This window comes from Hordeum vulgare, chromosome 3H (genome assembly GCF_904849725.1).
Source record: "Hordeum vulgare subsp. vulgare chromosome 3H, MorexV3_pseudomolecules_assembly, whole genome shotgun sequence".
Lineage (NCBI taxonomy): Eukaryota > Viridiplantae > Streptophyta > Magnoliopsida > Poales > Poaceae > Hordeum > Hordeum vulgare.
The window spans coordinates 155425814-155497902 of NC_058520.1; the positions used below are offsets into that span (position 1 = coordinate 155425814).

The window sequence follows — 72089 nt, forward strand, 5'->3', positions numbered from 1 at the left end:
CGCGGTGGAGCGGTCGAGGCGGCGTCCCGACCCGGCGGCGGCGGCGCTCGAGAGCGGGGCTGGCAGCGTGGCTGCTGCCTCTAGAGGACGGGCTCGGGTTGCAGGGGCACGGGAGCACGGGAGGCAGCGGCGGCGGCGGTTTCGGGCCCGGCGGGCCAGCCGTGGGCTCGCGAGCCCGGCGGCGCCAGGAGGAGGTGGGAGGAGGCTGCGGGAGGATTAGGGTTAGCTGCGCACGGATTTCGAGGGAGAGAAAGGGGGCTGACTAAAAATAAGATGGAGGGGTATTTATAGAGAAAAGAGGGGCTCGGTTAACCGGGATCGCGTTCCGGATCCAACCGCGGGGTAAGATTCGGAGGATTCCGAACGCGGGGACGGGTACGTGGCCGTGTAGGGGGGGATATTCGGGGACGAGAGGGAGAACGGGCGGTGCGGCAACGAATTTTAGAACACCGACAAACGTCCGACGGTAGACCGAATATGGTGCCGCTACGGTCGACCGTTCGGGTACCAGACGAACTCCGATCGCGACGAAATTCGACAGGCGGCCTACCTATATATAAATAAAACCGCACGAAAAATTCCAGCCCAGTCGGAAAAAAATTTATACACGCTTTAAAAACAGGGTTACGACGGTGCCGCGGATGCGTGCGTGTGCGGTCGGGCTCGGAATGGACGACGACGCGAACCGACAACTAACAACGGATGCATGTTTTGAAAACTGGCGGCGACGGAGATGCCGATGCAATGCAGATGATGCGAATGATGTGATGATGATGCGACAAATGAAAATACCCACACGACGAAAACGGAAAGAAAAGGGGAATCTTCTGGAACGTCGGCATCGGGCTGTCACACTTTATCTCTTTGTCCATAAGAACTTCACCCAAAACTTGAAAACTTCACAACACAAAACTTAAACAGAAACTCGTGATATCATTAGTATAAGAAAGCAAATCACCACTTCCTTAGGTACTGTAGCAAACTTAAATTCTACTTATGTTGGTTTTGGGTTGCTGTATTTTCACTTTTCCATGGCTAGTACCCTCCGATACTATCCATAGTTTCATCAAAATAAGCAACCAACTCAACAAAAACAGAATCTGTTAACAGCAGACCAGTCTGTAGAAATCTGTATACTTCGTATACTTATGGTACTTCAAAAAATCTGAAACATTACGAAAGTCTGAAGAAATTGTATAGAAATCATCAGCAAAAAGAATCAACTCAAAAGCTCTTACAGAATAAAAATGAAAATTCTTTTCGTGAGCAGAAAGTTTCTGTCTTTTTCCAGCATGATCAAACAATCATCACCAAGACTAATCATAACGGTTTTGCTTGGCACAAACACAAAAATAAACACAAAAGACACAATCATAACAGAATTATGATGGTGTGGAGAAAACAAAACAGGAAGGAAAAAAGCAAAGAAAAATTTATTCATTGGGTTGCCTCCCAACAAGCGCTATCGTTTAACGCCCTTAGCTAGGCATTGATTTCAATGATGCTCACATAAAAGGTAAGGATTGAAACACAACGGTAGCATCATGGAGAAAATGGCTAGCACATTTAAGTCTAACCCACTTCCTATGCATAGGGATTTTGTGATCAAACAATTTATTGGAGCAAGAATCAACTAGCATAGGAAGGCAAAACAAGCATAACTTCAAAAATTTCAACATATGGAGAGGAAGCTTGATACTATTGCAATAAGTAGAAGCATATGATCCTCTCTCATAGTAATTTTCAGTAGCATCATGAATGAATTCAACAATATAACCAGCACCTAAGGCTTTCTTTTCATGATCTACAAGCATAGGAATTTTACTACTCTCCACATAAGGAAACCTATTCTCAAGAATAGTAGTGGGAGTATCGTAAAAGGCTTGAGCACTACAAATTGTGTCCACAATGAAAAAGCAAGGTTTAGCAAATGGGTTTTCGAAATTATGACAAGTTCTATCATCCCTCTTCTTCAAAGCATAAGTATCCTCACAATAATCATCATAGATAGGGGGCATGCTTTCATCAAAATGATTTTGATCATTCAAAGTGGAAGAACTAAAAAGATCATCTTCATCAAATATAGCATCCCCAAGCTTGTGGCTTTGCATATCATTAGCATCATGGGTAATCAAAGAATTCATGCTAAAAACATTGCAATCATGCTCATCCATCACATATCCTATGCCAAGCATTCTATGTAATTCTTCTTTCAGCACTTGAGCACAATTTTCCTTCCCATCATGCTCACGAAAGACATTGAAAAGATGGAGCATATGTGGCATCCTCAATTCTATTTTTTTTAATTTTCAGCGAAAGAACAAGAAACAAAAAGATTCAATTGCAAGATCTAAAGATATACCTTCAAGCGCTAACCTCCCCGGCAAAGGCGCCAGAAAAGAGCTTGAAGTCTACTACGCAACCTTCTCCTTGTAGACGTTGTTGGGCCTCCAAGTGCAAAGGTTTGTAGGACAGTAGCAATTTTCCCTCAAGTGGGTGACCTAAGGTTTATCAATCTGTGGGAGGCGTAGGATGAAGATGGTCTCTCTCAAGCAACCCTGCAACCAAATAACAAAGAGTCTCTTGTGTCCCCAACACACCCAATACAATGGTAAATTGTATAGGTGCACTAGTTCGGCGAAGAGATGGTGATACAAGTGCAATATGGATGGTAGATATAGGTTTTTGTAATCTGAAATTACAAAAACAGAAAGGTAAATAGTAACAAAAGTGAGCACGAACGGTAATGCAATGCGTGGAAACAAGGCCTAGGGTTCATACTTTCACTAGTGAAGTTCTCTCAACAATAATAACATAATTGGATCATATAACTAGCCCTCAACATGCAACAAAGATTCACTCCAAAGTCACTAATAGCAGAGAACAAACGAAGAGATTATTGTCGGGTACGAAACCACCACAAAACTATTCTTTCTGATCGATCTATTCAAGAGTCCGTAGTAAATTAACACGAAGCTATTCTTTCCGTTAGATCCATCATAGAGTTCGTACTACAATAACACCTTAAGATACATATCAACCAAGACCCTAATGTCACCTAGATACTCCATGTCACCTCAAGTATCCGTGGGCATGATTATACGATATGCATCACACAATCTCAGAATCATCTATTCAACCAACACATAGAACTTCAAAGAGTGCCCCGAAGTTTCTACCGGAGAGTCAAAACGTGTGCCAACCCATATGCATAGGTTCCCAATGTCACGAAACCCGCAAGTTGATCACCAAAACATACATCGAGTACTCACATGAATATCCAAACGTGTGCCAACCCATATGCATAGGTTCCCAATGTCACAAACCCGCAAGTTGATCACCACAGATAGACACGTGCAAGACATACATCAAGTGTTCTCAAAGACTCAATCCGATAAGATAACTTCAAAGGGGAAACTCAATTCATTACAAGAAGGGAGAGGGGGAAGAACATCATAAGATCCAACTATAGTAGCAAAGCCCGCGGTACATCGAGATAAAGACATCTCAAGAACACAAGAGAGAGAGATCAAACACATAGCTACTGGTACATACCCTCAGCCCCGAGGGTGAACTACTCCCTCCTTATCATGGAGATCGCCGGGATGATGAAGATGGCCACCGGAGATGGATTCCCCCTCCGACAGGGTGCTGGAACGGACTCCAGATTGGTTTTTGGTGGCTATAGAGGCTTGCGGCGGCGGAACTCCCGATCTAGGTTTCTTTGTGGAGGTTTCTGGATTTATAGGACCAGATGGCGGTGGAGTTGCGTCAAGTGGGCCCCTGAGGAGCCCACAAGTTTGGTAGGTGCGGCCTCGGGGGGGGGGTGGCCGCGCCTACAGGACTTGTGGCTTCCTCGGGACCCCTCTCCGGTATCTTTTTCTTCCGGTATTTTTGATATTTTCTATAAAAAATCATCACGAAAGAATTATTCCGTTTGGACTCCAACTGAAAAAGGGTCAAAAACATGGAAAGAACAGGAACTCGCACTTGGCACTGAATTAATAGGTTACTCCCAAAAAATATATAAAAGGCATATAAAACATCCAAAGTTTGACAATATAATAGCATGAAGCCATCAAAAATTATAGATACGTTGGAGACGTATCATCAATCCCTTCACGATTATTTGCAAGGTGAGATCTGAAGGTGAAAAGTGCAACAAAGTTATTTTGTAGATCTGAATATAGGATGTGAAGTAGACCCGGGGGGCATAGTGTTCACTAGAGGCTTCTCTCATGATAGCAAGTATTACGGTGGGTGAACGAATTACTGTCGAGCAATTGATAGAATCGCGCAAAGTCATGACGATATCTAAGGGAATGACCATACATATAGGCATCACGTCCGAGACAAGTAGACCGATACCGTCTGCATCTACTACTATCACTCCACACATCGACTGCTATCCATCATGCATGTAGTGTATTGAGTTCATAACAAACAGAGTAACGCTTTAAGCAAGATGACATGATGTAGAGGGATAAATTCATGCAATATGATATAAAACCCATCTTTTTACCCTTGATGGCAACAACACGATGCGTGCCTCGCTACCCCTTCTGTCACTAGGTGAGGACACCGCACAGTATGAACCCAAAACCAAGCACTTCTCCCATTGCAAGAATTATAGATCAAGTTGGCCAAACGAAACCCATAACTCGAAGAGAATTACAAGGGTATGAAATCATGCATATAAGAGATCAAAGGAGACTTAAATAATATTCATAGACAATCTGATCATAAATCCACAATTCATCTGATCTCGATAAACACACCGAAAAAGAAAGTTACATCGTATAGATCTCCATGAAGATCATGGAGAACTTTGTATTGAAGATCCAAGAGAGAGAAGAAGCCATCTAGCTACTAGCTATGGACCCTAAGGTCTGTGGTGAACTACTCACGCATCATCGGAGAGGCAATGGTGTTGATGACGAAGCCCTCCGTGTCTGAATCCCCCTCCGGCAGGGCAGCAGAACGGTCCCTAGATGGGATCTTGCGGAGACAGAAGCTTGCGGCGGCGGAAAAGTATTTTCGTGGCTATCTCCTTTGGTTTTGGATTTTTAGAGAATTTATAGGCAAAAGAAGTAGGGCAAAGGAGCCACGTGGGGCCCACAAGCCTGTCAGGCGCCCCCCAGGCCGCGGCTAGGGGGCTTGTGATCTCCCCGAAGTCTCTTTCCTTGGTTCTCAAGTCCCCTGCGTATCTTATGTTATGTAAAAAATCATCCCACAGGTTTACTCCGTTTGTACTCCGTTTAATATTCTTCTGTGAAAAAGGTCAAAAACACGGAAAAAAACAGAAACTGGCACTTGGCACTGAGTTAATAAGTTAGTCCCAAAAATAGCATAATCATGCATATAAAACATCCAAAGTTGACATGATAATAGCATGGAACCATCAAAAATTATAGATACGTTGGAGATGTATCACACCTCTGCAAATCAATGCTTCCCTATGCGAAGGGCCTATCTATTTTACTTTCATGTTGAGTCATCCTCTTCTTATAAAAAGCACCAACTATAGAGAGCATAATTGTCATTCTGAGTGTAATGTGCATTGTCCCAAAGTATCACATTGTCTTCTGTATGATTGTGATATCACTCATTCTGAAATAGTTATTTCTAGTCTCCTTAAGACTCCGAAGGAGCGTCTGCATTTATGTTTTGCTTCACTCATGGGGGCTAGCGAGATACCACTCTAGTATGTCCAAGTCATGTGCATTGTGATCTCGTTATGATTTTCAGTTACATGTTATTCATTCTTAGTTGTTTGAAACTCTTCACATGATCGAAGGATTGCTTCGTGCATTGTCTTTGTAGCATTACTTCAATACTTGTTGGACTTGTTCGTAGTGCATGCTTATATACATCTGATGAAGCAAAAGAGTTTGTCAAAGTTTTCTTTGTCGCCTTCAGTTCGTTAAACTGAATTGCTTGAGGACAAGCAATATGCTAAGCTTGGCGGAGTTGATACGTCTCAAACGTATCGACTTTTCTAAACACTTATGCTATTGTTTTGGCCTCATTCTTGCATGATTTGAATGAAACTAACCCGGAGTGACGTTGTTTCCAGCAGGGCTACCTGTATGGCTTTCTTGTGTGTGGGAAAATGGATATTTAGACGTCCCGGAAAATTCCCATAAAAATAGAGAAAATCCACGCACCGGGAGGAACCTTGGGCCACAAGATGGGCCAGAGGGGAGCCACAGGGCCCCTTGGCGACCTGCTGGCGTGGCCTGCCCCCTAGTTGCGCCGGGAGGCCGCCTGGGTGGGGTCCACCCCCTCTGGTGCCCTACTTTGGCTCCTATTTTTATTCGTGGCGAGAAAATTCCAGAACAGAAGTCGTTTTGCAAGTTCTCGACGCGGAGCCGCCGCCACCCTCGGTTCTTTTCGGGAAAGCTAATCTGGAGGCTGTTTTGGCCTCCGGAGAGGGGAAATCGTCGCCATCGTCATCACCATCACCACTCCATGATCCTCACATGGCTTCTCCCATCATGTGTGAGTAATTCCCTGCTGTAGGTGAAGGGGATGGGAGAGATTGGATGAGTTAGATCATGTAATAATTCGTCGGATTGTTGGGGGCATGTTGCCTATCATCTACTATGGTGTTTATCATCTTTGCTACTACTTGTTACTCTTAATGCTTGTCACTTTGGGCCCGAGTGCCATGATTTCAGATCTGAATTCATTATGTTTTCATGAATATATTTGTTTTCTAGATCCTATCTATGAGTAGTATGCACCTATTATAGTCCGGAACCGGCGATCCCAATGGTGACAGCTTGGGACACCAAAGGGGATAGACTATTGATACGTCTCCAACGTATCTATAATTTTTGATGGTTTCATGCTATTATCTTGTCAAACTTTGGAAGTTTTGCATGCCTTTTATATATTTTTTGGGACTAACTTATTAACTCAGTGCCAAGTGCCAGTTCCTGTTTTTTCCATGTTTTTGACCCCTTTCAGAGGAGATTTTGAAACAGAGTCCAAACGGAAGAAAATCCCCGAAAAGTTTTTTCCGTAACGGAAGAAGATCGGGAAGCTTGAGAGCCAAGGCAGCGGAGCCTCAGGGGCCCCACAAGCCCCCACCCCGCGACCAGGGGGGTAGGCCGCGACCCACAGGCTTGTGGGCCCCCTGAGCGCCCTCTGCCCTAGGGGTTGCACCTATATATTCCCTAAAAATCCCAAAAAATCAGGAGATCATCGAAAGTACTTTTCCGCCGCCGCAAGCTTTTGTCTCCGCAAGATCCCATCTGGGGCACGTTCTGGTTCCCTGCCGGAGGGGGGATTCGGATACGGAGGGCTTCTTCATCAACACCATGGCATCTCCGATGATGCGTGAGTAGTTCACCATAGACCTACGGGTCCATAGCTAGTAACTAGATGGCTTCTTCTCTCTCTTGGATCTTCAATACAAAGTTCTCCATGATCTTCATGGAGATCTATCCGATGTAATCTTCTTTTGCGGTGTGTTTGTAGAGATCCGATGAATTGTGGATTTATGATCAGATTATTTATATATCTTATTTGAGTTTCTTCTGATCTCTCTTATGCATGATTTCGTATCCTTGTAATTCTCTTCGAGTTGTGGGTTTTGTCTGGCCAACTAGATCTATGATTCTTGCAATGGGAGAAGTGCCATCAAGGGTAAAAAGATGGGGTTTTCATCATTGGTTTGAGATTATCCCTCTACATCATGTCATCTTGCTTAAGGCGTTACTCTGTTTGTCATGAACTCAATACACTAGATGCATGCTGGATAGCGGTCGATGTGTGGAGTAATAGTAGTAGATGCATAAAGTATAGGTCTACTTGTCTCGGACGTGAGGCCTATATGTATGATCATTGCCTTAGATATCGTCATGACTTTGCGCGGTTCTATCAATTGCTCGACATTAATTTGTTCACCCACCGTGATATTTGCTATTTTGAGAGAAGCCTCTAGTGAACACTATGGCCCCCGGGTCTACTCCACACCATATTTTCAGCCTTACACTTCTTACTTCGTTGCACTTTCCGCCTTCAGATTTCACTTTGCAAACGATCTTGAAGGGATTGACAACCCCTTTGAAGCGTTGGGTGCAAGCTTGTTTGTGTTTGCGCAGGTACTCTGCACTTGACGAGACCCTCCTTCTAGATCGATACCTTGGTTCTCAAACTGAGGGAAATACTTATTGCTCCTGTGCTGCATCACCCTTTCCTCTTCAAGGGAAAAACCGACACAAACCAGAGAAGTAACAAGAAGAATTCCTAGCGCCAAGGAAGGACTTTTGTTGCCGTAGCAGAAGAATTTATGGCGCCGTTGCCGGGGAGGAAGATCAAGTCAAGAACTCATCCAAGTTGGTGTCGCAAACTCATCTCTTGCATTTACTTTGTTTGCCAGTTGCCTCTCGTTTTCCTCTCCCCCACTTCACCAATTTGCCTTTTCCGTTTGCCTTTTTCGTTCGCCCTTTTCGTTCGCCCTTTTTCCTCGCTTGCTCTTTGTTTGCTTGTGTGCTTGCCTGCTTGCCGAAGTCACCATGAATGAAAACACCAAACTTTGTGACTTCTCGAATACTAATAATAATGATTTTATTAGTACTCTGATTGCTCCCGCCACTAGTGCGGAGTCATACGAAATCAATGCCGCTTTGCTGAATCTTGTTATGAAAGAGCAATTCTCTAGCCTTTCTAGTGAAGATGCCGCATCCCATCTCAATGCCTTCATTGAACTTTGCGACATGCAAAAGAAGAAATATGTGGATAATTACGTGATTAAATTGAAGCTTTTTCCTTTCTCGTTGCAAGATCGCGCAAAAAATTGGTTTTCTTCTTTGCCCAAAAATAGTATCGATTCTTGGGATAAGTGCAAAGACGCTTATATATCCAAGTATTTTCCGCCGTCAAGATTATCTCTCTCCATAATGATATCATGAATTTCAAGCAACTTGAAAATGAACATGTTGCACAATCTTGGGAGAGAATGAAATTAATGATTAGAAATTGTCCCGCTCATGGCTTGAGTCTTTGGATGATTATTCAAATCTTTTACGCTGGCTTGAATTTCGCTTCTAGAAATATCTTGGACTCCGCCTTAGGTGGAACGTTCATGGAAATCATGTTAGGGGAAGCCACAAAACTCCTAGACAACATCATGACGAACTACTCTCAGTGGCACACTGAAAGGTCACCTACTAGTAAGAAGGTACACGCTATAGAAGAAATTAACTCGTTGAGTGTTAAGATGGACGAGTTAATGAATTTGGTTGCTAGTAGAAGTGATCCTTTGGATCATAACGATATGCCCTTGTCTTCTTTGATTGAGAGTAGCAACGCTAGCTTGGACGTTAATTTTGTTGGTAGGAATAACTTTGGCAACAACAATGCTTTTAGAGGAAACTATGTTCCTAGACCTTTTCCTAGTAACTCCTCTAATAATTTTGGCAACTCCTACAACAATACTCATGGAAATTACAATAAATTACCCTCTGATCTAGAGAGTAATATCAAAGAGTTCATCAACTCTCAAAAGATTTTCAATGCGTCCATAGAGGAAAAGCTACTCAAAATTGACGATTTGGCTAAGAGCGTTGATAGAATTTAGTGATGTTGATGCTTTGAAAGTTAGATGTGCTCCTCCCAAAATCAAGATGGATGAACTTTGAAAGCTATGCGTGTTTCCATGATTGAGAGCCAAGAAAGAACCGCCCAAATTCGTGCTAGACATGAATGGCTTAAAAAGGTGTGTTCTCGTGATAAGAATCACAAAGATCTTAAAGTGCTTGGTGTGACTCCCATTGAATCTTTGTTTTCTTGTGTCAAACCTAATGATTATGGGGATGGATATGAATCCACTTTGGTTGAAAAGCGCCCCAATGATTCAGAGTCCATCTATCTTGATGCTAAAAGCATTGAAAGTGGAGTAGAAGACGTTAAAACTTTGAGTAGTAATGAAATTACTACCGTGGATTTCAAGGAATTCAATTAGGATAGTTGCTCCTTGATTGAATGCATTTCTTTGATGCAATCCATGTTAAACTCTCCACACGCTTATAGCCAAAACAAGGCCCTTACCGATCATATCGTCGAAGCTATGATAAAATCTCTTGAAGAGAAACTTGAATTGGAAGTATCTATCCCTAGAAAGCTTCATGATGAGTGGGAACCTACCATCAAAATCAAAATCAAAAACTATGAGTGCAATGCTTTGTGTGATTTGGGTGTTAGTGTTTCTGCGATTCCAAAGTATTTATGTGATGTTCTGGGTTTTAATGAGATTGAAGAGTGTTCTCTTAATTTGCATCTTGCGATTCTACTGTCAAGAAACCCATGGGAAGGATCAATGATGTTCTTATTATTGCAAATAGGAACTATGTACCCATGGATTTCATTGTGCTTGACCTTGATTGCAATCCTACATGCCATATTATTCTTGGTAGACCTTTCCTAAGGACTATCGGTGCTATCATCGATCTGAAGGAAGGGAATATTAGATTTCAATTTCCTTTAAGGAAGGGCATGGAACACTTTCCTAGAAAGAAAATAAGATTGCCTTATGAATCCATGATGAGGGCTGATGACCCACAAGTATAGGGGATTAATCGTACTCCTTTCGATAAGTAAGAGTGTCGAACCCAACGAGGAGCGGAAGGCTCTGAATAATGGTTTTCAACAAGGTAATAACTGCAAGCACTGAAAGTAGCGGTAACAAGTGATGTTGTAGCAGGTGAAACGTAGCAAGTGAAAAGTAATAAGTAACAAGTAGTAGCAATGGTGCAGCAAGTGGCCCAATCCCTTTTGTAGCAAGGGAAAAGCCTGAACAAAGTCTTATAGGAGGAAAAACGCTCCCCAGAACACACGGGAATTTCTTTCATGCTAGTTTCATCATGTTCATGTGACTCGCGTTCGTTACTTTGATAGTTTGATATGTGGGTGGACCGACGCTTGGGTACTGCCCTTACTTGGACAAGTATCCCACTTATGATTAACCCCTCTCGCAAGAATCCGCAACTACGAAAGAAGAATTAAGACAACGTCTAACCATAGCATTAAACTAGTGGATCCAAATCAGCCCCTTACGAAGCAACGCATAGACTGGGGTTTAAGCTTCTGTCACTCTAGCAACCCATCATCTACTTACTACTCCCCAATGCCTTCCTATAGGCCCAAGTGTGGTGAAGTGTTATGTAGTCGACGTTCACATGACACCACTAGAGGAAAAGACAACATAGAGCATATCAAAATACCGAACGAATACCAAATTCACATGACTATTATTAACATGACTTATCCCATGTCCTCAGGAACAAAAGTAACTACTCACAAAGCATAATCATAATCATGATCAGAGGTGTAATGAATAGCATCAAGGATCTGAACATAAACTCTTCCACCAAGTAATCCAGCTAGCATCAACTACAAAGAGTAATCAACACTACAAGCAACCTTACAAGTACCAATCGGAGTCGCGAACGGAGATTGGTTAAAGAGATGAACTAGGGATTGGAGAGGAGATGGTGCTGATGAAGATGTTGATGAAGATGCCTCCCCTCCGACGAGAGGAGTGTTGGTGATGACGATGGCGACGATTTCCCCCTCCGGGAGGGAAATTTCCCTAGCAGGATCGTCCTGCCGGAGCTCTAGATTGGATCTGCTCAAGTTCCGCCTCGTGGCGGCGGCGAAACCACGAAAAAGCTCCCTCTTGATTTTTTTTCTGGAACGAAACCCTTCATATAGCAAAAGAGGGGGCCAGTGGGCCGTCAGGGAGCCCACAAGCCCTGTAGCCGCCACCAGGGGGTGGCGGCTACCAGGCTTGTGGGGCCGTGGTAGCTCCCCTTTGGTACTTCTTTCGCCCAGTTTTTTCATATATTCCCAAAAAATTCCACGCAAATTTTCAGGGCATTTGGAGTTGTGCAGAATAGAGGACTCATATTTGCTCCTTTTCCAGTCCAGAATTCCACGTGCCTGAATTCTCCCTCTTCAAATAAACCTTGCAAAATAAGAGAGAAAAGGCATAAATATGGTACCACAAAGTAATATAACAGCCCATAAAGCGATAAATATCAACATGAAAGCATGATGCAAAATGGACGTATCAACTCCCCAAGCTTAGACCTCGCTTGTCCTCAAGCGAAAACCAAGTTCCATAAACATGTCCACATGTTTGGGACGAAGGTGTTGATAAAACATAATACGGACACGAGGGCTTTTTCCTAGCAGGGTAAGGTGGTTTCTCAGCGTAGGCACAAGGAACAACAGGATCACTAAAATCAATGACTTTCTCCTCAACTAAATTGGTTTTGACTATGTTGCTTTCTACAGGAGGATGATACTTAAACCACTTCTCTTTGTGAAGATCAACATGAGTAGCAAAAGATTCACATAGAGAAGCTACTATCTCAGAGTCAAGTCCATACTTAACGCTAAAATCTCAAGAAGTGTTTGTCTCAACAAAAGATTTAACGCAATCAAACTGGAAATTCATACATGACTCCTTACGTTCTTCCAGCTCCCAATCTTCAGAGTTACGTTTGATTCTTTCCAATAAATTCCACTTGTGGTCAATATCCTTCTTCATAAAAGAACCGGTACAAGAAGTGTCAAGCATGGTACGATCTCCATGAGAAAGCCGAGCATAAAAGTTTTGAGTGATAATTTCTCTCGAGAGCTCATGATTGGGGCATGAATATAGCATTGATTTAAGCCTCCCCCAAGCTTGAGCTATGCTTTCCCTGTCACGAGGCCAAAATTTATAAATATAATTCTGATCACGATGTACTAAATGAATAGGATAGAACTTTTGATGAAATTCCAATTTCAACCGATTGTAGTCCCATGATCCAGTATCATCACATAGCCTATACCATGTCAACGCCTTATCCTTCAAAGATAAAGGAAAGACTTTCTTCTTTACCTCATCCTTGGGCAAACCTGCAAGCTTTAATAAACCACAAACTTCATCTACATAGATCAGATGCAAGTCTGGATGTGAAGATCCATCTCATGTAAAAGGATTAGCCAGCAGTTTCTCAAGCATACCCGAAGGAATTTCATAAAAGATATTTTCAGTAGGTACCTCGGGTTGAGGAACAACTCCTTGTGCTTCCGTTCGTGGTGAAGATACCCCGAACAAACTCCTCAAAGGAACAGTTTCCATAGTGACAAGTGACAATAAATTTCAGCACAATATATAAATGTTTCCTTACCAAATTCCACTTACCAAAGGCGCTTTACTCCCCGGCAACGGCGCCAGAAAAGAGTCTTGATGACCCACAAGTATAGGGGATCAATCATAGTCCTTTCGATAAGTAAGAGTGTCGAACCCAACGAGGAGTGGAAGGCTCTGAATAACGGCTTTCAGCAAGGTAATAACTGCAAGCACTGAAAGTAGCGGTAACAAGTGATGATGTAGCGAGGTGAAACGTAGCAAGTGAAAAGTAATAAGTAACAAGTAGTAGCAATGGTGCAGCAAGTGGCCCAATCCCTTTTGTAGCAAGGGACAAGCCTGAACAAAGTCTTATAGGAGGAAAAACGCTCCCGAGGACACACGGGAATTTCTGTCATGCTAGTTTCATCATGTTCATGTGATTCGCGCTCGTTACTTTGATAGTTTGATCTGTGGGTGGACCGGCGCTTGGGTACTGCCCTTACTTGGACAATCATCCCACTTATGATTAATCCCTCTCACAAGCATCTGCAACTATGAAAGAAGAATTAAGACAACGTCTAACCATAACATTAAACTAGTGGATCCAAATCAGCCCCTTACGAAGCAACGCATAGACTGTGGTTTAAGCTTCTATCACTCTAGCAACCCATCATCTACTTACTACTCCCCAATGCCTTCCTCTAGGCCCAAGTGTGGTGAAGTGTTATGTAGTCGACGTTCACATAACACCACTAGAGGAAAAGACAACATAGAGCATATCAAAATACCGAACGAATACCAAATTCACATGACTATTATTAACATGACTTATCCCATGTCCTCAGGAACAAAAGTAACTACTCACAAAGCATAATCATAATCATGATCAGAGGTGTAATGAATAGCATCAAGGATCTGAACATAAACTCTTCCACCAAGTAATCCAACTAGCATCAACTACAAAGAGTAATCAACACTACTAGCAACCTTACAAGTACCAATCGGAGTCGCGAGACGGAGATTGGTTACAAGAGATGAACTAGGGATTGGAGAGGAGATGGTGCTGATGAAGATGTTGATGAAGATGCCTCCCCTCCGACGAGAGGAGTGTTGGTGATGACGATGGCGACGATTTCCCCCTCCGGGAGGGAAATTTCCCCAACAGGATTGTCCTGCCGGAGCTCTAGATTGGATCTACTCAAGTTCCGCCTCGTGGAGGCGGCGAAACCACGAAAAATCTCCCTCTTGATTTTTTCTGGAACGAAACCCTTCATATAGCAAAAGAGGGGGGCCAGTGGGCCGTCAGGGAGCCCACAAGCCCTATAGCCGCCACTAGGGGGTGGCGGCTACGAGGCTTGTGGGGCCCTGGTATCTCCCCTCTGGTACTTCTTTCGCCCAGTATTTTTTATATATTTCCAAAAAAATCCACGTAAATTTTCAGGGCATTTGGAGTTGTGCAGAATAGAGGACTCAAATTTCCTCCTTTTCCAGTCCAGAATTCCACCTGCGTGAATTCTCCCTCTTCAAATAAACCTTGCAAAATAAGAGAAAAAGGCATAAATATGGTACCACAAAGTAATATAACAGCCCATAAAGCGATAAATATCAACATGAAAGCATGATGCAAAATGGACGTATCAAGGGCCACTTATGGTTTGAGCACCAAAGACGACGATACGTGATTCTATCGCTTTTATGCCTAGCTAAGGGCGTTAAACAATAGTGCTCATTGGGAGGCAACCCAATGAATTTATCTTTTTCTTTCTGTTTTGTTGCGTCCTTACCATCACAATTCTGTTGTGATTGTGTTTTTTTTGTTTCTTTTTGTGTTTGAGCCCAGCAAAACCTTTATGACTAGTCTTGGTAATGGTTGTTTGATCCTGCTAGAAAAAGAGAGAAACTTTTCGCTCACGAGATGATTTTTCATTTTTATTCAGAAAGAGATTTTGACTTTATTCTTTTTGCTGCTTGTTGATATGTTTTTTTCCCAGGCCGTCATAAGTTTTCAGATTTTTTAAGGTACCAGAAGTATACGAGTATACAGATTGCTACGGACTGGTCTGTTTTTGACAGATTCTGTTTTTGTTGAGTTGGTTGCTTGTTTTGATGAAACTATGGTTAGTATCGGGGGGTACTAGCCATGAAAAAGTAAGAATACAGTAGCCCAACACCAATATAGATAGAATTCAAGTTTGCTACAGTACCAAAAGAAGTGATAGTTTGTTTTCTTGTGCTAATGTTATCACGAGTTTCTGTTTAAGTTTTGTGTTGTGAAGTTCTCAAGTTTTGGGTGATGTTCTCATGGACAAAGAGATAAAGAGTGGAAAGAGCTCAAGCTTGGGGATGCCCAAGGCATCCCAAGAAAATTCAAGGACACCAAAAAGCCTAAGCTTGGGGATGCCCAAGGCATCCCAAGCAAATTCAAGGACACCAAAAAGCCTAAGCTTGGGGATGCCCCGGGAAGGCATCCCCTCTTTCGTCTTCAATCCATCGGTAACATTACTTGGAGCTATATTTTTATTCACCACATGATATGTGTTTTGCTTGGAGCGTCTTGTATCGTAGGAGTCTTTTCCTTTTGTTGTGTCACAATCATCCTTGCTGCACACCTTTTTGAGAGAGAGAGAGACATGCACTCATCGCGATTTTTCTAGAATGCTCATAGTGCTTCACTTATATGTTTTGATCTAGATACTTTTGCTCTAGTGCTTCACTTATATCTTTTAGAGAACGGCGGTGCGTGACTTGGTAGTTGGCTTATGCTATGAAAGTAGTCCCAAATGTGATAGGTATCCAAAGAGGATGCAAAAACCTCCATCTTCATGTGCATTGAGTAGAAAGAGAAGTTTTGATTCCTCTCAATTAGTTTTGAGACGTGGATTTGGTAATATTAAGAGCTATGTTAGTAGGGTGTTGTGAATCTAGAAATACTTGTGTTGAAGTTAGTGATTCCCGTAGCATGCACGTATGGTGAACCGCTATGTTAGGAAGTCAGAGCATAATTGATCTATTGATTGTCATCCTTTGTGTTGAGGTCGGGATCGCGCGATGGTTAACACCTACCAACCCTTCCCCTCGGAGTATGCGCTTAGCACTTTGTTTCGATTACTAATAAAAACTTTCACAACAAGTATGTGAGTTCTTCATGACTAATGTGAGTCCATGGTATAGATGCACTTTCACCTTCCACCATTGCTAGCCTCTCTAGTGGCGCGCAACTCTCGTCGGTGCACAAACCCACCATATGTCTTCCTCAAAACAGCCACCATACCTACCTACTATGGCATTTTCATAGCCATTCCGAGATATATTGCCATGCAACTCCCACCGTTCCGTCTCATGACTTGTGCCGTCACTCTCATATTGCTTTTGCATGATCGTAAGATAGCTAGCGAGATGTTTCAACGTCATACGCCATGCTAGATCGTTGCACATTCCGGTACACTGCCGGAGGCATTTCCCATGGAGTCATCATTGTGAGTTTTGAGCTGTGAGTAAATAAAAGTGTGATGATCATCATTATTAGAGCATTGTCCCATGTGAGGAAATAAAAAAAGAGCCCAAAGAGCCCAAAAATAAAAATAAAAAGAGAAAAGAAAAGAAAAAAGAGGCCTAAGTGCCCAAATGAAAAAAAGAGAGAAAAAGAGAGAAGGGACAATATTACTATCTTTTTCCACACGTGTGCTTCATAATAGCACCATGTTCTTCATGATTGAGAGCTTCTTGCTTTGTCACTACCATATGCTAGTGGGAATCTTCATTATATAACTTGGCTTGTATATTCCAATGATGGGCTTCGTCAAAAAATTGTCCTAGATCTTCGTGAGCAAGCAAGTTGGATGCACACCCACTAGTTTTCCTTTTGAGCTTTGACATACTTATAGCTCTAGTGCATCTCTTGTATGGAAATCCCTACTCATTCACATTGATATCTATTAATGGGCATCTCCATAGCCTCTTGATACGCCAAGTCAATGTGACCATCTCCTCCTTTTTGTCTCACAACCACCACCACACTCTATTCCACCTATAGTGTTATATCCATGGCTCACGCTCATGTATTGCGTGATAGCTATAAAAAGTTTGAGAAAGTAAGAGTGCGAAAACAATTACTTGGCCAATTCCGGGGTTGTGCATGATTTACATTAGTTGTGTGAGGATGATGGAGCATAGCCAGACTATATGATTTTGTAAGGATAACTTTCCTTGGCCTTGTTATTTTGAAAGTTCATGATTACTTTGCTAGTTTTCTTGAAGTATTATTGTTTTCATGTCAATAGCAAACTATTCTTTTGAATCTTACGGATCTGAACATTCATGTCACTTGAAAGAAGTTGCAAAGGACAACTATGCTAGGTTGCATTCCACATCAAAAATTCATTCTTTATCACTTCCCTACTCGAGGACGAGCAGGAGTTAAGCTTGGGGATGCTTGATACGTCTCCAACGTATCTATAATTTTTTATGATTTCATGCTATTATCTTGTCAAACTTTGGATGTTTTGCATGCCTTTTATATATTTTTTGGGACTAACTTATTAACTCAGTGCCAAGTGCCAGTTCCTGTTTTTCCCATGTTTTTGACCCCTTTCAGAGGAGATTTTGAAACAGAGTCCAAAAGGAAGAAAATCCCCGAAAAGACTTTTTCCGTAACGAAAGAAGATCGGGAAGCTTGAGAGCCAAGGAAGGGGAGCCTCAGGGGGCCCACAAGCCCCCACCCCGCGGCCAAGGGGGTAGGCCGCGGCCCACAGGCTTGTGGGACCCCTGAGCGCCCTCTGCCCTAGGGGTTGCGCCTATATATTCCCTAAAAATCCCAAAAAAATCAGGAGATCATCGAAAGTACTTTTTCGCCGCCGCAAGCTTCTGTCTCCGCAAGATCCCATCTAGGGACCGTTCTGCTGCCCTGCCGGAGGGGGGATTCGGATACGGAGGGCTTCTTTGTCAACACCATGACCTCTCCGATGATGCGTGAGTAGTTCACCATAGACCTACGGGATCATAGCTAGTAACTAGATGCCTTCTTCTCTCTCTTGGATCTTCAATACAAAGTTCTCCATGATCTTCATGGAGATCTATCTGATGTAATCTTCTTTTGCGGTGTGTTTGTCGAGATCCGATGAATTGTGGATTTATGATCAGATTATCTATGAATCTTATTTGAGTTTCTTCTGATCTCTGTTATGCATGATTTCATATCCTTGTAATTCTCTTCGAGTTGTGGGTTTTGTCTGGCCAACTAGATCTATGATTCTTGCAATGGGAGAAGTGCTTGGTTTTGGGTTCATACCGTGCGGTGACCTCACCCAGTGACAAAAGGGGTAGCGAGGCACGCATCGTGTTGTTGCCATCAAGGGTAAAAAGATGGGGTTTTCATCATTGGTTTGAGATTATCCCTCTACATCATGTCATCTTGCTTAAGGCGTTACTCTGTTCGTCATGAACTCAATACACTAGATGCATGCTGGATAGCGGTCGATGTGTGGAGTAATAGTAGTAGATGCATAAAGTATCGGTCTACTTGTCTCGGACGTGATGCCTATATGTATGATCATTGCCTTAGATATCGTCATGACTTTGCGCGGTTCTATCAATTGCTCGACAGTAATTTGTTCACCCACCGTGATATTTACTATTTTTAGAGAAGCCTCTAGTGAACACTATGGCCCCCGGGTCTACTCCACACCATATTTTCAGCCTTACACTTCTTACTTCGTTGCACTTTCCGCCTTCAGATCTCACTTTGCATACAATCTTGAAGGGATTGACAACCCCTTTGAAGCGTTGGGTGCAAGCTTGTTTGTGTTTGCGCAGGTACTCTGGACTTGACGAGACCCTCCTTCTTGATCGATACCTTGGTTCTCAAACTGAGGGAAATACTTACTGCTCCTGTGCTGCATCACCCTTTCCACTTCAAGGGAAAAACTGACGCAAACCAGAGAAGTAACAAGAAGAATTCCTAGCGCCAAGGAAGGACTTTTGTTGCCGTAGCAACTATAGTTTGAGGATTCCATGTATCCATTGATTGTTAATGCTTTGTTCTGGTGCTCTTTGACAGGAGCACCTTAATCTCCATAAGTTCCTTTTGGCCCCGTTGATAGCGGGATGGTAGGACAGAAGATGTTGTGCAAGTTCTTATTGCAAGCACGCATGACTACCTTGGGATACATGCCTAATGTTTGATATAGGCCTAGATGATCATTACTTTTCTATGTGCCTTGCCCCAAGTGAAATACATGATATCTCCAATCCATGACCAACCATCCATCTCCCTAGCCTACAATGTTTTAATACTGCTAGTTACAAGTTACTTTACTTTCGTCGTTTTACTTTCGTTGCTTTGCCACTATTATTTCCGTTGCCACCTTCACTTCCATATCACCGTTGCTACTAATATTTCGTTGCCAAGCAAGTATCTTTCAGGTGCGGTTGAATTGACAACTCAACTGTTAAAGCTTATAAATACTCTTTGGCTCCCCTTGTGTCGAATCAATAAATTGAGTTAACTTACCAGCGAAGACTGTTGCGATCCCCTACACTTGTGGGTTATCAGCGACGGGTCGTGGATTGTAGGCGCTTCACCAGGCGTCGGAAGGGGTCAGGATCGTGCACTGAACCCTAGGCCGCTACCACCGTATCATGGAAACGTCCAGTCACAATCAATAATCCTCGAAGTGGAAGCGCTTGCGAGTAGTTGGCACGTGGGAGCAGTCAACTAAAGTGGTCAGTGAACCGATACGACCAACGCGAGGCAATGACAATGGCATTTATCATGCGCATCCTTCCAATCAAACATGCAGAGCACGCGGTCAAGGTGCACTAGCGTCGGTGACGATTGGTCATTCGACCATGTGAAGGGGCGTCTGTTGAGGTAGATCTCCTTCAAGGCGAGGTCATTGATGACTCGACGAAGAGATAAATACACTCATGGTCATTGTATTTGAACTTCAAACATGAGACAGTCACTGGACTCTAAAATACGCTCGTTACGGTTATTATATACACGGAGTGGTGATTATACGGTCAGTGATTCGTCGTATAGCACCGTATTCTACTCTGTTGACCAATCAAATGGATTTGTTGACCAGACTCGTGGATATTTACCACGAGCCTAAGAAGATGCGGACAAAATCCTTTTCTTGCAAGAGTCTCACGACATATGTGTTGGCTGTCCTGACCATGGATGCTCTCTGGGAACTTCAACCTCATCTATCGGCTGAGGACAAAAACAAGGGTGGCTTGAACAAACACATGATGGGCAGATTTTGTTGAGGAGATAAATACGCTCGTGGTCATTGTATTTGAACTTCAAACACGATACGGTTACTCGACTGAAAAATACTCTAGTGTTTGAACTCGAGTGACCGTATCGTGTTTGAAGTTCAAATACAATGACCATGAGCATATTTATCTCATCGGCGAAATCTGCCAATCATGTGTTTGTTCAAGTCGCCCTTGTTTTTGTCCTCGTCCAATAGATGAGGTTGAAGTCCACACAAAGCATCCATGGTTAGGAAAACCAGCACGTATGTCACGCTACTCTTGCAAGAAAATGATTTTGTCCGCATCTTCCTAGGCTCGTGACAAAATGGATAAAAATAACCTTGATAACTAATCCACAAAGTAAATTATGGACGAAAGTATTTCATCCAGCTAACCCTTTCATGTAGTGCCCGACGTGTTACTCTTCACCAACGTGACACCCCCGGGCTAGGTCTGGTCCCACCTACGGTCTACTGTGAGTATGTAGCGCTTGATACTTAGGCGCTATGGTCTACTGTTTAGCGCCTTATTCTTAGGCGATATGCCTTAGAGAATAACAGAGAACTAACGATGTTTTATCCCCCAAAATCTGCTATGTTCGTATGTAGCGCTTGACTCTTAGGCGTTGTGCCCAACTATGTAGTGCCTAACACTTCAGCGTTGTCGTACAGACTGTGGCGCCTAACGTTTAGGCGCTATGCTGACTAAATTCTTGCAGAAACTGCAATGTAGTTTGTGCTCTTATTGAATCAGTTTATCTAATAAAATACTTGCAAATGCATTCCAAGGAATCAAATTAGAATCACCATTACGACGAGTTCAACATTATTTAAAATTCAACACCGACAATGAGCTCAACTTTACTAAAAGTTCAAGATTACTACAAGTTCAACATATTAAGAAACCGATGACAAGTTCAACATCATAAGGAACCGCTGACAAGTTCAACATCACTTGTTCTTCCTTCCACGTGTAGTCTTGCCTCGTCCCCTCCTACTAGAAATCTTCCCCCTCACAACCGGCTACCATTCCTCCTCTTCCTCAGCCTCCTCCTCCTCCGCATCATCTTTCTAGCCATCGTCATCCTCCATTCCCCTCATTCTCCTCATACATGTTGCTCTCTGTGAGCCCTCAACGACCACCTTCTTTCCTTCCTTGTACTCATTCGGTGCGTACCGCCTGATTCACATCCAAGGCCTATAATGTCATGTCGTCCTCAACCTTTCATAAAAGTAGGGGCCATGGTAAAGATCGTGTGTCATAATGGAGTGAGGAATGTATCGAAGGGATGAAAGTATGCTATTGTCATATCTCTGTGGAGATCACATCCTCATCCTCCATATTAGTTGTCGATAGTGGCGTAATCGGTGACGCCCCAGACGAGAAACTAAGGGCTAAAAGCTAGCTAAAATATTCAAGTTTCAAGGCATACAAAAGTCAATATGTATTGCATAACTAATAAGAAACCAAATATAATATTCAATGACAACATTTGTTCCATGATGGTCAACTAATAAAGTAAGACAAATCAAAAGATAATGTGTATCATATATAGTTGATATAAAATATTAATACCAAATCAAAGTATTGGTTGATCTTAGCCTCGCATGACTACATCTTCAATAGGAGAAGAAGCTAAACCTTCAATGATAAACTTTGTAATGCAAATCAGTGCATAATAGAAATAGTAAAACTAGTTAATAAGAGATCCAAATTGTGAAACTTACGTCTACGAGGAGGCAAAACGCCTTTGCGTGTGCGATAACCTTGAAATCGCTCGATGATCTTTGATTCTTCAACACTAACAAATACATCTCGCTCAATGTAACAAACCTTTCTATGATTCATCCAATCATCACCCATTTTGTTTCTCAATCGAGTCTCGATAATGCTCATTGGTGAGAATGCCTTTTTCATTGTTGCACTTGCAATAGGTAAAATCAATGCTAACTCAACAAGACGATAAACCAAGGGAAAAGTTATGTGCATATCATTTATAACCATATCCATGGTAAGATGACCAAGGTCATCCCGTTCAAAAAAAAAAGATGACCAAGGTCATTGCAATTCATCAAATGTGGATCGGCTCTTGCTTCCCAAACGAATGAGTCTAGTTGGTTTCTAAGGACAAAAGTAACTTCATATGTAGAGTCATGGACATACATATTAACAAGATCAACTAGCTTGTCTTCATTATAATTGGCAAATGAATTCATGGGATCAAGACAAGCAATGCATCTGAACAATTGAGTAGACCTTTTAGCAAAGCGGTTGTTTAACTCCACAATAAGTTTTTTGTTAGAAAAGGAGGTTAAGACCCCCGGCCTCTGCATCAATCGATGCATACAACCATCTTTATTACTTATTCAACAAAGGTCTGACAAGAACATACATCAAACACATCAAACCACCCGAAGCCCCCTCTCATACCTACAAACCGTGATAATGTGGAGTGCTCTCACTCCCCATATCTAAATCCGGTGCCGTCTCCGATCCATCCACATGACGTATCGGAACTCACAGCCGGTGCAGCAGACCTAAAGCGTACACCACATGCACACGTTTTAGAAGCCGCCATCATCATCGAACCGTTGAACCATCTTCAGGAGAGAGATCCGCATAATCCTTGCCAGTCCGGCCATCCGTCGACGCCACCACGGCACCCAACGGCACCACCTCCCTGCGCTCGTCCATCTAGACGCGAAGACTCAGTAAGATCTGTCGTGCATAGCACCTGCCGACCAGGCATGACAAAGCGTAGCACCTGTCGGTCAGGCATGACCTGACATCACCAACGAAGCTCCGTGCAGGACGAAGACGCTCCACCTCCTGCCTCCGTCTTCCAGCGCTGCTCCACAAACGATGCTTCATAGAGAGGAACGACACCGCAATGCCGCCATCGTCCGATCTGGAAAACCATATCCTAGGGTTTCCCCCGGAGCAGCACGAGTGGATCAACAGTAGTTACAAATCGAAGCCTTCATCAAGGTAACGGCGCAGAAAGCCGCCATCGTCCGTCGTCGGCTCGGTTTTCACCGGCAACCATGTCTCCCCACCATCAGGCCCGTCATCCCCGGCGGAGGGGACGCCGCCACCACCATGGTCCCGGGTTAGCCATCGCCGTCGGCACCGCCAAGACCGGATTAGATCCGGCCAACAAGCACCAGGGGAAGGCACCTGGAACCGGTCGCTGGCGCGGTGGATCTGGCCGGATCGGCTACCACCGTTGTATCGTCGCGCACGGGAGGACGTCCAGCAGTACCAGGCGACGCCGCGCGTCACCGGCCGGAGCCGCCGCCCCGAGAGCCGAAGGCGCCGCCCCGGGAGCCGCCGTCGTCCAGGCCCTAGATCCCCGCCGCCACCGGGAGCCGCCACCCCGGGAGCCGAAGCCGCCGCCGTCCAGGCGCTAGATCCCTGCCGACCCGGGAACCGCCGCCGTCGAGGCGCTAGATCCCCTCCGCCACCTTCATCAAGGCCACAGGCCAGTGTCGTGGCGCCCTCTGGCAGCGGCGGAGGGGAGGGAGAGAGGGGGGGAAACGCGGCGGCGGCGCTAGGGTTGCCCCCGAGTCGCCAGGGAGGGGGCGACGCGGGGGGGACTCCACAATAAGTTGATCATGCAACACATTGAATATTTCATTTTTGAAATGATGGTTGTAATTTACCAATTTCCCACCCCACGTCCTTGAATGCCCATTAGCAGTTCTTATATCTTCCATATTTGGCACTACAATGTTGTCTTGACACAAAAATCAGTTACCTCTTCAAAAAGCTCATCCCAACCATTCCGGCTTATCTCTATATCCTTGAATGTGGTTTTAATCAAACCCACAACACATACAATATGTTGATTTTTCAATTGTGAGCATTGTAACAGATTGTTAGTCTTGCCCAATAATCTAATCATAAGATACAATATAAGAACAAATTCAAAAGACTCCATATGCTTTATTAACCCCGCAGTTGTGGTTCTTTGGGCAACATTATATGCATCATTGTGTAGATTTTCTAATACCTTTAGAACTGGTTTCCACATCTCAACAAGACGGGACAAGGTTTTACGATGTGATCCCCATCGTGTATCACTAGGTCTTGCAAGGTTAGTTAATTGGTTTTTCCCTCTTCCCTCAAGAAGTTCTCCAACTTCTATTTGGCAGACTATTTCATCATGTTGCTCTTGGGCTAATTGATCAGTCTTTTACAAGAAACATTAACAATGTTAACAACCATGCTTGTGTATTTAAAAAATCCCTTGCTGGATGAACGACACTTGACAACAACAACAATCACTAAGTGTAATTGATGAGCAAAACAATGTATATAATGAGCATAAGGGTTTTCCTCCAAGATCAATCTTTGCAAGCCATGGAATTCCCCTCTCATGTTTGAAGCTCCATCATAACCCTGCCCTCTCATATTAGACATAGATAAGCCAAGAGTAGCAAATATACTGTCCAAAGCTCCCTTCAGTGAAGTTGCTCTCGTGTCAAGAACATGGTCAACTGCCATGAATCTCTCAATCACCTCCCCTCGTTTGCCGAGATACCTACATAAGACAAAGGGGCATGATTAATATAAAAAACTTTTAAGAAAATACACATATAAGGCTACAATAACACACACATACAATACGAGCAAAGATACCTACTGACCTCAAACACATAGCCATTTGCTCCTTCATAGATGCAAATTTACTATCTCCAATCTCCTCAAGAATGACTTGGGTGGCCTCTTCTGAACAAGCCTTGCATAAATCCAATCGTATCTCATGTGAAGTGATACAGTTTATGGTTATTTGGTTATCTCCTGCATCCTCCAAAAAAAATCCACCTTTGGGTCTTTCTTTATGAACAAGTCCAACAACTCTTTAAAGTTACCCTTATTCATTGAGCTAGAAGACTCACCATGACCACGAAAAGCAAGAGCTTGTAGTAGCAAAATTTTGACAATACCCATTACAATCAAGAGACGAGCTTTGTATTCTTCTTCTTTCTTCTTAGAACCCCTATCAAACACATGTGGCAGATTTTGTCTTTGATTTTTGAAATCCTCATAATGTTGTCTAGATCTATTATGAGCACTATCATGCTTGCCAACATGTTGATTTAAAGATTTAGGCCCATCCTTCCAAGGTTTAAATCCATTTTTCGTGAATGCTTCAATACCATAGTTTTCAGCTCTTTGTTGCTTAAACAAAAAACAATAAAAGAAAAATGCTGCTTTTTTCAGTGCTATATTCCAACCAGCCGCGATATCATTGAATCAATAACCATGAAGACTTCTAGCATTTACTCGTTCATATGTATGATTAGTTGGTTGGCATGGACCCATACTAATGTACTCCCTTCTAGCAAGATCTTGAATGTCTGCATCCAATTCCTCAATGGGTATTCTCTTACCAGGGTCTGCTTCAATATCGCCGGGCTTGAGTTGAGCTATAACACTAGGGATATTATCATTTGTTTGAGTTGAAGGACCTGTTTCCGCAGTTCCCGTGGTTCGAACTTGAAAAAAAGAATTCAATGTCTTGTTACATTTACTCATCTTGCTTCATGTAACATTATACAGAAACAAAATACTAAATGTTAGTATTTGTCTTCCCATCTAAGTATCTCACAATCAGTGGGCGTCAAGCAACAATGGTGACATCTAGCAACTGACAGAAATAATCATCAAACTGTAGCATCTACAAAAAAAACTGGGGTTTGAAAGAGCTAGGATACATTTCCTCTTGCTGTTGTCTGCTCTGTGTTGGGTCATTGAGGACAAAGGCGCCTACTGCTCTAGGAAGGGCCACCTCGCCGGCAGTTCACCGGGGTCGCCGCCTCGCGGACAGAGCAGCAGCCCATGCCGGGATTGAAGAAGGGACGTGCGCTGTTCGTCAAGGGTTCATCAAGTTGGGGAAGCGGCGGCGGACAGGTTCGTCAAGTCAGGAGCAGCGCACGCGCACAGGAAAGGCACTGGCTGGGCGACTGGACCAGTTGGCCTGGGCTGCCTTGACTGGGCTGCGCCCCAGGCTAAACCTTTTTTTTGTATATATGGTACGAGAAAATTCCCCACGCCCCAGGCAATGGCCTCGGCTGCCTGGGGCCCAGCTACGCCCATGGCTGTCAAGGAAGTATCATCATCCATATTAGTCACATGGTTAGGGGGTGTACCAGACCTAGACTGTGACGGCGTTGTATATTCGGGGTCACGAAGACCCATCAGGTTGGATAACTGTCGTAACCGTTGGGCCTGACGCTGTCACAGTGACAAGTGAAGGAGATGTGAAACTTAGCAAGAAATATGCAACTAGGCCATGTTGTAACATGGCTACGTACCTAATGAAATCTCAAAATGCACTTTTTTTCCACCAGGTTTGTATGTAGAATATTCTTGCTTTAATCGGCTTGTTTCTTGATCTCCTTGCACTATGGATGAAAGGAAATCAAAATGTTAGGCAAGCAAAGATATGTACGTCTTATGAAAGTTAAGGGCACACTTTACCACAAAATTGACCACAAAGATATGTACTCTATTGCTCTCTAAGGCATAGTGCATAAGAATAAGGCGCTATACAGTAGACCATAGTGCCTAAGCATCAAGCGCTATACACACACAATAGACCATAGGTGGGACCCGGCCTAGCCCGGGGTGCCATGCTGGTCAGAAGTGTAGGCGCTACTCAGTGGAGTGTAGCATCAACGCGTCAGGCGCTACATGAAAGGGTCGGTCTGGTGACATACTTTCGCCCACAATTGTGAATTAGTTACGCCTCAAGGTTATTTTGTCCATTTTGCCGAGTCTCCTAGACAGTCGTTGGCCACCACGGCTGCACGTTAGCCATGGTCACCTTCGCTGTGACCACGTTCTGGATGAACAATGTGTCCGAGATCGTCACGACCTGCTCTTCCAAGCGAGGAGGATGTCGCGCCACGTGCCGTGTGCCGCGAGGTAAGTGTAGTATAGAATACAATGTTTTCTTGAAATACTAAAAAAATGTTTTCTAGAATACCAAGGTTGCGTAGTGACATCTCAAGAAGAAAAATACCAAGACTTTATTCTTGACTCTGATTGGACCTCGGATTTGGTTCACTGTGATAACTAGGCCAGGAAATCAATAATAAGCCTTTCTAGAAACAGATACTGACAGAGGCCTTGCCGATGGCGATCTTTTCCATTGACTATGACTATTCCAAGTCTTCTTCCCTTCGATACTGAAAGGCTTAGTAAGAGGATATGAACTCACATACTGTGTTATATTGTCTTGGTGAGATTGCAGGAAACCAGGCACCATCTTTAGCCATGACAACGCCCAATAGCATGATCCTGAGCCTTTCCTTCCTAGTAGCTTCTGCAGGCCTTGCCATCCAAGGCAGAACCTGCAGTTGCCTGCAATTTAACTACCCCAGCTTCGACATGACCAACAAGAATGATTTCAGCTTCAGCCCAGGTTCAGCAATTGCAAATGGTTCCGTGAGAATCGTGCCGAACACCGGAAACTCGGGCCACCAGTCGGGAAGGGTGGTATACGTAAAGGAAACCCTCAAGCTGTGGAACAGGAAGCGAGCTGTGCTCACATCTTTCAGGACGCAGTTCACGCTCAACATCCTCCCAGGAGAAGGTATGGCTTTCATACTCACAAATAGCCCGTCGTTGCCCAGGAACAGCGGCGGCCAGTGGCTCGGCGTATGCAACAACCAGACAGATGGCACGCCAACGAACCGGATAGTAGCCGTGGAATTCGACACAAGAAAGAGCTACCAGGACGACCTCGACGGCAACCATGTCGGGCTCGACTTGAACAGCATCAAATCTGTTTATACGTACCCGCTCAGCAATCTTTCAATCATCCTGTCAAGCGGCTCGGATGTCTTGGTCAGTATCATCTACAACAGCACATCACATGCTTTTGTATTATCTGTAATCCAGCGCAACACAAGTGGCAGTGGGGGGCATAATTGGCGAGAGAGCTGGCCTGTTGATCTATCACGGTACCTACTGGACGAAATATATCTGGGATTCGCAGGTTCCATGGGTGATTACACCAACCTGAACCAGATAAAATCGTGGAACTTCACCATGATAGACGACATACTGGTCGCTGAAAGAACAAGACATGGGAAGCGGGTGTTTTTGGCTCTCATTGCCTTGGTTTTGCTTGTTACATGTTCATCGTTTCTTGTGCTGTTAGTGCGGAGAAGGGTGACACAGCAGAGAAGGCTAGCCTACTGCACACTCGAGAAAATGATCGACGCACATGGTCCGGTTAGATTTAAGCTCAAGGAGTTGAAGCGCGCGACTGCCAACTTCAGCCCTCACCGTAAGCTCGGTAGAGGCGGCGGCGGCACTGTTTACCTTGGATACCTAAATGGGATCAACAGAGAGGTGGCTGTGAAGCGGGTCTCACTCTCAAGCCGAGGAGAGAAGGAGTTCGTGGCGGAGGTGAACACGATCAGCAAGCTCTCCCACCGCAACCTTGTCAAGCTGATCGGCTGGTGCCACGAGGGAGGCGAGCTACTCCTCGCCTATGACTACTTCCCGATGGGCAGCTTGGACAAGCTCTTGTTCGCCAATGCCACGACGACCATGTCCTCGTCATCGGCGCTCACATGGGAGCGGCGATACAGGATAATCTGTGGCGTGGCATCTGCACTCGACTACCTTCACCACGGGAGCAGCAAGAGGATCCTCCACAGGGACGTCAAGCCCAGCAACGTGATGCTCGACGCGGCATACAACGCGCGGCTGGGCGACTTCGGCCTCGCCCGTGCCATCCAGCTCGACGGAGCGACACACCACTCGACGCAGGCGGTTGCGGGCACTCGGGGCTACATGGCGCACGAAAGCTTCTTCACAGGTCGTGCCAGCCTTGACACGGACGTGTACGCCTTCGGCGTCTTTGTCATGGAGGTTGTCAGCGGGAAGAGCCCAAGCAGGTCCATGCTATATGACACACAAGAAATGTACATTGTGGATTGGGTCTGGAGGCATTACAGCCAGGGGAAAGTCATGGAGACAGCCGACGCGGTGCTTGAAGGAGTGTACGACGAGACGCAGGTGGATTCTGTGGTGAGGCTGGCCTTGGCTTGCTGCCACCCGAACCCGAGGGATCGGCCGTCCATGCGGACGGCGGTGCAGGTGCTAATCGGTGGGGTGCCTGCCCCGATTCCCCCATTTGAGAGGCCTGCCTTTGTTTGGCCACTGTCAGGCATGCAGCAGGAGGTGGAGCTGCCGCAGGTTGGTGTGCTCTTCACGGGAGGACAGCTCATCACCTCCACTTCCCTCACAGGAAGGTGAGTATCTCAATAGCTGGTGCACTTGTACCGCTGACTGTCTCAGTTCAGGCCTTCAGGGTATAGGAATTCAGGGGTCAATGTTCAAAATAAAAAACATAGACGAGGTCTTCTGGGCCTAGGCCCGACAGCTCCGCCTAAATGTACTGTCAGATTCATGCTAGTTTATACAGGGTCAGCAGTCTGGTTAGTTGATATGTGATGCAGTCATGCAGAATGTTATTGAACACTATTACTCTTACCTCTCTGCATTGGATGTCTTGACCAAGATTTAGGATCAGTGCCATGAGTGAAGTCTCATAGGTGGTCATCTAAAGTGTTACCTAATGGAACCTCATCGCAGATGGCTCGGACCAGCCATCATAGACTATTTTGGCGGTGACTGTGATATGAACATTCGGATCGCACGGCTGTCTAAAGCCGTCTGTGATGAGTAATCAAAATAAATAACGATGACAATCGGAAGGGCGCTGAGACTGGCCTCACCAACTCACTCTTATGCCAGAAACAGACCACCAACCATCGGGAATGGCGCAGCCGCTAGTCTCACGCACCCCTACCCTTAGCCGTGCACACTCTACACCACTAATGGTCAGGTCGTCGTCCTAGCTCTGCTTCTGCATTTCAGTCGGCCCAAAACACTAAGGCGTAATCCACGAAAGAATTTTTGTTCTTTTCGCAAAACAAAAGTGATTTTATTTGTTTCGTCTTCTCTTCTGCTTTCTTGGTACACTTTAAAATTACTAGGAAACATGCCTGAAGAAAAGAAAACATCACACGACCCAAACCCAATAAGCATGACCAACCAACCTGTGCCGCCGTTTATCCTCCTTCCCGTCCTTTGTGTGTGTTTGCGTGCGCGCGTGAGTGTCCTATAATGGCAATGAATGACAACACATTAAGAACTAAAGTGGTAATGAAAGGCCTATCATAAGCAATATCCTCACGATATGCAGAAGTTGAAAAGTTTGTGAAAACAAATAAATGATGAGGCAATTCTGAACTACATTTGCAGAAATTCAACATGATTCAATGCAACCACAATGAAAAAACACATACCTATGGAATTAGGCTAACTATGCAATCACATTGAACAAAACTATGCCTATAAAAAAAACAGTTTCATCCATGAAGCATGAATGCATTCTCTGCTTACAGAAGTTCATGGAGTAAATATATAGATATAGATAGATTATAGGCCAGAAAAGGTGAGGCAACCGGCTCTATTCTTGTACAATATTTTTGGTGCTTTTACTTACTGTTTCTTTCCCTGAGAACCAAGCTGACATTCTAATGGATATTTTTCCATGTTCTTAGTGCAAAGACAATAACAAAAAAGATTAATTCCACATGCACAAGAAAGGTGCATATTTTACACCATTATTAGGAGCAGGCACTACAACTAGTTTTATTTCTTTAGCACTCTGAAATCTGAACCAAAATTCAGACTGCACAGAGCTATGGTTAGTTTCGGAAAAGATCAATGCCATGTTCTCCTGGTAAATCATCACTCATCAGCTTACAACACTAGATGCTGATAACTTTGTACTCGGAATCCAGCTTCTATTTTTGGGAAATGCCAAGCAAACACATCGGAGAAGTCCAACCAACTTTCTGGCATGAACAAACAAAACATCAGGTGCAGATTTTGACCCAAGCAAACTAACATCCGAGAAGCTGAACCGACTTTTTGGCCAGAACAAACAAATATACATCAATGCTTCACCTGATAGTTGGGGATTTGAGAGCTTACCCATCGGGGAGAGGGACCAACTGACTTGAAGTCTTCTGGGCTACCCCTGCCGCCATGATCCACGGCGTGCCTCCCTCCATCTCGTGGGAATGATTCATTCCACTGCGGGGGTGGTGACTCGAGCTGCTGACGGAGGAGGAGGGGAGTCCGTAGGTGCGGACCGCGTCGGGGAGGGTAGACCGGCGAAGGATGCCACAGAGGGAAGGCCGAAGATGCGCGACGAGTCGGCGAGGCCGGATGAGGGAGGCGCGGAGGGGAAGCCGGAGATGGCAGATGCGTGGCGGTGGACGGCGATGCGGCGGTCGTTAGTCAAGGTGGCGCCGGCGATTGGATGTGCGTGGCGTGCGGTTATTTTTTATTTTATTTTCGCGTTTGGTAATTGTCAGGCACCTAAAAAAATTGCGTTCGCGTTAACTACGAAAGTTTCAGAGTTTCAAAAAAAAAATATATATATATACAAAAGTTTCAGAGTTGATCAATGCTGAAACTAGAGAGTGAGATGAAACTAGTTGGTGCCCTTGTGCTGCGAGTGTCTCAGACTCTCAGTTCAGGGTCTAGGGTTTCTTCTTTTTGATCTTGACAGATCATGCATATGTGGGTGTGGGGTGAGACAACTAGGTGTGTGTTTCGGCGAGGAACCAAATGAAACGAAAATGGAATTTTATGGCTAAACAGGTCAGTTTCATTCCTGTGTTCGGTTAAAGATACAAAATGTAATGGCTCTGTTCTTTTGTTTGGTTGTAAAGATGGAATGAGACAAATTTGATTCAGCTCACCTCTTGCATCGAGATGGTGAGATTGCCTCCCATATAGATGTTGTACAATCAAAACAATTATAGCCTTCACAATTTCAGCAACATACTATTTGATTTGAATTTTTGACAATATACTCAAATTTTCAATTGGCAATTTAATTGTATTTCTAGTGCAATCAATAAAGTAATATACACTTGCAAGCATAACAGATATATACTCCGTCCCAAAATGTTATATCATTTTTTACACTATGATTGACAGAATGTTAGATCATTTTTTACACTATAATTGACAGAGGGAGTACGTCAATTCACTGCTCAATTTGACAGTATATATACATACTGGATCAGTGCTAAAAGCAGAGGGAGATAGATGGATAGATTGACACATCTTCTTGCAAGTACATTTGCCACACAGATTTGTCATTGCTTAACACTTTGTAATGTCAACTATTGCACTCTTCCTCTCATTCTAGTATATGCATGTATACATATCTCAACAAAACTGAGCTACCTTCTGCTGGCTTCAATTTGCTTTCTCTATATGCATGTATGAGTAAGACTAGGGAATACAGACCAGTATAGAAAAAATAATGATCAGGTCTGTAACCCTTTTCCTATGATGTTAGTCCCGTAACGTCCCTTGGAATCAGAAACAAAAATCCCACTGGTAAGAGAGTGCCCATCAGCTGAACAGCAAGGCCGAGTGCCAGATTGTCAAACTGCACCGATGAGATGTTCAAAGCTGACGTCAATGCAGCTCCAAGGAATGAACCTAATGTCGAACTGAGGTTGTTAATGGACATGAACAGAGCAAACAGTGTGCCCTCGATTCCAGGCGGGCAAAGCTGTCCTGAGAGGATTAGGAACGGCATCATCCTGCCAAATGAAAATAATAATGTTAGAAACACTATTGTGTAGATGCGTAGGTAAGATGTTTGACCTTCAGCCATGAGTACAATAATGGATTCATACTGGATAAATTGAACAATTTCCTCATTTTTCCATTTGTTCTTTTGCAATTTTGATTAAGAGAACAATATGAACGTACCAACTAATGTCAATGATCATACTGCATACAGTGAAGAACTTACTCAGTTGCGAAAAATAACATACAGCAATCTAAAGCAATTAATGACAGATAGGTCACTCTGAACCATGAGCTCAAGAAGTATTCATGAGCACCACTTGATGAACACTCACCCAAACAAAGGGGGGAAATAAAATAAGAGTATATGACTGTATCTCTCTAGTTTTAGTTGAAACAAATAAGTTTAAGTTGGTGCCTAATGAGTTACCACAACACTAAATTTTATAAATGCAAGCAAGATTAGTCAATGCATGATCAGTAACTCTGGGCAGCAACTTACGGTATATAACAAAAACGCATCTCAAACTGGTTTTCTAAACTACGGATCAAGCAGATCACCCAGTTTATGGTTTGCAATCTAGTTCATAGGAGTATGAAAGAAATGACAGCTAGAGGATATACTTGAATTGGTTGATTGCATCGGCCAAAGCGGAGCCCCACAGCACCATGTATTTGTCTGCTATTCCATACTGGATATGTAATCTTGACACCAGTAAAATGTCCAGTACAGTAATTATTGCAAGGCCAACATGTGCAAACCTGTAAAGTAAGAACAGCAATTATTAAAGGTGGCACGTGTAAGTACCAAACAACTTCAAATAAGTGAATAGATTTGCAATGTAGCCAATTACTCCCAAGAATTACACCAGTTTTTTAACAACATTAATAAAAGAGCATGCACTCACAAAAACACTGACCAAAAGGTGATCAATAAATGGTTTATACCAAAAATACCAAGATGAAGATTCAGTACAATTCATTCGAATCATGGACAGCCAACTTACACAAAAGTTTATAGAAAATTTCAGTCAGTACATTTAGCATATAGACACAACATTTCAACTTCCTTTAAACAAACTATGGCACTAATATAGATAGTATGTTGACATTTGGAAAAGATAAACAGCTTGAAAAGATGACTTACATAAGAATATTCCTGAGTTTTTTATGCTTTAAATAGCGGTTGTAGATATATGTGCCAAGCATTAGACTGAACCACCCAATCACACGTGCAGTCCCTAGGAAGGATGCCTCCAGATGTAGAACCTCCGTTTGATAATAGAACATTACTGTTGAGATATTTGGAACTGCTGCATTTGCAATGAAAAACCATGCCATAGGTCTAAGAGAGAAGAAAAAGGAAGTTATTGATTAGGCTCTTTCGGTGCAAGAGGCAAACTTCAGAGAAAATGAAATTGCAGGGTTAATTACCGCAGAATTGCTGGCTGCTTAAAAGCTGTGCATAAACTAAACAAGGCTGATTTCAGAGATGAGTATAAATTAACTGATTTATTGTGCTTCTCATGATCTTCAGATCGTTTGGACAGTGTTCTCCTTTTGCTCTTTCTACGAGCACCCTTTCGCCTCCTAGTGCCCACATATTTAAAAGATTCACCCGAACCTTGTCCAGCAAAAGCACTATCAATATTCTGATCATCAGCATGATCATGTGCAGCGTTATCTATTGTGCTTTCCAATCCTTTTGGAGATTCCTCAACAAAAACACATGTAACTAGTTGAAACAGTGGAAGAGCAGAGAAAATAATATAAATAGCATTTATTGGGAGATTGGACAATGCATATCCACCCAATAAGCTCCCAAATATCCCCCCTACAGCCATTGATGACCAAGATAATGACTGGAGATCACCAGCAAATTCAGGCCTGAAAAGAGAATAATTCAGGTTTTAGGGCATTGTATTGGAGTATTTGCTATACAAAGTGAGATGAGATGCACCAAATTACTCACCCTGCTGATCGAACTGCCTCTGCAATCATGGCATCTATAACAACATCTGCCATGGCAGATCCCAAGTTCTGTATAATCAACATTAGTGTAAAAAGATTGCTTGAGCTCCTCAAATGTTTTGACAGCCCAATGATAAGCCATGGAAATAGAGAAAGACCACTAGAAATTATCAAATAGGGTACACGCTTCCTCTGCTTAATTGGAATACAGTCCGACACAATCCTGCAAGCACAATTGATATATGGTAAGTAACTAAAACTAGGATTTTATTGAGCATTCAGAAACATATTATTATCCAATAATGCATGTACCAAGGCATATGTGGGTGTTCTACAGTTGTTAGCAACCAGTTAGTGAAGCTTTTACCATAACAAGACGACCAACGTACTGAATATAGCCAGATGGCATGCTGCGGGGTATTCGTAGACATAGGTTGGATGAGAGATTATTTGGACAGAATAGATTGGGTGTTTCTTCCTGAAACATAGATACATGGCATCTCTATATAGTGGATGCTTAGATCTTTGACTTATCCTAGCACGATACAAAGTCATCATGGTTCCACTCCTCAAATCCTACACTTGCGAATGCTATAATTTTTCCTAAAGACTCCCCTTCCTCCCGTTTCCTTGGTGCTGCAAATCCTTGCCCAAGACTTGACTATCTTCTGTCACGGGCCTACAGCACGACTATGTCCTTGGCCTCTTTGCCAGCCAGCTAGCTGCAACCGAACTGCCACTGGCTTCATGCAGCATACTAATGCGCACAACACAACCACTGCCAAAAAGCAGCTTAACTCCATGGACAAGAAAGTACTAGGACAACCATTGATCATGGACGCTAGCTAGAAAAACTCTAGGAAAACTGATTATGAATTTGATATTGCACAGGCCAATGTACTAGAACCGTTGAATGTCCGAATGCCCAGCAAAAAAGCTATTGACCTCAGATGTGGGAACTACTTCCTGTGACGTGTTTCCTTTTACATTTCCATGTTACTCTCATGTACGCATATCTACAAATGAGTTGTACATGTCAACAATTTTCTATTAAAACTACTTGAATACAAACTATGTCCAGATTGTTTGTGCTAAGTTTTATTCACGGTAATCTGTAATTAAACATCAATGCAAAAAATTGTTTAGCTCCGGCAGAACAATTACGTATCTATAACTCCATTTGAGATAAACATACATGCAAGCATACCATCATTATGAACTTTACTCGTAACTAAGAGAAAATACTGTAACAAAATCAGTGGAACACTAGAACTTAGAAATGCAGTAGTAAACTTGTGTTGTGGACTTGTGGTGGACGCCAATATCAAATAATACCCAAATTTATGCCTGAAAAAGGCATAATTCTGAAAAACTGAGGTGCAACACTAATGACATATAAAAAAGATGTTGTTAAGTTTCACTTCATAATAAAGCAACGAACGAAAGGTAACATTACCCATATATAGGTTTTATGCTCCAAGGAAAAAATGCAGCAGAGACCAAAAATTGTGATGTTGAGGGTGACAGCTTCATCATGTCCTTCATTTGATACGAGACAGCTGTCCAGACAAAAGATCTGAAACCCTACAACATTGAAGAATATAAAATTAGAACATTTAAAATGTTAACATGTTGTGATTTGTGAAGCATTCGATAAAAACAAAGAGATTTGAAGGAGGGCCTCTTTAATTATGCTGAATACAGACAAGGAATTTTGCAACTGAGGCATATCACCAAAGCATGGAAATGGAACAAGAGCTAACGATATGAATGAACAACCTTGGCCCCCTACATGACATGCCACCAATGCCCGGCATCCAGTGCAATTACCACATCAAGTTGTTTAAGGCATCGCAGTCCAATGCAAGACTTGCCAACACTTGATAGTTTCACATTTCCATGGGGCAGAGAATGATTCATCGGTTCTTCAGCGCAATTGAGTCTCTCTATACAGAAAGTGACTGATTTGGCAAGCATATAAATAAACACTAGACGTCCATCTCAAGCTACTGTGGCAGCACGGGCTTCGCGTCCGCAACAAGATAAAATTAGCGTGCTGTCTACAAAAGGAATTATTCAAAATAGGAGTCCAGGTATCCTTCATCATCTTGCGTGTTCTGGAAACGCAAATCACGAAATGATCATACGGACACGCACATGAGTGGCGGATCTATCTGAATCGACGGCGCGTGTGCGGAGAAATGGGAGAGAGGAATAGACCTGGATGAAGTAGATCAGGCAGACGAGCCACAGGAACGGCGCCCCGAACGCCGCAGCCATCCGCCCCGCCCACCACGGCGAGGCCGCCTCCGCCTCCGCCATGTTCACGACTCACGAGGGAAACGGATTTCCCCCTCCTCCTCCGGCAAAAGAAACCTCCGGGAGATCTCGGTGTTGGATCGGGAGTTGGGGAGAGAGACGGATTGGAGTGAGGGCGGTGCGAGAGATGCGGGAATGCGCTGCCCGTATGACACATGCACGGAGACGTCGGAGGATGGATGTCCTCCGGCTTGACGGGGTTTGTGAGGGCTGACTGAGACGTCACCCGTGGGCCTGGCCGTGTCACAGCTCATCGACATGTGCCGTTTGATTGGCGCGGCGGATTTTGACAACCACTCACACTCTGCCACGCCGACAGCTCCAGCGAGCTTTGCTCTAGCTTCGTTGACTAGAGCGGCCCGTGTAAGCTAAGATAAAATGTCTTCCTCTATTCCTCCATCCGTTTTTTTTTAATAAAAGTACACGTTCTTGCTTGTGAGGTCACTTGAGCTAAAGTTATCCATCTACCATAGGAGGGGAATGTTACTTGGATACTCACTTATAAACATTCATTCTTCACGATTTCCTTCTAGTAGAGTCGTCATATTGTGGTTTTTGTTAGAGTAAAACGAGATTGAATGAAAGTGAATGGACGATTAGTCCTGATCTCTATTAATTCTCAAGTATATATACATCTGGAAGAGGTGTGAAGAAGAGGTGTCTGTTCGAAGGCATCCCTCCAGAACAGGTGCATGTTGGCAATATATAGAGAGAGAGGAGACACGACTGTTCGGGGTTGGACACATCCCTTGCCCAATTAATCTACTAATTAATTTCTAACACTCCCCCTTGTACAACACCGCTCCTTGAATGTGTCATCGTTGAAAGCTTCTTGCATATAGATCTTTCATCTTGAGAAATCTTCGAGATAATCTTGAGAGTCTTCCCCAAAAACACTGTGGAAAAAATATGAGGAGAACAGAGTAGATATGTTGCTAAAACTCCTTCAAACCCAGTGAAAAAAATAAGGAAAAAAATGATACAACATATGATGATCATTGCCTCTTGATAACTCATATGAGAAAACCTTTGAAGAAGGAGAAAACTCATTGATAAGTTTAGAGAACAATTAATATGTCTTGAGTACTTTCTTTAAAAACCTTGGTAGGAAAAACAGAAAGTATGACATATGATCTTTGAGAAGATATTGCCTCACTAAAAACTATTATGAGAAACTTGAGAGAAAACTCATAAGGGAAAAAGTGCAATCGTACATGCCATTGAAAACTCCTTTAAAATCCAGCGGGAAAAATATAAGGAGAAAATGATATGGCATATAAAGACACTTGTGTTTATATTATATTGTTAAAAACCTTTATGAGAAACCGTTAGGGGAAAACTCATCAAGATAAAAATAGTACAATATATGCAATCTGATGGTTGTTAATAGGTTATAGTTTGGGAGATTACTCCCCCTGAACTTTGCAAATATGAAGGACATCTCATACCAATTCCATTGACATGAACATGAGATTGTGTATAATCTGTTGGATTATAACACTATTTTGTTTGCAAATTATTTTCTTAATTTTCTATAATCCGTGAGGGTAAGTAATTTTCGAGCAATGTGATTTATGATATTGCTCTTCATATAACCTACAAGTATTGAGTAACACAAGTGGAAGTATCTTGATAAATCAAATTATGTGATTCTGATGAATCTCAGTCACATGATTTTAAGTGTGGTTAACCATTCTACTAAGTTATGCATATTGTGCAATGCCTTTAGATAAAGCAATTATGTTAGAATGATAACTGGAAATAACATTTAAAATCCATTTATATGACTTCCATGTGAAGGCTATTCCAGCAAATTCAGTCATTGATATGGCGTCGTTGGGATCAAATAAAAAGCCAATATCATTACATCATATCATGGTCATATCTTCTATTTCCTGATGAAAATATCCAAGATTTACTGTAATCTTCAGATATAAGATGATAGTACTTATATCAACCACATACCTTTTGTTGGGGGTTGCACTCCGAATAAAGATAGCAAATATAGTGTCAGGCCTGACGTAGTTTGCAAGTATACGAGTGCTTTGACATTAGTGAAATATAGAACTTCAGGTTCTAGTATCACTTCATTATCACACCTAGGTATGAATGGATTTGTACCTTATCAAAGGTAGTATGACCATACATGTTTTTGTTGTTATGATATATCCACACTGAACTTCTCGTATATGTTTTGGATATATGTAGACCGATACGTATTCTTGATAGAATGCTCAAGTTATAAACTTAAGCTAAATTTGGTTAAATCCAAATTTTCCGTCTTGAGATGATTTTATGTATGTTTAGGTCTTGTAGAGACATTGATGATAAAATCATCGATATACACTAAGGTGATATAAGGAATTCAAATTTGGTATTCCTTTGTTAACACATAAACAATCATCATTGAGTAATCCTTCGGGAGAAGAAAATCATTTAGTCGGTAGTACCATATGATTTTCGACTATTTTGAGCCATAGAGTGACTTCTGAAATTTTACACAAACATGTTGTGATTTATTTTGGATTTGGAATTGTAAACCCATCAGGGACTTCGTTATAAATTTCCAAAACGAGTAGCTCATATGAGTATGTAGTTACTGCATCCATTAACTACATGGATAATACTATTTGTACTGCCAATGATATTTATTATCGAAACTTAATTCCACTCATATCAGGAGTGTATGTTACGTCATAATTTGATGTCGAGTCTCTGCGTGAACCCTTTTGCTACAAGCCTCGCTTTTTCACCACCTCATTGACTTTGTCTATGAATGAGAAGTTTTTAGTATTCCATATGGAAGATACTTATGAGGAGTAGGTATTACTGTGGTAAATATCACTCTTTGATGAGTGAGTGCTATTCTTCATTACTTGCTTCCTTTTATGTGAACCAATATGAGTACAAGAGGCACTCTACCATGGATTTTGGTTCAGGGCCCAAAAGGTTTTAGCAATTTGGAGAAGAAATATATGTTGACAAATGTAGACTTGTGTTATATGATTCTAGAGAAATCAATGAAATTTGTGGAAATGTATTTATTCCTTTTAACTCCTTGTGATTTACTACAACAATGGAGTCAAGGTGTTTCGATGTCCCAGCACCAAAACATTTGTGCACAACTATGCCAGGCTTCGGATGATGAGCATCCATTGAGGTGTCTTTCAACTTGATGTTGAATTACATTTACTGGTTAAGGATTTGATTTCCTCTATTTCTGCGGAAGCATATGCGAGATTATCTCGTGTGGTCTGATTTCTCCCCCTATTGCTCTCATTTGGGGAGAAGAGTGGTTTATCAGGTACCTCTACTCTTTCTGACACTTTACTGCAGGAATATAAAATTGGGTGACACCTTTGTTATCAGTAAACATATGTGGCAGAATTGTAATGAGTTGCAAATATGTGATTCTAAACTTCTAGTTTAGATTCTTTGAGTACGTGGATATAAGGACTGAATGTGAATAACATTTCTAATTTTTTTTCTTGGCATTCTTTGTGGTACTTATCTCCCCCTAATGCCAGAAATGTCCTTATTGCTGATGCAATCAGCATACGGGCTATGAATAGTTTTGATTGACGAATAAATTGTTATTCCTCACATAGATCCATAATTTTCTGTGAGAGCACATTGATGTATGTTGGATTGGTGATATCGGTATGTAACCCAATTATCGCAGATAGGAAATACTTTGTTGATTTCCACGTAATTACTACAAGGGGAAAGTAGTATGCTATGCAGTTGGTATGATTTATATCATACTTACGGTGTGTAATGTCGTATTTGTCTAGCATGAGGCTAGTAAATTACGATTCTATAAGTTTGGTCATATTATTAATTTCACTATCTTTGATAAGATATTGAACTAAACCATTTTGTGTATGCACAGAAAGTATTATGTATAATCAGACATTGCTTGTGAAATGAGTTCAACGAAGTTGTCCATTCGAATGGATTTATCCCTTGTTTAGGATAACTTGGTCTTACTTTGAGAATATGAGCAATTAATTTAGTTATATCATTCATGGTTTTGTGTGACAAGAGACACACTCGAAATCATTTTATAAATGTTTCCATGAGTACCATGGAGTATCTATATAATACCACAAAATGGTTGAGTAATCCACATATCTTCTGAATGTGTTCAGGGAAGAATAAGTGGTTCATTTGAATTTTTAAGGCGAGAGAGCCTTAAAACTTATTTCCCCTATGGCACATGCAGTGCACATAAAATCTGTTGATTTGGGAAATTTTGCAACTTGTTAAGTTGTGACCAATAGAATTGTCAATAATTTTCATATCATCCCCAAACCAGGATGGCTAAGGCTATTAAGCTTAATATTTAATTTATTAATACTTAGAAAATCATTGTGTACGCAACAGTATTGAGTATGAATTGATTCATACAATCAAAATTTATCAAATATCATGCCTGAAAAATAGGATATTGGACATCACTCTACATGTAATAATACAAGTATATGCTACTGATATTTTGGGAATAATCAGGAGAGTACATGAGGTCTCCAATATTAGTGATTTGATTTTTTTATATATATGCAAACATATCTTGGGTGCAAAGGAATTGACCAACCTTTTCTTGCACTAGATTTTTGGTTCTCCTTCTCAGGAAGATTTGAGAACGATCATTTACCATAATAGTTTCCAGTTATAAGTTTGTAGTTTTTTTCAAATTTATCCCAATGACTTATTTGCCTTTTTAATAAATTTGTGGTGTGGTTTGACCATATGTTTGAGGGTTCGGTAATCATAGGTATGATGTTTAAATAACCACACATTTGACAAACTTGAGAGTTGTCGTTGATCGTTGGAAAACGATATATTTCCTATTAAGAAATAATTCATCTTTGGTTGTATTTTAGCCTCCACTTTATTTTGAATACATCATGGTTCTATTTTGTGACCAATGACTTGATTATTATTCACAATACTAGCAATAATTACAAATAATGGAATAGCACTCGTTGGGTGAATCTGATGATTTTATGAAATTCTATGTTTCTTCATCAAGAAAATGGTAGGACTATCATAAGAAGATGTAAAGTGTATTGAGGGCTTTCCAACTGGATCTTCGGATGAAAATATTTGATCATGAGATCTCAACTTAAAGTTGATTGAGTGACAAAAATGTGAGTTGCGATAGACTTGAGGTCTTAAGAAACGAATGGGTGATTATTCGTGATGTTCTCATGGCAGCATGTTTCTCTTAAGGGAAATATTCAAGATGAATAAATATTCATCAATTATGTACTTGGTTTGAGAACTAAGTGAAGTTGGTGACAGACGAAATACATATAAACATACTTAGCTATTAAGAGAATAGCCATGACATATTATTTCGAAGGTGGAGTTATAGTGGCCACAAGTGTCACGTGTGGATATAATGACTGATGTCATGAATCATCTTACAATAAATACTCCCACCAAATCATGCATTTACTGTATTTGGAAATGTCAGTCATGCATTACTTAAAAATGCTAATGCATTTATTTAATTTACTTCTAGGAGTAAAATAAAATATATGGATGAAACGATCTTGTTGAGCACAATCCGCCAAGGTGATGCTTGGTGAACATGGGGTGTAAACCTTCAATTTAGTGCATGCGATAAAATCGTTGCTAATGTTTTGGGTTTCATTCGTGAGAAAAGTGTGACTTTAGAGTCACGGCCAAAACATAGACTTTGCAATTTTAACATTGCATACTCACTATGAAAATAACAACCACAATGTGATGTGGATCTTGCAATAGTGTTTGAGTCACTCGTTATAAATTATGGCATCCATCTTGATGGATGGATGATACTATAATTAGAAATAGTGACGTAGGCTCCATTGCCATGCATTTTATGAATGTAATAGAAGGTAATCACACGTATATGCAAATATTTTCATAGTTTCCTATAGCATAGTCAAGCAAAATGTGCAAGAACAATATTTACTATGAGAGTAAAATATTTTAAAGAACAACAACAATAAATGCTTCGAAGGAGCAAATTCTAGTACAGTTGATGCCTTATAGCCATATGTGTAGACCTCAATTTATATAGTATAACACTTTGAAGATAATCACCATGGTGTAGATCTCGCAGTAATAGAAAACATAGTCTTACTATTGTGAGTAGATGTTCATCATTCTATTACTTTATGTTATCTATTTTTAAGAAAAACACTATAAAGGTAGTCATCTGTCAGAATGACATGATGTACACCTTGTAGTAATAATGGATAGTCTGCAAAATTTTGTAGTAGATGCCAATATTACCTTATGATTTCTTGAGGTAGTCACATCTAATATTAATATTTGGAAGAGCACTTTAGAAGGTAATTATCTTGTAAATTTGACAAGATGTAGACCTGACAGTAATGACGAATAATCTGCATATGATGCAGTAGATGTGACCAAAACCTTGTGATTCATAAATAAAATTTGGATTAGTCATATTAAGTATGTCACTTTATAATTCTTAGGATTTGCAAGGAGATAAAATCAATTGCAAAAAATGTAGTTGTTCTAAAACCTGTATTAACAACAAATGCAAAGGCAATTATGTATAATATGGAACAATATCGTCGAAATATGTAATGTTTCGCAAATTGATGAAATTGCAAGGTATGAACATCTGAAGAGTAGTATTATGCTCATAAAACATGTAGAATTCATGTTTTAGTTTATGATGCACAATATGACAAGACCAGAGGGTCTGAGTCACATGATTACAATTACCCTGAGGGCTTCTATGCAACAAGTACTAAGCCTGATAGGTATACTTGCCATAAGAGAAAATAAAAAATGCTAAAGTGTTAAATGGCCGAAGAGATAAGGTTCTTCGGTGATTCTCGTTACAACCAAGAATCCATCGATTCAATTAGCTTTGGCTGTACAGGGTCATAGCAAATCGCCTCGTGAGGAATTAGGAGGGAAGATGGCTTTGCGAATCGAAGGTCGTTTGCACCCAGGGAGCATCTCCCAGCCATGGGCAGATGTTGGCCGCCATTGCCGCCGTCGGCCGCTGATACGTCTCCGTCGTATCTACTTTTCCGAACTCTTTTGCCCTTGTTTTGGACTCTAATTTGCATGATTTGAATGGAACTAACCCGGACTGACGCTGTTTTCAGCAGAATTGCCATGGTATTGTTTTTGTGCAGAAATAGAAGTTCTCGGAATGTCCTGAAAATTTACGGAGAATTTTTCTGGAATAAAAGAAAAATACCTGCGCAAAGATCCACCGGAGGAGGCGTGCCAGTGGGCCACAAGCCCACAGGCCGCGGCCACCCCCCGGCCGCGCCGTGGGGGCTTGTGGGGCCCACGTGGCACCACCGCATCCGAACTCATCTCTATATCTTCCGTCTCGCGCGGGAAAAAACAGAGAGAAGGATTCATCGCGTTTTACAATACGGAGGCGCCGCCACCCCCTGTTCTTCATCTGAAGGGCAGATCTGGAGTCTGTTTTGGGCTCCGAAGAGGGGAAATCGTCGCCATCGTCATCATCAACCTTCCTCCATCGCCAATTCCATGATGCTCTTCATCGTTCGTGAGTAATCTCGTCGTAGGCTTGCTGGACGGTGATGAGTTGATGAGATCTATCGTGTAATCGAGTTAGTTTTGATGGGGATTGATCCCTAGTATCCACTATGTTCTGAGATTGATGTTGCTACTACTTTGCCATGCTTAATGATTGTCACTAGGCCCCGAGTGCCATGATTTCAGATCTGAACCTATTATGTTGTCGCCAATATATGTGTGTTTTAGATCCTATCTTGCAAGTTGTAGTCACCTACTATGTGTTATGACCCGGCAACCCCGGAGTGACAATAGCCGGAACCACTCCCGGAGATGACCATAGTATGAGGAGTTCATGTATTCACCAAGTGTTAATGCGTTGGTCCGGTTCTTTATTAAAAGGAGAACCTTAATATCCCGTAGTTTCCATTAGGACCTCGCTGCCACGGGAGGGATGGACAATAGATGCCATGCAAGTTCTTTTCCCTAAGCACGTATGACTACATACGGAATACATGCCTACATTAGATTGACGAACGTGAGCTAGTTACATATCTCTCCGTGTTATAGCTGTTACATGATGAATCACATCCGTCATACTCATCCATCACCGATCCACTGCCTACGAGTCTTTTACTACTGGTCCTTGCTACGTTACTTTGTCCATGCTTGTCCCTTGCTAGAAAAGGGATTGGGCCACTTTGCTGCTACTTCTGTTACTCTGCTGTTACTTGCTGTTGCTGTCACTACTATTGTTCCTTGCTACTGCTATCACTTTGCTGTTACTTGTTGCAAGACCCTTTTCCGACAGCGTTGCCGGGGAAGAATAGTTCCCCGTCCACGTGCAACTTACTGGCGCCATTGATACAACAGTTAGGAATAGTCTGCCGTCAACAGATCTTTTTCTGACACCGTTGCTATCATACTACTTTGCTACTGATACTTTGCTTGCAGACACTAATCTTTCAGGTGTGGTTGAATCTGACAAACTCAGCTGCTAATACTTGAGAATATTCTTTCGCTTCCCCTTGAGTCGAATCAATAAATTTGGGTTGAATACTCTACCCTTGAATACTGCTGCGATCCCCTACACTTGTGGCTTATCCAGACTATTTTGTGGTGCCGTTGCCAGGGAAGCACAGCTATATTCTTTGAGTCACTTGAGATTGACGTCTGCTGATCACTATGAAGAATCTGAGAGATCCAAGAACTAAAATCTTGCCTTCCACTACAAGGAGAGGTAAGGAACTACCATATAGCTCTGCACTTGATTCACCTTCAGTTATGAGTAAGTTTGCGACATCACCTCCTGCTAGAAATCTTGATATGTCGCCTGTGCTTGATGATGCTACTTCTGCTGCCCATGATGCTTATGATGATGCTATGCTTGATACTATGCTTGATGATGCTATGCTTGATACTATGCCTGATGATGCTATGCTTGATACTGCTTTGCCACTAGGTGCATTCCTTGATGCACAACTTGCTAGAGTTGCTACTAGATGTGTTGATACTTCTGAAGCTGCTGATACTATTGAAGTAGAACCTGCTATTTTGCCTGCTAGAACTAGCTCTCCTATGCCTGAATTGCCTGTTATGCGTGATATGCGTTATGTTATGGAGGGAGAGATAGCTGAGGATTTTCTTGCGTGTAAGGATAGCTATGATGTTGGGAATTTACTGCGCAAGTGGAAAGAAAAATCTCTGAACGCTAGAATGAAATACGACGCGAAGTTTGCCACTTCGCCTATCTTTGTGACCGATAAGGATTATGAATTTTCTGTCGACCCTGAGTTAATGACTATGGTCCAATCTGATCCTTTTCACGGTTATGAGTCTGAAACGGTTGTAACCCATCTTACCAAACTGCACGATATAGCCACCCTATTCACTAGTGAGGAAAAGATCCGCCACTACTATATCCTCAAGCTGTTTCCTTTCTCGCTAAACTAAGACCTGGTTCACTTCTCTTGCTCCTGGTAGTGTGCGTAGCCCCCAGGATATGGTCTACTACTTCTCTGAAAAATATTTCCCTGCCCATAAGAAGAAAGCTGCCTTGCAAGAAATATACAACTTTGCTCAAGCTAAGGAAGAGAGTCTCCCACAAGCTTGGGGGAGGCTCATCCAGCTACTGAATGCTTTGCCTGATCACCCTCTTGAGAAGAATGAAATACTTGATATCTTCTATAATGGACTTACCGATGCTTCTAAAGACCACCTAGATAGTTGTGCCGGTAGTGTTTTTAGGGAACGAACCGTAGAACAAGCTGAGATTCTACTGAATAACATCTTGTGCAATGAGAATGCTTGGACTATTCCCGAACCACCTCCTAAGCCAACTCCGAATAAAAGAGGTATTCTATTCCTCAGTCCCGAAGATATGCAAGAAGCTAAGAAATCTATGCGAGAGAAAGGCATTAAATCTGAAGATGTCAAAAATCTACCACCTATCGAAGAGATCCATGGTCTTGATAACCCGATACAGGTAGTAGAAGTAAATTCTCTGCGTAGGTTTGATGAGAGTGATATTCCTTTTGATAAACCTGCTAGCCTATGCATGGATTAATTTGATAACTTTGTTGCCAAACAACAGAGTTTCAATGATTATGTTAGTAGACAATTGGAACAGAATGCTCGTATGCTTAGTCATTTAAGTGCTTGTGTGGACAGAAATGTCAATGATCTTAAGCTTCTGAGTAAACATGCCTCTATGGTTACTACTCAGGTAGAACAAGTACTTAAAACTCAAAATGACTTGCTTAATGAGTTGAATGACAATTCTGTCAGAGTCGTCACTAGAGGCGGTAGAATGACCCAGGAACCTTTGTATCCCGAGGGTATCCGAAGAGAATTGAACAAGATTCTCAAGGAGTTAGCACTGATGCACCTAGTCATCCTAGAAAGAAGAAGAAAGATGATAGGAACCTGCACGCTAGCAACCCTGTTGCTGCTACACTGAGAGTCCAAACGATGCCTCTGTCTCTGATGCTGAAACACAATCTGGTGATGAACATGAGCCTAATGATAATATCAATGGTGATGTTCATGTTGATGCTCAACCTAGCAATGATAAGGATGTGGAGATTGAACCTGATCTTGATAACCCATAGCCTAAGAATAGAAGATACGATAAGAATGACTTCGCTGCTAGGAAGCATGGTAAAGAAAGGGAACCATGGGTTCAAAAACCCATGCCCTTTCCTCCCAAACCATCCAAGAAAAAGGACGATGAGGATTTTGAGCGCTTCGTTGAAATGATCAGACTTGTCTTTCTGCAAATGCGTTTGACAGATATGCTCAAAATGTCTCCGTACGCTAAGTACATGAAAGATATTGTGACTAATAAGAGGAGGATACCTGAGGTTGAGATTTCCACCATGCTTGCTAATTATACCTTCAAGGGTGGAACTCCCAAGAAACTAGGTGATCCCGGTGTGCCCACTATACCTTGCTCCATTAAAGGCAACTACGTTAGAACTGCGTTATGCAACTTTGGAGCCGGTGTTAGTGTTATGCCTCTCTATCTTTATCGTAGACTTGAACTGGATAAGTTGACACCCACTAAAATCTCTATGCAAATGGCCGACAAATCAACTGCTTTCCCTATCGGCATTTGCGAGGATGTGCCTGTTGTGGTTGCTAACGTCACTGTCTTAACAGACTTTGTTATCTTGGATATTCCCGAGGACGATGCCATGGCTGTTATCCTCGGAAGACCCTTTTTAAACACTGCAGGGGCTGTTATAGATTGCAACAAAGGAATGTCACTTTCCATGTCAACGATAATGAGCAAACGGTGCACTTTCCGAAGAAACAATATCGAGTACATTGCATCAATGCTATCGAAAAAACTTCATCGATTCTTATTGGGAGCTTTGAATGCCCTATTCCTCGTGTCAAGATGAAGTATGATTTGCTTCTTGGGGAGATACACATCCCCATCGAGGTAACCTAGTGACTATTCGAAAATTCTCCGTCTTCTTTTGCGATTCGAGAAGTTTTGTCGAGGGGATTTGATCAACCCCATTGATGGATTTCTTTCGATGACCATGAGATGGATGAATCAAGGAGTCACAAACCTGTGTTCCAAGCTTTCACTTTAGGTTGCTTAGAAGAAAAATGATAGATTTAGTTTAGTTTCCCCTGTTTTCTGTTTTAGCGTCCGGTAGAAAAGTACCCCGAAAATAAAAGTTCTCCGAACGTCGTGAAAATCCAGTATGATTTTTCTGGATTTTTTGAAAAATTCTGAGACAAAGAGCTGGTCTGGGGGCTGTACCAGTGGGCCACAAGCCCTTGGGGCGCGGGCACCCCCCTGGCCGCGCCGCCCAGGCATGTGGGGCCCACAGGCACCCCTCCACTCATTCTTGCTCCCATCTAGTTCTCGTACCTCCAGAAAAAATTGTTTCGCAGCTCAAACCTGTGTTCTTGCTCCTCTTGCTGGGATTTTCGATCTCTTTGCTCAAATCACCATTCTCCGAACTGTTTTGGAGAAATTACTCCTTGGTAAGTGACTCCTCCATTGGTCCAATTAGTTTTTGCTTTAGTGCCTTATACTCCGCGTATTTTTGTTGCCTTGGTGACCATGTTCTTGAGCTTTGCATGCTGATTTTAACTGGTCCCAAGTAGTTCTGATGCGTAATATGGCCTCTAGGCACTTGTGGGAGTAGTTGCTACTAGTTTAGTTGAGCCTTCTTCACTTTTCCTTTGGGTCACTGAAAATTTCAGAAAAGGAAGATGTTCAGGAGAAACTTTCATGGTGGTTCCTCAAGCAAGAGAGGTCCCCGTCTTGCGATTCGGGAGCTTGATCCTTACCAATCAAGGGACGCGCAGGTACAACCATGTGAATGGCCTTCTGATGAATTTATGATTGAGGCAGGGTTCAAAGATGAGTTTGATGCACTTGTTCACAATGTCGGACTCGAAGAATTCGTCTCCGATAAATGTGAACAGTATGTTGCTCTCACTGCCTCTTTTGTTCGTAGATTCAAATTTTCAGCTGGCCGTGAGACATCGGTACTGTTTGATCTCTATGATAAACCGTATACCATGGATTTAGATGATTTTAATAGAATTTGCAAAATACCTACTTGGGGTAGCCTCAATGATCCTCCTAAATCTTTGGTTAGAGATTTTGGCTCTAGTATTACTGTTGGGGAAACTAGAGACATTACGCAAGCTACCATGGGGAGTATTCATTTTCCTGCCTTGCATTACTTTGCCCTCTTCATAGGCAGATGCATTAATGGCAAGATTGAGCATTGTCACCTCTGCGCACCCGACCTTAGTATCCTTAAGAGCGCAGTGACGGGTGACAAGAGTTTCAACATGGGAGCTATGATAGCAAGGAGGCTGAATAAGAATGCTAATGAAGGGGATTTCTTTGGTGGGATCTATGCCACTCGCATAGCAAAATTTCTTGGAGTACCCATCCGCGAAGGAGATCCCCCGCCCCATACAACTTTCCTTGACCGCGTCGCTTTGACACGCTATCAGTTCCTTGAGAGGGATGACGAATCCCTCTTATACTGTTTGATATTTAACTGGTAGCGTGTTTTCCATATTACCCTTCCTGCTCCTGACTTCTTTGACTTTTAGGTAAAACAGAGATATTACATAACCAGAGGAGAGGCAGAGGAGTATGAGAGGGAGTCAAAGGCTGCTCGTCTCCGTGAGGCAGCTATTCAGGCAGTGGCTGCAGTGCTCCCGTATAACCCCCATTATGATTTTGGGTTTCGCCAGGACCATCCTTGGGAGTAGACCAACTTAGGCCAAAAGCCTAAGCTTGGTGGAGTACGTGTTCTCACCAACTTTACATTCTTGATTATGCTTTCACTTTGTTAGCCGGTGTTCACACTTTGCCACTGTATCATCCATGCTAGTTTATTTTCTTTTTTTTTCTCGTTTTCTTTTCGTGTGTCTGTCTAGTTTGAGAAAACCCAAAAAGATTTCCTTTTTCGTCTTTTGCTTGTTGGGAGATTTACCATGTAGATAGTTTTCTTTTCCTTTGGGTCAAGGTAGAAGATATTGGTTACAATGTTTAGTGGCTCTTGCATGCATACCTCTTTAGCTTTCAAAGAGCCATATTACTTTGTCTTCTCCTTTGTGTTTACCTGTAGATTCCATCGTAGTCCAATGCATGAGCACTCTTATTATTGTTCACATTATTCGGTCGTGCAAGTGAAAGGCAATAATGACGATATATGATGAAGTGACTGAGCCTGGAAAAGCTGGTATGAACTCGATCTATTTTGTTTTTGTCAATATGACTAGCTCATCATGCCTGATTCAGCTTTGTTGTGAGAGAAACATGTTTGCAATGACAACTTAGAGATCATATTTGCTTATGCCATGCTTACTTAGCTAGGAGCTTATAATGGTTTGTCTTGGATGCCCACATGAATTTTGCGATGACTGTGTTGTAGTATGATAGGACGGTATCCTCCTTTGAATGATTCAAGTGGCTTGACTTGGCGCATGTTCACGCATGTAGTTGAAACAAAATCAACATAGCCTCTATGATGTCCATGTTCATGGTGATTTATGTCCTACTCATGCTTGCACTCAATGTTAGTTAATCTCAATGCATTTTGATGACTGTTGTCGCTCTCTAGTTGGTCGCTTCCCAGTCTTTTGCTAGCCTTCACTTGTACTAAGCGGGAATACTGCTTGTGCATCCACTTCCATAAACCCAAAGTTGTTCCATATGAGTCCACCTTACCTACCTATGTGCGGTATCTACGTGCCTTTCCAAGTAAATTTGCATGTGCCACTCTCTAAACCTTCAAGAAATAATCTGTTTTGCATGCCCGAACCGCTCATGTGGTGACAGGGGGCTATTGGTATCTTCCATGCTAGGCTATTCACTATCATTCACGAGGAAGGGGCCGGTAATTGGAATTCCCAGTTCCATGCTCAAATGAAAAAGATAATTGCAAACAAAACTCCCCCAGGATTGATGTTGGTATGGACGGTACCCGAGGATTTGGCTAGCCGTGGAGTGTGATTGATTGGTGGCGGGGGAGTCAAAACTTTACTTTTCTGTTTGGGAACCGCCTATAGCATGTGTAGTGTGGAAGATGTTGAGAACTCTTAGTCATTGCGTTGACAATGAAAGCATGCCACCCAAAATTATTATCTCTCTTTTCAAAGCTTGAGCTCTGGCACCTCTGCAAATCAATGCTTCCCTCTGCGAAGGGTCTGTCTATTTATGTTCCTGTTGAGTCATCCTCCTCTTATAAAAGCACCAATTAGAGAGCACCTCTGTCAGTTTTATGCTTTGCTTTTAACTGTGTTGAGTATGACTGTGACTGGATCTTCTTTGCCATTACAATGTTTAGCCAGCCCTTGGTCTTTGAAGGTGCTCTGCATTTATGTTTTGCGGTCTCAGAAAGAGCTAGCGAGATACTATCTATTCGTACTGCTTCATGTTGTTTTGATTGAAGTGTTGACATTTGAGGCTTATTATTATTTGCTCGCTAGTTGATTATGCCATTGATATGAGTTTACCGTGAGACCTAGATGTCATTTGCTTATGTGGTTTGCTTGTGATCTTGCTGAAACTCTGGATATGAGTTAGACATAGTTGCAACAACAAGATCAAACATAGTTCGTCAAAGTTTTTCTCTTGTCTCTTTCAGTTTATCAATTGAATTGCTTGAGGACAAGCAAGGCTTTAAGCTTGGGGGAGTTGATACATCTCCGTCGTATCTACTTTTCCGAACTCTTTTGCCCTTGTTTTGGACTCTAATTTGCATGATTTGAATGGAACTAACTCGGACTGACGCTGTTTTCAGCAGAATTGCCATGGTGTTGTTTTTGTGCAGAAATAGAAGTTCTCGGAATGTACTAAAAATTTACGGAGAATTTTTCCGGAATAAAAGAAAAATACGTGCGCAAAGATCCACCAGAGGAGGCGTGCCAGTGGGCCACAAGCCCACAGGCCGCGGCCACCCCCTGGCCGCGCCATGAGGGCTTGTGGGGCCCACGTGGCACCATCGCCTCCAAACTCAGCTCTATATCTTCTGTCTCGCCCGGAAAAAACAGAGAGAAGGATTCATCGCGTTTTACGATATGGAGGCGCCGCCACCCCCTGTTCTTCATCTGGAGGGCAGATCTGGAGTCCGTTTTGGGCTCTGGAGAGGGGAAATCGTCGCCATCGTCATCATCAACCTTCCTCCATCGCCAATTCCATGATGCTCTTCATCGTTCATGAGTAATCTCGTCATAGGCTTGCTGGACGGTGATGGGTTGGATGAGATCTATCATGTAACCGAGTTAGTTTTGACGGGGATTGATCCCTAGTATCCACTATGTTCTGAGATTGATGTTGCTACTACTTTGCCATGCTTAATGCTTGTCACTAGGGCCCGAGTGCCATGATTTGAGATCTGAACCTATTATGTTGTCACTAGTGCCCGAGTGCCATGATTTGAGATATGAACCTATTAAAAGGAGAACCTTAATATCCCATAGTTTCCATTAGGACCCCGCTTTCACGGGAGGGATGGACAATAGATGTCATGCGAGTTCTTTTTCCCTAAGCACGTATGACTACATACGTAATACATGCGTACATTAGATTGATGAACGGGAGCTAGTTACATATCTCTCCGTGTTATAGCTGTTACATGATGAATCACATCAGTCATACTCATGTATCACCGATCCACTGCCTACAAGTCTTTTACTACTGGTCCTTGCTACGTTACTTTGTCTAGGCTTGTTCCTTGCTACAAAAGGGATTGGGCCACTTTGCTGCTACTGCTGTTACTCTGCTGTTACTTGCTGGTGCTGTCACTACTGTTGTTCCTTGCTACTGCTGTCACTTTGCTGTTACTTGTTGCAAGACCCTTTTCCTACACCGTTGCCAGGGAAGAATAGTTCCCCGTCCATGTGCAATTTACTGGCGCCATTGATAAAACAGTTAGGAATAGTCTGCCGTCAACAAATCTTTTTCTGACACCGTCGCTATCATACTACTTTGCTACTGATACTTTGCTTGCAGACACTAATCTTTCAGGTGTGGTTGAATCTGACAAACTCAGCTGCTAATACTTGAGAATATTCTTTCGCTTCCCCTTGAGTCGAATCAATAAATTTGGGTTGAATACTCTACCCTCGAAAACTGTTGCGATCCCCTACACTTGTGGGTTATCAGCCTCCATGCCGTCGAGCTGAATCAAGATAAGTGGCATCGGAGCCGAAGGCCGCCGCGCTCGGGGAAGTAGCCACGGGGCCAAGGGCCACCGCACGCTCCATGATGGGGGCCGCCTCCGCGTTGGGGCCGAAGGCCGTGGCAACGCTGAGCGTCGCTTGAGTCATCGCCCTGCGGGCTGCGTTCGAGGGAGAGCCACGCGCCGCGCCATGGTCGTGCTCCGCCTATGGGAGGAGCGCCATGTCGCGCTACTGCCAGGCCACGCGCTGAGGCAGCATGGCGCATGTGTGCCTCCCGGCGCTGTCGTTCTGTGAGAAGCCAGGCCATTGGCGCTCACATGTGCGTCATCGTTTCCCGACATCGACGGCAGGCTTGCCAGTGGAACGCCGAGAGCCATGAGGCAATGGTGAGCGCCCGTGCGAGGCGAGGCCGGAGGAGGGAGCCGGCGTCGGGGTCTACAGGCCTGGTCGGTGCGGACACGAAGGCGAGCGCGAAGCCCTTGCGAACCAGCACGCGAGTTGCATCTGGGGCGCTCGTCTCCGTTGGAGGCAGCGGAGGCGCGGTGTCGGTGGCCGCTGGCGCACGACGCGGACACGGGCCGACTGTCTGCGGCGGCGGCCTTTGTTGCGAAGGAGTCGCACGAAGAGAGAAAGAAGCGCACACATTTTATTTCTTACAATTTGTGTGTTCTTTCCCTCCTGTTCGTCTAGTTCTTCTCGTTCTGGTGATCACCCGCGATTTCTCGCTCTCGGTAGAGACAGTGCTGATAACGTGTTAGAGTAAAATGATATTGAATGAAAGTGAATGCATGATTAGTGCTGATCTCGATTGATTCTCAAGTATATATACATGTGGAAGAGGTGCGAAGAAGAGGTGTCTGTTCGGAGGCATCGCTCCAGAACAGGTGCCTGTTGGCAATAGAGAGAGAGAGAGAGAGGAGACACGACTGTTCGGGGTTGGACACATCCCTTGCCTAATTAATCTACTAATTAATTTCTAACAGTTTTCAAAACCATTACATAGCGTCGTCCATAATTTTTTAAAGGCTGTGGAGGCCATACTCAAACTTAGATTTATTAAAACTGGGATCTCCAAATGTTGTCATTCATATTTTCACTATATATTTGCATAGAAATTTTATTGTATGTCCATGTTGCATAAATTTAATTCTAATGTTTTAAGTTTGAACATCAAAAAGTTCAGCAACATTTTAATTCACAAGTTCAAATTATGTGGATGCGACAAATGGTTAGTCATAATTCATCTACATGAATCTCTACTCCTAAAAGGAGAGTGTGTGGTCGTGATGGTAGGTTCGTACGTCATTCGTTTGTTGGTCTCCATCCTCCCCTCGCTCGGTTCTTTCCCATACCCATCGATGCTCCTTCCTACGTCAGTTATTTCCTTTCAATCCAGGCAAAATAAAGAGTTATTTTCTTCTATTTATACTCGTTTCTTTCCATGATCGCTTGTGTTTTAGATCTTTTTCACAATAAACCAACCTTCACAATCTCCCCACAAATCAGGTGCCATTTCCCTCTCACCATTCTCTTCTCCCAAACCCTAGCTCTAGAGCTTCGACGCTGCCAGCCACAATGACGTCGCTGCAGCCACTTAGTACGCCTACAACAAACTACACAAGGTTGTGGATGCGGTGATGACGTTCACATGGGGTGGGTGGGAGGAGGAGGATGCACATGAGTTGGGGAGCTTGAGCATCATGGACATGTTCTAGGTTCGCGATGGCACGTTTCCCGTCCCTACCACTACCCCCGTTTGAGTTTGATAAGAGTATCATGTGGGAGCTGCTTCGTCGGGAAGATCTCCTCCATGGTGTCATCGACTGGATCCAGCTGATCCAGGCCTGTGTTGCTCCTCCTCCCTTGGCGTCGCTTCCAAGGCATGATTGAGAAGAACCATGTTTTTCTATGAGAGACGCCTCAGATCATGGTCCAAACTCTAGGATGTGAACTATTTCATGTACTAAGTCTATCATTGATCTCCCGTTTGTGCCATATTTGTGCTTAACCAATTGTCATGTGTAATTTGAGTTCATTCTGCACCTTCCTCAACACCATATAAGAAGAAATATATGTAGAAGACTCGCCAATATCTAGCAAAATTAGCCTGGAGGGAGGCTCCCATTACGACTTGTTGCTTGATACATTCATTTTGCATCATGAATTATTATTGATATTTATGTTATTCTTGGTTATTATTCCATATTATGGTAAAGTTCTTATGCATTTTCTCTCTGAATTTACAAGGTACTCCACAAAGAGGGAAATTGCCGGAAACTCGAATTATCGACGTGAATACCAAGAAAAGGCTGAAAATTCACTCGACTTTGAATGACATGAAACTTTTTGTGAATTATTTCTAGAATATATGAAGAATTATGGAGCAAAGAACTACCGAAGGGGGTGGCTGTGGGCCATAAGCGAACAGTGCGCGCCCACCCGATGGACGCGCTATGTTAGCTCGTGAGGCTGACGTGACTCCCCTGACCCTAATTCTAGTCTGATAAATTCACATCTGATGAGATAAAATAGAAGAAGACTTTCCGGGACGAAGCGTAGCCGTATCAAGGTGGAAACCTGGCAGATTTCCTTTTGCTCTCCGAGATAGCAATTCTGCTCGGGAAAATTCTCTGTGGAAGGGGAAACTAAACCATAGTCATCACCAACGCTTCCTCCTTAGCGGGAGGACCGATCTTCATCAACATATTCACGAGCACCATCTCATCTCAAACCCTAGTTCATCTCTTGTATTCAATCTTTGTCTCAAAACCTCAGATTGGTATGTGTGGGTTGATAGTAGTGTTGATTACATCTTGTAGTTGATGCTTGTTGGTTTACTTGGTGAAAGATATTATGTTCGGATCCCTAATCATCATTACTATACCTCTAATCTTGGACATGTTAATGATGTGTGAGTAGTTACTTTTGTTCTTGAGGACATGGGAGAATTCTTGTTATAAGTAATCATGTGAAGTTGGTATTTATTCGATATTTTTATGATATGTATGTTGTTGCTTCCTTTAGTGGTGTCATGTGAACGTCGACTACACGACACTTCAACATCTAACACTACTAGAATCAGGGAATTCGCCATCAGCCAGTTCTTTGCCGTCTATTGGCTGATGGCAAAGAGCCTCTTTGCCATCAGCTTCCAAAAAACAGACGACAAAGATATGGCTGATGGCAAATGGCCTTTTTGCCATCAGCCATATCTTTGTCGTCTGCCAGCAGATGACAAAGAAGGGAAAGGCAGATGACAAAGGGCCCAGACCCCCCCCTTTGATGCGTGCGAGCAAACGACAAAGAGGGCGTAGGCAGACGACAAAGGCTATGGCCTATCCTATCGGCTGTCACGACCCCTCTCTCTCCCTCTCTCCCCTAATGGCTGGCTCTGCCCCCACCCACCCTCTTTCTCTCTCTCCCTTGCCCTCGACCCCAGCCCGCGTTGCCAACCACTGGAGATCCCCGCACCACCCACCCCTCGCCCTCCCTCTCCATGCGTCGGCCCCGCGTCGGCCACCCCCAGTCCTCTCCACGCCGGCCACCCCCCTCCCCGCAGCTCTCCCTGCACCGGCCCCGCGCCGACCACCCCCGCTCCGACCACCCTCTCACCGTAGCTCTCCCTGCGTCGGCTGCGCGCCGGCCACCCCTCCCCGCGTCGGCTACCTTCGCTCCTCCTCATGGCGGCCACCCCTCCTCGCAGCCGCCTGATACATCCATTTTGCATCATGCTTTCATGTTGATATTTATCGCTTTATGGGATGTTATATTACTTTGTGGTACCATATTTATGCCTTTTCTCTCTTGTTTTGCAAGGTTTATTTGAAGAGGGAGAATTCAGGCAGCTGGAATTCTGGACTGGAAAAGGAGCAAACCTGAGTCCTCTATTCTGCACAGCTCCAAATGCCTTGAAAATTTACGTGGAATTTTTTGGGAATATATAAAAAATACTGGGCGAAAGAAGTACCACAGGGGAGCTACCAGGGCCCCACAAGCCTGGTAGCCGCCACCCCTGGTGGCGGCCAAAGGGCTTGTGGGCTCCTTGACGGCCCATTGGCCCCCCTCTTTTGCTATATGAAGGGTTTAGTTCTAGAAAAAATTAATCGGGAGCTTTTTCGTGGTTTTGCCACCGCCACGAGGCGAAACTTGAGCAGATCCAATCTAGAGCTCCGGCAGGACGATCCTGCTGGGGAAACTTTCCTCCCGGAGGGGGAAATCGTCGTCATTGTTATCACCAACACTCCTCTCGTCGGAGGGGAGGCATCTTCATCAACATATTCATCAGCACCATCTCCTTTCCAATCCGTAGTTCATCTCTTGTAACCAATCTCCGTCTCGCGACTCCGATTGGTACTTGTAAGGTTGCTAGTAGTGTTGATTACTCTTTGTAGTTGATGCTAGTTGGATTACTTGGTGGAAGAGTATATGTTCAGATCCTTGATGCTATTCATTACACCTCTGATCATGATTATGATTATGCTTTGTGAGTAGTTACTTTTGTTCCTGAGGACATGGGATAAGTCATGCTAATAACAGTCATGTGAATTTGGTATTCGTTCGGTATTTTGATATGCTGTATGTTGTCTTTTCCTCTAGTGGTGTTATGTGAACGTCGACTACATAACAGTTCACCATACTTGGGCCTAGAGGAAGGCATTTGGGAGTAGTAAGTAGATGATGGGTTGCTGGAGTGACAGAAGCTTAAACCCCAGTCTATGTGTTGCTTCGTAAGGGGCTGATTTGGATCCACTAGTTTAATGCTATGGTTAGACGTTGTCTTAATTCTTCTTTCGCAGTTGCGGATGCTTGTGAGAGGGGTTAATCATAAGTGGGATGCTTGTGCAAGTAAGGGCAGTACCCAAGTGCCAGTCCACCCACATATCAAACTATCAAAGTAATGAACGTGAATCACATGAACATGATGAAACTAGCATGACAGAAATTGTCGTGTGTCCTCGGGAGCGTTTTTCCTCCTATAAGACTTTTTTCAGGCTTGTCCCTTGCTACAAAAGGGATTGGGACACTTGCTGCACCATTGCTACCACTTGTTAGTTGTTACTTTTTGCTTGCTACGTTTCACCTCACTACATCATCACTTGTTACCGCTACTTTCAGTGCTTGCAGTTATTACCTTGCTGAAAACCGTTTATCAGAGCCTTCTGCTCCTCATTGGGTTTGAAACTCTTACTTATCGAAAGGACTACGATTGATCCCCTATACTTGTGGGTCATCAAGACTCTTTTCTGGCGCCGTTGCCGGGGAGTGAAGTGCCTTTGGTCAGTGGAATTTGGTAAGGAAACATTTATATACTGTGCCGAAGTTTTTTGTCACTTGTCACTATGGAAACTGTTCCTTTGAGGAGTTTGTTCGGGGTATCTTCACCACGAGCGGAAGCACGAGGAGTTGTTCCTCAACCTGAGGTACCTACTGAAAATATCTTCTATGAAATTCCTTCGGGTATGCTTGAGAAACTGTTGGCTAATCCTTTTACACGGGATGGATCTTCACATCCAGACTTGCATCTGATCTATGTAGATGAAGTTTGTGGTTTATTTAAGGTTGCAGGTTTGCCCGAGGATGAGGTAAAGAAGAAAGTCTTTCCTTTATCTTTGAAGGATAAGGCGTTGACATGGTATAGGCTATGTGATGATACTGGATCATGGGACTACAATCGGTTGAAATTGGAATTTCATCAAAAGTTCTATCCTATGCATTTAGTACATCCTGATCGGAATTATATTTATAAATTTTGGCCTCGTGATAGGGAAAGCATAGCTCAAGCTTGGGGGAGGCTTAAATCAATGCTATATTCATGCCCCAATCATGAGCTCTCGAGAGAAATTATCACTCAAAACTTTTATGCTCGGCTTTCTCATGAAGATCGTACCATGCTTGACACTTCTTGTACCGATTCTTTTATGAAGAAGGATATTGACCACAAGTGGAATTTATTGGAAAGAATCAAACGTAACTCTGAAGATTGGGAGCTGGAAGAAGGTAAGGAGTCAGGTATGAATTTCTAGTTTGATTGCGTTAAATCTTTTGTTGAGACAAACACTTCTAGAGATTTTAGCGCTAAGTATGGACTTGACTCTGAGATAGTCTATGTGAATCTTTTGCTGCTCATGTTGATCTTCCCAAAGATAAGTGGTTTAAGTATCATCCTCCTGTAGAAAGCAACATAGTCAAAACCAATCTAGTTGAGGAGAAAGTCATTTATTTTAGTGATCCTGTTGTTCCTTGTGCGTACGCTGAGAAACCACCATACCCTACTAGGATAAAGGATTATTCTAAAGCTCCAACCATGATACGTAGGGGTTACATTAGACCACTTGCACCCCTTGAGGAGATTAGAGTTGAACCTAGTGTTGCTATTATCAAAGATCTCTTAGCCGAAGACATAGACGGGCATGTTATCAAATTCTGTGAGGACTCCGCTAGAATTGCTAAACCTCACGCGAAAGACAAATACGGACCCGTAGTTGGCCTGCCCGTTGTTTCTGTCAAGATAGGAGATCACTGTTACCATGGTTTATGTGATATGGGTGCTAGTGTTAGTGCAATACCCCGTTCCCTATATGATGAAATCAAAGATGAGATTGCACCTGCTGAGTTAGAACCCATTGATGTCACTATTACGCTAGCTAATAGAGACACTATCTGCCCTCTGGGAATTGTGAGAGACGTAGAAGTCCTGTGTGGTAAGACGAAGTATCCTACTGATTTCCTCGTCCTTGGTACTGCACAAGATAGCTTTTGTCACATCATATTCGGTAGACCCTTTCTCAACGCTGTCAATGCTCACATTGATTGCATTAAGCAGACTGTCACAGTTAGTTTCGAGGGCGTGTCTCATGAATTTAACTTCTCCAAGTTTGGAATACAACCCCATGAACAAGAGTCGTCTGGTAGGGATGAAATCATTGCTCTTGCCTCTATTGCCGTACCTCCTACGGATCCTTTAGAGAAATATCTGCTTGAGCATGAAAATGATATGCATATGGAGGAAAGAGATGAGATATATAAAATTGTCTTAGAACAATATCCTATTCTCAAGAATAATCTGCCCGTTGAACTGCTTGGGGATCCTCCCCCACCAAAGGGTGATCCTGTGTTCGAACTTAAATAGTTGCCTGATACTCTTAAGTATGCCTATCTTGATGAGAAGGAGATATATCCTGTTATTATTAGTGCTCTCCTCTCAGAGCACGAAGAGAAGAAGTTACTAAAAACTCTGAGGAAGCACCGTGCTGCTATTGGATATACTCTTGATGATCTTAAGGGTATTAGTCCCACTCTATGTCAGCACAAGATTAAAACCGATCCTGATTTTAAACCAGTTGCTGATCATCAAAGGAGATTAAATCCTAAGATGAAAGAGGTCGTTAGAAAAGAAATATTAAAGCTTCTGGAAGCAGGAATCATTTATCCAGTTGCTCATAGTGATTGGGTAAGTCCAGTACATTGCGTACCTAAGAAGGGATGTATCACCGTCGTTCCTAATGATAAGAATGAATTAATCCCACAGAGGATTATTACTGGCTATAGGATGGTGATAGACTTACGGAAACTGAATAAGGCAACTAGGAAGGACCATTATCCTTTATCGTTCATCGACCACATGCTAGAAAGGTTATCTAAACACACACACTTCTGCTTTCTAGACGGTTATTCAGGTTTATCACAAATACCTGTTGCATAATCTGATCAGGAGAAAACCACTTTCACCTGCCCCTTCGGTACCTTTGCTTATAGACATATGCCTTTTGGCTTATGCGATGCACCTGCCACCTTTCAAAGATGTATGATGGCTATATTCTCTGACTTCTGTGAAAAGATTGTCGAGGTTTTCATGGATGACTTCTCCGTTTACGGGTCTTCCTTTGATGATTGCCTCAGCAACCTTGATCGAGTCTTACAGAGATGCAAAGATACCAACCTCATCTTGAATTGGGAGAATTGCCACTTTATGGTTAGTGAAGACATCATCTTAGGACACAAAATCTCTGAAAGAGGCATTGAAGTTGATAAGGCTAAGGTTGATGCAATTGAGAAAATGCCTTGCCCCACAGATATCAGAGGTATACGAAGTTTCCTAGGTCATGCTGGTTTCTATAGAAGGTTCATTAAAGACTTCTCTAAGATTTCTAGGCCCCTTACCAACCTCTTGCAGAAGGATGTCCCTTTTGTTTTTGATGAGGATTGTGAGGAAGCTTTCGAAATACTTAAGAAGGCTTTGATAACCGCACCTATCGTTCAACCACCTCACTGGAACTTGCCCTTTGAAATCATGTGTGACGCTAGTGATTATGCTGTTGGTGCTGTTCTAGGACAAAGAGTTGACAAGAAGTTGAATTTTATTCACTACGCTAGTAAAACTCTAGATAGTGCCCAAAGAAACTATGCCACTACAGAAAAGGAGTTTTTAGCAGTCGTGTTTGCATGCGAAAAGTTCAGATTTTATATAGTTGATTCCAAAGTCACTATTCACTCTGATCATGCTGCTATTAAGTACCTTATGGAGAAGAAGGACGCTAAGCCTAGGCTGATCAGATGGGTTCTCCTGCTACAGGAATTTGATTTGCACGTTGTTGACCGAAAGGGTGCTGATAACCCTGTAGCAGATAACTTGTCTAGGCTGGAGAATGTCCTTCATGACCCACGACCTATCGATGACAGCTTCCTTGATGAGCAATTAAATGTCATTCACACTTCACATAGTGCACCGTGGTATGCTGATTACGCAAATTATATCGTAGCCAAATACATACCACCCAGTTTCACATATCAGCAAAAGAAGAAATTCTTCTTTGATTTGAGACACTACTTTTGGGATGATCCTCACCTTTATAAGGAAGGAGTAGATGGTGTTATCAGACGTTGTGTGCCGGAACATGAACAAGGACAGATCTTGCAGAAGTGTCATTCCGAAGCCTACAGAGGACACCATGCTGGAGATAGAACTGCTCATAAGGTATTGCAATCAGGTTTCTATTGGTCCACTCCCTTCAAGGATGCCCGTAAGTTTGTCTTGTCTTGTGACGAATGCCAAAGGATAGGGAATATCAGTAAGCGTCAGGAAATGCCTATGAACTATTCACTTGTCATTGAACCGTTTGATGTCTCGGGCTTTGATTATATGGGACCCTTCCCGAGTTCCAATGGGTATACTCACATCTTAGTTGCTGTGGATTACGTCACTGAGTGGGTAGAAGCTATCCCCACTAAAAATGCTGATCACCACACCTCTATTAAGATGCTTAAAGAAGTCATTTTCCCAAGATTTGGAGTCCCTAGATATCTGATGACTGATGGCGGTTCCCACTTCATTTATGGAGTTTTCCGCAAGATGCACGCTAAGTATGATGTCAACCATAGAGTTGCATCTCCTTATCATCCTCAGTCTAGTGGTCAAGTGGAGTTGAGTAATAGGGAGATCAAATTGATCTTAGAAAAGACTATCAATAGATCTCGAAAGAATTGGTCTAGCAAACTTGACGATGCACTATGGGCTTATATGTAACGACCAAGATGCGGTCCTTTCCGATCTGGGGATCGAGGCCCCAAATTGGAAAGGAGCGCATCTAAGCGTCTCGCAAACAGGTAACACAACACATACATAATAATAAAAGATAGACAATCAGGGGTTCAATTGCCTTCTCATAAATATACCAGAGTACATCACGCATACAACCAAAGTAGTTCCGCTACGGACTACAAAACAAGAGAAAAGGCTATGCTACGCTGCCTGCTGGCCCACGATCACGACCACGCCTCAATCTTCTGGATAGTTCACGTACATGCGGCCGGACTCCTCGTCGTACTGCCACGCCAGCTGCGTGCCGTCGGGATCACCTATCTCTGGGGTACCTGAACCTATTGGTGTTGTGAAGGAATCTGTGAGCCACGGGGACTCAACAATCTAAGACCTTGGTGCCAGAACTAGTCAAGTTATTAGGTTGGATATGGTAGAGTGTTTGAGGTTGCAGCATCCTAAGCTTGATATGGTGGCTAACTTACGTAGAACATTTATGAAGGTGGTCTATTCTAACGGTTGAGAATACTTGATCACTAAGTGACCCTGAACACCTACCTACGTCAATCATAACCCCGCCGTGTTCCCGATCGAAGAGAGATCTTCGAGGGTTCAGTCACGGTTACGCACACAGTTGGCAATTTTATTAGCTTATGTTTAAGTTATCTATTACTGGATGTTAACAAAACATTCCAAGTTGCCACATAATCGCGGGCACGGCTTTCTGAAAGATTAAACCCTGCAGGGGTGCTCCAACTAGTCCATCACAAACGTACACATGCCGCAAAGTAATCCTCTATCACGAATCTCGTGATCTCGTCGGATTCCTTAGAGGAAAACCTCAACTCTGGGGAGAACCAAAGCTTCACCGGGCTTCCTATACGCAAGATATATTGCTAAGGTAAGACAAGACTAGCAGGACCTCCCGACGTGTCGACGACCCTGATAAGAGCCGTGTATCTCAGTCTCAGGACACGCCGGATGAGTCACACTACAGGTATACCAAACCTCAGGTTGCCCTGTGGTGGCCCCATAGTCTGCCCAGTTTGGACCAACACTCACGAGGAGCACTGGCCCGGGTTGTTGATTAAATTCCTCGGGGTAGCTATTCCCTATGCAGATTATTATTAAGTGATTAGCAAATTAACACCAATGTTGGGTCCTGCCGGACAAGTCTTAACACTACGCAATTTATCGAGGGGGTCCCCATAACAACCCCGAACGTGTTAGGAGCGATCAATATGGAATCAAACACCGGTAGCCGGTAACTATGGCGGCAATAACAGAACAATGTTGGAAATATACCCTAGAGGCAATAAAAAATTAGTTATTATTATATTTCTTTGTTCATGATAATCGTTTATTATCCATGCTATAATTGTATTGATTGGAAACACAGTGCATGTGTGGATACATAGACAAAACACTGTCCCTAGTAGGCCTCTAGTTGACTAGCTCGTTGATCAAAGATGGTCAAGGTTTCCTGACCATAGGCAAGTGTTGTCACTTGATAACGGGATCACATCATTAGGAGAATCATGTGATGGACTAGACCCAAACTAATAGACATAGCATGTTGATCGTGTCATTTTTGTTGCTACTGTTTTCTGCGTGTCAAGTATTTGTTCCTATGACCATGAGATCATATAACTCACTAACACCGGAGGAATGCTTTGTGTGTATCAAACGTCGCAACATAACTGGGTGACTATAAAGATGCTCTACAGGTATCTCCGAAGGTGTTCGTTGAGTTAGTATGGATCGAGACTGGGATTTGTCACTCCGTGTGACGGAGAGGTATCTCGGGGCCCACTCGGTAATACAACATCACACACAAAGCCTTGCAAGCAATGTGACTTAGTGTAAGTTGCGGGATCTTGTATTACGTAATGAGTAAAGAGACTTGCCGGTAAACGAGATTGAAATAGGTATGCGGATACTGACGATCGAATCTCGGGCAAGTAACATACCGAAGGACAAAGGGAATGACATACGGGATTATATGAATCCTTGGCACTGAGGTTCAAACGATAAGATCTTCGTAGAATATGTAGGATCCAATATGGGCATCCAGGTCCCACTATTGTATATTGACCAAGGAGTCACTCGGGTCATGTCTACATAGTTCTCGAGCCCGCAGGGTCTGCACACTTAAGGTTCGATGTTGTTTTATGCGTATTTGAGTTATATGGTTGGTTAGCGAATGTTGTTCGGAGTCCCGGATGAGATCATAGACGTCACGAGGGTTTCCAAAATGGTCCGGAAACGAAGATTGATATATAGGATGACCTCATTTGATTACCGGAAGGTTTTCGGAGTTACCGGGAATGTACCGGGAATGACGAATGGGTTCTGGATGTTCACCGGGGGGGGGGGGGGGGGGGAGGGGCAGCCCAGCCCAGGGAAGCCCATAGGCCTTGGGGGTGGCGCACCAGCCCTTGGTGGGATGGTGGGACAGCCCAAGAAGGCCCTATGCGCCATAGATAGAAAATCAAAGAGAAAACAAAAAAAGGAGGTGGGAAGGAAGAGAAGGACTCCATCTTCCAATCCTAGTTGGACTAGGATTGGAGGAGGACTCCTCCTCCCCTTGGTGGCGCAGCCCTTGGGGCTCCTTGATCCTCAAGGCAAGCCTCCCCTCCCCTCCTCCTATATATATATGGAGCTATTAGGGCTGATTTGAGACAAATTTTGCCACGATAGCCCGACCACATACCTCCACGGTTTTTCCTCTAGATCTCGTTTCTACGGAGCTCGGGCGGAGCCCTGCTGAGATTAGATCACCACCAACCTCCGGAGTGCCGTCACTCTGCCGGAGAACTCATCTACCTCTCCGTCTCTCTTGCTAGATCAAGAAGGCCGAGATCATCGTCGAGCTGTACGCGTGCTGAACGCGGATGCGCCGTCCGTTCGGCACTAGAGCGGAGCAGATCGTGGGACGATTCGTGGGACGGTTCGCGGGGCGGATCGAGGGACGTGAGGACGTTCCACTACATCAACCACGTTCACGAACGCTTCTGTTGTGCGATCTACAAAGGTACGTAGATCGGAAATCCCCTCTCGTAGATGGACATCACCATGACAGGTCTTCGTGCGCGTAGGAAATTTTTTGTTTCCCATGCGACGTTCCCCATCAGTGGCATCATGAGCTAGGTTCATGCGAGATGTCTTCTCGAGTAGAACACAAAAGTTTTTGTGGGCGGTGATGTGCATTTTTCTGCCCTCCTTAGTCTTTTCTTGATTCCGCGGTATTGTTGGATCGAAGCGGCTCGGACCGACATTACTCGTACGCTTACGAGAGACTGGTTTCATCGCTACGAGTAACTCCGTTGCTCAAAGATGACCGGCGAGTGTCGGTTTCTCCAACTTTAGTTGAATTGGATTTGACCGAGGAGGTCCTTGGATGAGGTTAGATAGCAATTCATATATCTCCGTTGTGGTGTTTGCGTAAGTAAGATGCGATCCTACTAGATACCCATGGTCACCACGTAAAACATGCAACAACAATTAGAGGACGTCTAACTTGTTTTTGCAGGGTATGCTTGTGATGTGATATGGCCAACGATGTGATGTGATATATTGGATGTATGAGATGATCATGTTGTAATAGTTAATATCGACTTGCACGTCGATGGTACGGCAACCGGCAGGAGCCATAGGGTTGTCTTTAAACTAACGTTTGTGCTTGCAGATGCGTTTACTATATTGCTAGGACGTAGCTTTAGTAGTAATAGCATGAGTAGCACGACAACCCCGATGGCGACACATTGATGGAGATCATGATGATGGAGATCATGGTGTGTCGCCGGTGACAAGAAGATCGTGCCGGTGCTTTGGTGATGGAGATCAAGAAGCGCATGATGATGGCCATATCATGTCACTTATAAATTGCATGTGATGTTAATCCTTTATGCACCTTATCTTGCTTAGAACGACGGTAGCATTATGAGGTGATCTCTCACTAAAATTTCAAGAAGAAATTGTGTCCTCCCCGACTGTGCACCGTTGCGACAGTTCTTCGTTTCGATACACCACGTGATGATCGGGTGTGATAGACTCAACGTTTCGATACATACAACGGGTGCAAAACAGTTGCACACGCGGAACACTCGGGTTAAGCTTGACGAGCCTAGCATGTGCAGACATGGCCTCGGAACACATGAGACCGAAAGGTCGAGCATGAGTCGTATAGTTGATATGATTAGCATAGAGATGCTTACCACTGAAACTATTCTCGGCTCACGTGATGATCGGACTTGAGATAGTGGATTTGGATCATGTACCACTCAAATGACTAGAGAGATGTACTTTTTGAGTGGGAGTTCTTAAGTAATATGATTAATTGAACTAATTGTCATGAACATAGTCTAATGGTCTTTGCAAATTACGATGTAGCTTGCGCTATAGCTCTACTGTTTTTATATGTTCCTAGAGAAAATTTAGTTGAAAGTTGATAGTAGCAAACTTTGTAGACTGAGTCTGTAAAACCGAGGATTGTCCTCGTTGCTGCGCAGAAGGCTTATGTCCTTAATGCACCACTCGGTGTGCTGCACCTCGAGCTTCGTCTGTAGATGTTGTGAACATCCGACATACACGTTTCTTATGACTACACGATAGTTCAGTACAAAATACTTAATGGCTTAGAAGCAAGGCGCCGAAGACGTTTTGAAACGTCACGGAACATAAGAGATGTTCTAAAGAGATGAAATTGTGATTTCATGCTTGTGCCCTTGTTAAGAGGTATGAGACCTCCGACAAGATTCTTTGTCCACGAAGTAAAGGAGAAAAGCTCAATCGTTGAGCGTGTGCTCAGATTATCTGAGTACGACAATCGCTTGAATCAAGTGGGAGTTGATCTTCCAGATAAGATAGTGATGGTTCTCCAAAGTCACTGCCACCAAGCTGTGAGAGCTTCATGATGAACTATAACATATCAAGGATAGATACAATGATCCTTGAGCGATTCGCGATGTTTGACACTGCGAAAGTAGAAATCAAGAAGGAGCATCAATAGTTGATGGTTAGTAAAACCACTAAGTTTCGAGAAAGGCAAGGGCTAGAAGGGATACTTCGTGAAATGGAAAAGCAGTTGCTGCACTAATGAAGAGACCCCAGATTAAACCCAAGCCCGGGACTAAGTGCTTCTGTTGTGAGGGGAACGGTCACTGAGGCGGAGCAACTCTAGATAGTTGGTAGATAAAGAAGGCTGGCAAAAGTCGAAAGAAGTATATTTGATATACATGATGTTGATGTGTACTTTACTAGTACTCCTAGTAGCACGAGGGTATTGGATACCGGTTCGGTTGCTAAGTGATTAATAACACGAAATGAAAGCTACGGCATAAACGGAGACTAGCTAAAGGCGAGGTGACGATATGTGTTGGAAGTGTTTCCAAGGTTGATATGATCAAACGTCGCACGCTCCCTCTGCCATCGGGATTGGTGTTAAACCTAAATAATTGTTATTTGGTGCTTGCGTTAAGCATGAACATGATTGGATCGTGTTTATTGCAATACGATTGTTTATTTAAAGAGAATAATGGTTACTCTATTTGCTTGAATAATCACCTTCAATGGTTTATTGAATCTCGATCGTAGTGTTACACATGTCCATGATATTGGTGCCAAAAGATACGAGGTAATGATGATAGTACCACTTACTTGTGGCATTGCCGCTTGAGTCATGTTGGTATAAATTGCATGAAGAGGCTCCATGCTGATGGATCTTTATACTCACTTGATTTGAATCACTAGTGACATGCAAATCATACCACATGAGCAAGGCCTTGTTTTCATTGAGATGAAACAAGATAGTAACTTGTTGGAAGTGATACATTTTGATGTATGCAGTCCAATGGGTGCTGAGGCACGCAGTGGATATCATTATGTTGTTACTTCAATGACGATTTAAGTAGATACAAGAGTATTTACTGAATGAATCACAAGTCTGAAATATTGAAAAGTTCAATTCTGTTTCAGATTGAAGTTCGTCGTAACAAGAGGATAAATTGTCCACGATATGATCATAGAAATGAATATCTAAGTTACGAGTTTTGGTACGCAGTTAAGACAATGTGGAAATTGTTTCGTAGTTCATGCCACCTGGAACATCATAGTGTGATGATGTGTCTGAACGTCATAACCACGCATTATTCGGTATGGTGCATGCTATGATGTCTCTTATCGAATTATCACTATCATTTATGGGTTATGCATTAGAGACAGCCGCATTCACTTTAAATAGGTCACCGCGTATTTCCGTTGAGATGACACAGTTTAGACTGGTGTTTAGAGAAATGTAAACTGTCGTTTCTTGAAAGTTTGGGGCTTCGACACTTATGTGAAAAAGTTTCAGTCTGATAAGCTCGAACCCAAAGCGGATAAATGCATCTTCATAGGATATCCAAAACAGTTGGGTACATCTCCTATCTCAGATCCGAAAGCAAAGTGTTTGTTTCTAAAAATAGATCCTTTCTCGAGGAAAGGTTTCTCTCGATAGAATTGAGTGGGAGGGTGGTAGAACTTGATGAGGTTATTGAACCATCACTTCAACCAGTGTTTAGCAGGGCGCAGGAAGTTGTTCCTGTGGCGCCTACACCAATTGAAGTGAAAGCTGATGATGGTGATCATCGAGCATCGGATCAAGTTACTACAAGCCTCGCTGGTTGACAAGGTCGCGTACTACTGCAGAGTGGTACGGTAACCCTGTCTTGGAGGTCATGTTGTTGACCAACAGTGAACCTACGAGTTATGGAGAAAGCAATGGTGGGCCCGGATTCCGACAAATGGCTGGAGGCCATGAAATCTGAGAGAGGATCCATGTATGAAAACAAAGTGTAGACTTTGGAAGAACTACTTTGTGGTCATAGGACTATTGAGTAAAGATGGATCTTTAAAAAGAAAGACAGACGATGATGGTGATAAGTCACTATTAAGAAAAGATCGACTTGTCGCAAAGATGTTTCCGACAAGATCAAACCGTTGACTATGATGAGACTTTCTCACTCGTAGTGATGCTAAAAGTATGTTAGAATTATGTTAGTAGTTGCTGCATTATTTATGAAATATTGCACATAGGATGTCAAAACATTGTTTCCTCGACGGTTTCCTTGAGCAAACATTGTATGTGATACAACCAGGAGGTTTTGTTGATCCTAAAGATACTAGCAAGTATGCAAGCTCCAGCGATCCTTCAATGGACTGGTGCAAGCATCTCGGAGTTGGAATATACACTTTGATGAGATGATCAAATATTTTGGGTTTGTACAAGGTTTATGAGAAACTTGTATTTCCAAAGAAGTGAGTGGGAGCACTATAGAATTTCTGATAAGAATATGTGGTTGACATATTGTGGATCAGAAGTAATGTAGAATTTCTGTAAAGCATACAAGGTTGTTTGAAAGGAGTTTTTCAAAGGAATACCTGGATTGCGCTACTTGAACGTTGAGCATCAAAGATCTATGGAGATAGATCAAAAGCGCTTAATAGAAGTTTCAACAAGATGCATGCCTTGACAAGTTTTTGAAGGAGTTCAAAATAGATCAGCAAAGAAGGAGTTCTTGGTTGCGTTGTAAGGTGTGAATTTGAGTAAGACTCAAAACCCGACCCGGGAAGAATAAAGAAAATAGACGAAGGTCGTCTTCTATGCCTTGGCCGTAGAATCTGAAGTATGCCATGCTGGGTACCACACCTGATGTGTGCCTTGACTCAAAGTTTGTTGAGAGGTACAGAGAGTGATCCATGATTGAATCACTAGCAGCGGTCAAAATTTATCCTTAGTAACTGATGGACTAAGGAATTTTTCTTGATTATGGAGGTGGTTAAAGAGTTCGTCGTAAAGGGTTACGACGATGCAAGCTTTGACACTAATCCAAATAACTATGAGTAGTGAAACGGATTCATATAGTAGAGTAGATATTTGGAGTGTTTCCGAATAGCACATAGTAGCAGCATCTATAAGATGACATAAAGATTTGTAAAGAACACACGGATCTGAAAGTTTCAAAACCGTTGACTAAAACCCCTCTCACGAGCAAGGCGTGATCAGACCCCATAACTATATGGGTGTTGGATTCGTTGGAATCACATGGTGATGTGAACTCGATTATTGACTCTAGTTGGAAATATACCCTAGAGGCAATAACAAATTAGTTATTATTATATTTCTTTGTTCATGATAATCGTTTATTATCCATGCTATAATTGTATTGATTGGAAACACAGTGCATGTGTGGATACATAGACAAAACACTGTCCCTAGTAGGCCTCTAGTTGACTAGCTCATTGATCAAAGATGGTCAAGGTTTCCTGACCATAGGCAAGTGTTGTCACTTGATAACGGGATCACATCATTAGGAGAATCATGTGATGGACTAGACCCAAACTAATAGACATAGCATGTTGATCGTGTCATTTTTGTTGCTACTGTGTTCCGCGTGTCAAGTATTTGTTCCTATGACCATGAGATCATATAACTCACTGACACCGGAGGAATGCTTTGTGTGTATCAAACGTCGCAATGTA

At 43.0% G+C, this 72089-nt stretch overlaps 3 protein-coding genes across 3 annotated transcripts; 1 reads left to right on the forward strand and 2 right to left on the reverse strand.

Moving 5' to 3' along the window:
* Window positions 1-24599: 24599 nt before the first annotated feature.
* On the reverse strand, window positions 24600-31721 carry LOC123443347. Its single transcript, XM_045119685.1, has 5 exons — window positions 31421-31721; window positions 30478-30539; window positions 26713-26802; window positions 25042-26496; window positions 24600-24935 (listed from the first exon to the last, which is right to left on the reverse strand). The coding sequence occupies exons 1-4, from the start codon at window positions 31516-31518 to the stop codon at window positions 26282-26284; spliced, it is 465 nt and encodes a 154-aa protein (XP_044975620.1). The 5' UTR covers window positions 31519-31721; the 3' UTR covers window positions 24600-24935; window positions 25042-26281.
* LOC123443345 (probable L-type lectin-domain containing receptor kinase S.5) lies at window positions 26814-29908 on the forward strand. Its single transcript, XM_045119683.1, has one exon. The coding sequence runs from the start codon at window positions 27611-27613 to the stop codon at window positions 29669-29671; it is 2061 nt and encodes a 686-aa protein (XP_044975618.1). The 5' UTR covers window positions 26814-27610; the 3' UTR covers window positions 29672-29908.
* A 669-nt stretch (window positions 31722-32390) lies between the features above and the next one.
* On the reverse strand, window positions 32391-37575 carry LOC123443346 (probable folate-biopterin transporter 4). Its single transcript, XM_045119684.1, has 7 exons — window positions 37235-37575; window positions 36471-36598; window positions 35016-35237; window positions 34478-34930; window positions 34191-34388; window positions 33668-33805; window positions 32391-33054 (listed from the first exon to the last, which is right to left on the reverse strand). Exons 1-7 carry the CDS (start codon window positions 37334-37336, stop codon window positions 32793-32795), a joined length of 1503 nt encoding a protein of 500 aa, XP_044975619.1. The 5' UTR covers window positions 37337-37575; the 3' UTR covers window positions 32391-32792.
* Window positions 37576-72089: the final 34514 nt, after the last annotated feature.

Coding starts and splice junctions, on each gene's coding strand:
- LOC123443345 (XM_045119683.1), top strand. CDS start 27,611: ATGAACTCACATACTGTGTTATATTGTCTTGGTGAGATTGCAGGAAAC.
- LOC123443347 (XM_045119685.1), bottom strand. CDS start 31,518: ATGAATCATTCCCACGAGATGGAGGGAGGCACGCCGTGGATCATGGCG. Junction 26,803..30,477: donor GAGGATAAACGGCGGCACAG/GTTGGTTGGTCA, acceptor TTTCATCCATAG/TGCAAGGAGATCAAGAAACA. Junction 26,497..26,712: donor GCATTTTGAGATTTCATTAG/GTACGTAGCCAT, acceptor CTTCCTTGACAG/CCATGGGCGTAGCTGGGCCC.
- LOC123443346 (XM_045119684.1), bottom strand. CDS start 37,336: ATGGCGGAGGCGGAGGCGGCCTCGCCGTGGTGGGCGGGGCGGATGGCT. Junction 34,389..34,477: donor AAGCAGCCAGCAATTCTGCG/GTAATTAACCCT, acceptor CTTCTCTCTTAG/ACCTATGGCATGGTTTTTCA. Junction 33,055..33,667: donor GATGCAATCAACCAATTCAA/GTATATCCTCTA, acceptor TTCATTTGGCAG/GATGATGCCGTTCCTAATCC.